General features: G+C 37.5%; 1 protein-coding gene and 2 pseudogenes across 1 annotated transcript; 2 read left to right on the top strand and 1 right to left on the bottom strand.

Annotated features, from left to right (window-relative positions):
• Nucleotides 1–39900: 39900 nt before the first annotated feature.
• Nucleotides 39901–42009, top strand: LOC112589161 (uncharacterized). Its single transcript, XM_025301356.1, has one exon. The coding sequence runs from the start codon at nucleotides 39901–39903 to the stop codon at nucleotides 42007–42009; it is 2109 nt and encodes a 702-aa protein (XP_025157141.1).
• A 25869-nt stretch (nucleotides 42010–67878) lies between these two features.
• On the top strand, nucleotides 67879–70134 carry LOC112589164 (Kv channel-interacting protein 2-like; annotated as a pseudogene).
• A 142-nt stretch (nucleotides 70135–70276) lies between these two features.
• The window catches only part of LOC112589163 (vesicle transport protein SEC20-like), a 2918-nt pseudogene continuing 1105 nt past the window's right edge, over nucleotides 70277–72089 (bottom strand).

The following is a 72089-nucleotide window of genomic DNA, read 5'->3' as shown; positions in this document are numbered from 1 at the left end:
GTCACAACATCACAGGACTATTGCCACAATGTTGTTGAAATATCGCCACAATCTTGTAGGAATACCTATGAAATATAGCCATAATACTGCAGAAAAATTGCAAAATATTGCCGAAATATTACTGTAATCATGCAGGAATGTTGCTACAAAATTTCTTAAATGTTGCTGCAATATTGCAGGAATATTACTGAAATATTGCATAAATATCACAGCAATATTGCAAAAATACTTAATGTCCTAGGCATAAATCTCGCAAAAATATCTCAAGCGTGGTCTACAATGGCAGTAAGCAGTAAGAAGTAAGAGTAAGCGGTAAGAAATAAACCAATCACAGTCGATTATGACAAAAATAATCAACTGTGGTTGGTCCATTTCTTACTGTTCACGCTTTCTTCTTATTATTATGGCTTACGGCCATTGTAGACCACGCTTCAGAAACACTGCGTTAAATAAAAAAATGTTTCAAACAAAAGTTGTTTGACTTGAAGGGGGACATAAGATAGCGATAGCATTTTGTTATTAGATGGCGCCACTTTCAAGATATTCACTGACAATCAATTTTTAAAATGAAAATCCCAACTTTTTATATCTTCTTTTTCTACCAATTAATTTGAACAACTTTCGTCTGAAACATATTTTATTTGCTTAATATTTTTTGAGATATTTAAGGAAAACTTGGTAACTTTTCCAACATTTATCTTACGATATCTCGCTAACTATTCGTCGACAAAAAAATAGTATTAGACTTTTTTATTTTATTTAGACTATTTTATTTATCAAAAATATATTAATAGTGCCTTAACTTTTATTAATTTAATAATTTTGAAATTTCCAAAGGTCGATAAGTTAACAAAAGTTAGGGCACTATTATAATAATATATTCTTGATAGTAAGTAAAGTAAAAAAGTCTAATACTATTTTTTCTATCGACGAATAGTTAGCGAGATATCGTAAGTTAAATGTTGAAAAAGTTACCAAGTTTTCCTTAAATATCTCAAAAAATATTAAGCAAATAAAATATGTTTCAGACGAAAGTTGTTCAAATTAATTGGTAGAAAAAGAAGATATAAAAAGTTGGGATTTTCATTTATAAAAATTGATTGTCAGTGAATATCTTGAAAGTGGCGCCATCTAATAACAAAATGCTATCGCTATCTTATGTCCCCCTTCAAGTCAAACAACTTTTGTCTGAAACATTTTTTTATTTAATGCAGTGTTTCTGAGATATTTGTGATGCGACATTAAAATGGGACACCCTGTATATAAATTGTTTCACACTGCAGTATTGCGACGATAATCAGAAATATTACGTGGCGGTCTGTCATGCTGGAATATAGCGGCAATATTCCTGTGATATTGCAATGAGATTTATCATCGCGCAATAATGTTGTAATATTGCCACTATGTTGTCATATGATAGTCACATTGTAACATTGCAGTAATATTCCAGTGATATTGTAATATTCCAGTAATATTGTCTGATATATCGCTCATCTGTTAAGTCAAAACGCAAATATTTTCGGTAATCATAGCTTCAGAATCATAAATTTTTTAAGATTTGTAAGATGCTATGAATCATAATTGCTAAAAAGTTTTTATTAAAATCAGTATCTTATCATTATCATTTTTATAATAAAAATACAGATGTAATATTAACGTATATATATATATAAGACAATTTTCAATAATAGAAATATAAATATAATGATAGCATAAAGAATAATGTTTATAGAAGTTCTCAATAAGAACTTTTCGCAAATCGAAAAAATTTTTGTCTTATTCAGCAAAGGATTCTGAAACTGGGTACAGCAACCGTCAACAGCGTGACCATAAACTTTGAGCTAACAGATATTAAAGAAATTGCTAATAATTCTTTTCAGGAATAATTTTTTTAAGAGTTTTCGGGTAAGCTTTTTACAATTTGACCATTTAGATCTAAACAAAACGGCGTATTTTCTTCAGTCTGTCTTTTATGAAAATCATTGATTTCTTAAAAAAATTGTTATTTTATACCGGAAACTACAAAGATCACGTTATTAACATTTGTACCTTAAAAATATGTGGGTAGCTTTTTTTAAATTTTTTTTCAATATGGCGGATTCAATATTGCAGTCGAAATCACGAATTTCATCTTATATCGATTTTTCTAACGTTTTTTCACTTTATAATGCTGATTTATTCAATCTGTCTGATATATCACTCCGCAACATTGTTATAATATTCCTGCGATATTGTAGATTGATATATCACGTTGAAGTATTACTGCAATATTCAGATATATTACGTAGTGGTCTATCATGCTGGAATGTAGCGGCAATATTCCTATGATATTGCAATGAGATTTATCATCGCGCAATATTGTTGTAATATTGTCACTATGTTGCCATATAATAGTCACGTTGTAACATTGCAGTAATATCTCACTGATATTGTAATCTGATATATCATTCTGCAATATTGTTATAATATTTCTGCGATATTGTAGATTGATATATCACATTGAAGTATTACTGCGATATTCAGAAATATTACGTAGCGGTCTATCATGCTGGAATATAGCGGCAATATTCCTGTGATATCGCAATGAGATTTATCATCTCGCAATATTGTTGTAATATTGTCACTATGTTGCCATACGATAGTCATATTGTAACATTGCAGTAATATTCCAGTGATATTGTAATCTGATATATCACTCCGCAACATTGTTATAATATTCCTGCGATATTGTAGATTGATATATCACATTGAAGTATTACTGCGATATTCAGAAATATTACGTAACGGTCTATCATGCTGGAATATAGCGGCAATATTCCTGTGATATTGCAATGAGATTTATCATCTCGCAATATTGTTGTAATATTGTCACTATGTTGCCATACGATAGTCACATTGTAACATTGCAGTAATATTCCAGTGATATTGTAATCTGATATATCACTCTGTAATATTGTGATAATATTGCTGGAATATTATATAATAATCTTGTGATTTTGTTATATTGCTACGATATTATAATATTGCTTCAATATTGCTGTAATACTGCAGTGCTGGAACGTGTGTTTACTGGGTAATAAATGCAATTCAACTTACGTTTTGCAGGAGGACGTGGAGGAATAGGTAATATAATGCTTGTACATTTTTCGCTTTCAGATGAGGATATAACTTTCTTCGTTCTATGTTTTCTATAATATTTTGATTCTTTCTCAGTATCCATATCCGAAGTATATATAGCCATTTGTGCTTTATCATCGGCTTCTTGTATAGACGCTAAAAGTATTTTAAATGTTATTAAGAAGCAAAATTTAAAAATAAAGCTATCTTGTTTCAATATTTACAGTATTCGCCAAAAATTCGTTCTTGTTGAGGTAAAAAGATCGGACACAAACATATTCCTTGCTATTGCCACCTCGTAGAGTGCATCATAACTAATGTTTTGGAAGCGAAAGGGCGTGTGTGGGGCACTTCCAATCGACTGAACGTCCACTCTCATAGTTCGTTCTGTTCTTTTTGTCCTGCGTGGACGATAGTAGTCTTTTTCTTTTCGAGACAATAGAAAGAGAGTTGTGTATGCAGAATCATTATACCAAGTGTATCTCTTAAGTTGATTATACGATTTTACTTCAGTATTAACGCTTATTTAACAACTACAAACCACCCCTCAACAGGTTATGGGCCCAGGAAAGCACTGAAGTAAAGTTAGTATAGCATTTTGAGAACCTAACCTTGAACGGATTGTACAGGAATTCTTAGTTGGCGTATTCGGCGCAAAGAAATGGTACAATTGCGTGTCGATCAAGATGGAAGTCGGCAGGATCAGGGTAAAACTGCGTGACAATGAAAATTGGCCAGAATAGCAGTTCATTGTACGTACATTGATGGAAAGTGACGACATTGGTATATGTGACGGTATATTCGTCAAGCCTGAGCAAGGAACTCATGACTATGAAATGAAGTTGGCCACGTGGACGTGCGCGAATAAAACGGCAAAGAAATTGATCGTTACAACTCTCGAATCAAAACCGTTGCAGTTAATAATGAATTGCGAAACAGTAAAGGACATGTGGCAAAAGCTGCATAGTGTGTTTGATATGAGATCAGATGAAAGTTTGTCTTTAATTCAGAAGGAATTCTTCGAATTTCGTTGGGACCAAGCAGGAAATGTAGCACAGCACATATCGAAACTCGAGCGACTTGCGAGCAAAATGAAGGCATTAGGAGGAGAAATACCACTATCTATGCTTCTTACAAGAATTCTATCAACACTGTCGTCAAGATTTAGTCATTTTCATAGCGCCTGGAATTCGACAGACGATGCAAAGAAGACGCTAGAAAATCTAACGGCGAGGCATGACTGAGGAATTACGTATGCAAGAAAACAATGGAATAGAAGAGCCATCAGTGGCTTTATTTTCGAAAATGAATTTTAAAGCCAATTCTTCAAGAAAACAAGGCGTACAAAGTTATACAAAAGAGAGAACCTACAAGGATGGAAAGAAAAAGGTTGGCTGCTATACATGTGGCAAAAAGGATCACAAACGTAAGGATTATAAAGGCTGTTTTTCATGTGGATCAAAGGATCACATTGCAAAAAATTGCATGAAAAAGGGAGAACGCAAGATAAGTGAAGAGACATCAAGTGGAACAGTGCAGGCATATACTGGATGTACAGAGCGGCTAAGCATAGAAGATCATTGGCTCATTGATATTGGGGCATCGGATCATATTACAAATCGACGTGAATGGTTTGCTGAATACCGTCAATTTTTGGAACCACTGAAGATCTGCGTAGGTAACGGCGAAAGAATATTAGCATTAGGACAAAGTAACATTCGCATTGAGACAAGAGTTAATGATAAATGGTCAAAAGGGATCTTGTACGATGTTCTATACGTGCCTGATATGAAACATAATTTGTTCTCGGTACAAGCTGCTGCAAAAAAGGGTGTAGATTTTGTACTTTGTAAAAATGGCAAAGAATGTGTTTTTACTAATGATAAGAAAATAATATCTGTTGGTATAGAAATCGGAAAACTAGAATTAATCTACGAATTATAACACTTAATGTAGCATGCACTGCGAATAAAATTGATACGATACAATTATGGCATGAACAACTTAGCCATCAAAATAAGCGTCATGTAAAGACCTTTCTTAAAGATAGAGGTATTGATGTAACGGTAGACAACGAATTTTGTAATAGTTGTGCGTATGGCAAACATCATAGATTACCTTTTGGAAACAGAATTGAACGCGCAGAAGAACCTAGAGAACTAATACATTCAGACGTGTGTGGACAAATGAATGTAGAATCGCTTGGAAAAAATAAGTACTATGTCGGTTTTAAGGACGATTATAGTGGATATCGGGTAATTTATTTCTTACGTAACAAATCCGAAGTGAAAGAAAAGATCGAAATATTTTGTAATGAAATAAAAACACATTTTGGTAAGAATATAAAAGAACTACGTACCGATGGTGGTAGGGAATATACAGATAAAAACGTTCGCGATTATCTTAGTAAATCGGGTACTAAACACACAGTTACCATTCCTTATACACCAGAGCAAAATGGTTCGGCAGAACGTGAAAATCGTATTATAGTAGAAGCTGCACGTTCGATGCTATATTCGAAGCCTGATTTACCTAAATGTCTATGAGCAGAAGCGATTAACTGCGCAGTATATGTATTAAATCGGACAGGACCTACTAAGATAGAAAATAAGACACCGTACAAATTATGGTTCAACAAAAAATCTAATGTAGATTATTTGAAAGTTTTTGGTACTGAATGTTTTGTACACATTCCTGAGCAAAAGAGAAAGAAATTAGATAAGAAAGCTCACAAAGGTTATTTTGTAGGATACACTGAGGATGTACAGGGATATCGTGTGGGGATTCCAGAACTTCGTGATATTGTAGTCAGTCGAGATGTTCTATTCAAAGGCGAAAAATTAGTCAAAACTGAAGTTGAAATCGAGACTGAACGTAAACTGATGGATGAATCATCGACGGACGAAGACGAACAGGAACAGATAACGTCACACGAAACGGAGCAAGAAGAAACTAAACGAGATAAAGAACACACATGTGATCGAGTGCTAAGAGACCGATCTAAACTCAAACGAACACAGGTATATAGAAATCCAATAGTTAACTTAGCAAACGCATAACCGATAAATTATGAAGAAGCGATAAATTCAGACGACGCAGAGAATTGGAAAGTTGCAATGAACGAAGAAATACAATCACTACGTGAAAACAACACATATGTCTTAATAGAGAAACCCAAACATAAACGTGTCATACAAAATCGGTGGATATTTCGATATAAAACAGGTTTTAATCCATTGGAAAAAAAATACAAAGCTAGACTTGTAATTAAAGGTTGTTCTCAAAAGGAAGGAATTGACTATTTCGAAACATTTAGTCCAGTCGTACGATTTGAAACAATAAGAACTGTACTTAGTACCGCTGCTCGTGAGAAAATGCATTTAAGACAATTTGACATAAAAACTGCGTTATTACATGAAACAGTAAACGAAGAAATTTATATGCAACAACCCAAAGGCTTCGAAGATGGCACGACGCGCGTATGCAAATTGTTAAAGAATTTGTATGGTCTAAAACAAGGGCCGAGACGATGGTCTGAGCATTTTACAAATTTCTTAGTAAACTGCGACTTGAGGGAGAGTAATGCCGATCCATGTATGTTTTATCGAGTAGAAGATAAGAAGAAATTTCTTTTAGTTTTATGGGCAGATGACGGATTAATTGCGGCATCTTGTGAAAAGGAAATAGATCATTTCTTAACGAAATTAAAGAATAATTTTAAAGTAACGATAATGATGAACGTTACAACCTTCTTAGGAATGGAGATACTTCGTCTAAATGATGGATCTATTTTCTTGAGTCAAACTGATTATATAGAGAAGATTTTAAGTCGTTTTAAGATGAAAGATGCAAAAGCTGTATCAACGCCAATTGATACCGGGTGGGACGAGAATAATCTCGTTACAAATGAGTCTTAGATACCATATCGAGAAGCAGTAGGGCATCTAATATATTTACAAGTAGCCACTAGACCAGACATAGCATTTGCTGTTAATGTTGCTTCAAGAGCGCTAGAAAAACCGACGAAAGCACATTGGCGTTTAATAAAACGTATCATGAGATATCTAAAAGGAACAAAAGATACAGGTCTACATTATAAAATGATCGGTGAATTCAAATGTTTTAGCGACGCAGATTTTGCAGGTGATAAAAGTACAAGAAAATCTATAAGTGGTATTCTGTGTAAACTTAACGATGCTGCAATAGTCTGGCAAAGTAAAAAACAACAAAGTGTTGCATTATCGACTACTGAGGCTGAGTACGTAAGTGCAGCTATAGCAGCAAAAGAAATAGTCTGGCTTGATCGACTTTTAGGTGAAATCGGCATAGATAATAAGCAAAATACGTTGTACATCGATAACATGAGTGCTATAAAACTTGTAAAAAATCCAGAGTTCCATCAGCGAAGTAAGCACATAGATATACGTTATCATTTTATAAGAGATCTGTATGATAAAGGTATAATTAACGTAGAATATATAAAAAGTGAAGATCAATGCGCCGATATTTTAACTAAACCGCTCGCGAAAACTAAATTCGAGCAAATACGGAAAATGTTAGGACTTGTAAGCAAAACTAATGTAATGGGCAACTATACTTTAAAGTAACATGCTATATTTGTGTATGATCTTAGGGAGAGTGTTAAGGTAAAAAGATCGGACACAAACATATTCCTTGCTATTGCCACCTCATAGAGTGCATCATAACTAATGTTTTGGAAGCGAGAGGGAGTGTGTGGTGCACTTCCAATCGACTGAGCGTCCACTCTAATAGTTCGTTCTGTCCTTTTTGTCCTGCGTGGACGATAGTAGTCTTTTTCTTTTCGAGACAATAGAAAGAGAGTTGTGTATGCAGAATCATTATACCAAGTGTATCTCTTAAGTTGATTATACGATTTTACTTCAGTACTAACGCTTGTTTAACAACTACAAACCACCCCAACAGTTCTATTCGACAAGAAGGCCAATCAACACTTGGTATTTCTTCTTTTTCAATAGCTTTCCGAATTCTTGCGTCTGTTTTATAGTGCAAAGGATATTTGCATATGTTTCCATTTTGTAGCCAAATTTTTGGTATTACTTGGACACCATCAGGAAATTCTGCTACAATGAATCTACCACTCGACATCGTTTGAAATTATATGAAGAAATGCATATGCAAGTAATGTTATAAAGATGTCAACTCTTTTAGATTGTAGTGCATAAAGGTCAATCTAATTTCCTCACTTTATTATTTTATTTTTATTATTACTCTTACATTATTTCTTAGATATTAACTCTTCAAGTCTTCTTATAATTCGCATAATAAAAGATATCGTGTGGAAAAAATAACAACAAGAAAAGGAAATCACATTATAATAGATTGTAATTTGTCAAGGAATTTCACAATAATCCATGCAATTTTATACAGGGTTATTGAAAAGTATCAGACACCTTTATTATCTCCAGAAGTACGCACTTTTACGAAAAATGACTCGAATAAAAGTTGCAGGGATCATGAAGTACTATCTTTTGATGATCTTGAAATTGACCTTGAACTTGATTTTGAGGATTATTTGAAGGTCAACTCAAACTTTTCAAATGAAAACCCCAATTTCTTACTACATCGTCTTTTTTTACCAATTAATTTGAACAATTTTTATCTGAAACATTTTTTTATTTGACTAATATTTTTTGATAAAAAAATATTCATCTGCGTAAGACTGTATCGGAACAGTTTCGTTATGATCATGCAAACCGCAATATTAGCGAAACGTCGTCAAAATGCTCAACGTTGACGCGGCATCCATCCAGAAGCCAATAGTAAGTATACATTATAGTTTATTGCTTTTGACAACTCTCCTTGTTTTATAGCATTGTCCAATAATACTCACCACTTATAATAAATCCTGTTCTTAATCGCAGCAGCGTGTAACAAATTCTGTTGCTAACACACACACACACTAACTAAACACAGATTAATCGGAAAATGCCGAAGAAACAAATGATTGTGTCTCCAAGCTGGAGTGACATGTCGCTCTTGTTATAATTTCTCCGACAACCTTCGATTGTTTAATCTTCTGTTGTGGACTGTAGTAAATGCGCATACTTATTGTTAGTAATGTGACAATTGTTGATGAAGTGGTGACAATTATTGGACAATACTATAGGCGGACAAGAAGAAAAGGGAAGTATAATCCATATTTCGTAGAAAATATTTTTTATTCGTACATAATTATAGAATTACATCAGTTGCATATTAAAACACACATAATTAGTCATGCCAAAGCGTAAATTTTTGTGGAATTTTTCAACGAGGTATCGTCGTAAATTAATTCGAGGAAGTGATGATTTGTTTTCATTACATTTTAATGAAGAACCTACAGCTAATTTGGATATTATTACAAATAATTCCGTTGTAAATAATGATTAGAATGTAATATCAAATAATTCCGCTTCGGTTAATGAGCAGGAGATTGTACATTTAGATTTCTACAGCGCTGTTCCCTGCACTGTACAAGAAACAAATAATCTATCCCTTTCCGATGAAAGGATTTTCTTAGAATTTGATGGTTTTTCGGGTAATATATCCACAAATCTAACTGTCATAAGAGAGAACAGTAATGTAGAACAAGAAAACGATTCTTTCAAGGCATTTTTAACTCAATGGGCTATCACACATCGTATTTCTCATGTAGCTCTATCTCATTTATTATCTGGTTTGAGAAAAACACATCCAATTTTTTTTAATTTACTACAATGTGCAAAGACATTATTACACACACCACGGTTTTCTATTATTACTGATATTTCTCCTGGGCAATATTGCCATTTCAGTATTGACAATAGTATTCATAAATTTTTAAATAAAAGTAATAATATTAATTTATCTCAAATTAAGATTCAAATTGGTATTGATGGCGTTCCAATATCTAGATCTAATTCCAATCAATTATGGCCCATATTAGTTCTAATCATGCCTCACAAAAACATATTCCTTATTAGTTGCTATTTTGGTCAAACAAAGCCATCGGATGCTAATAAATTCCTACAACAATTTGTAACAGATATCAGTACTTTGATTAATACGGATATAGCTTACAATGATATTATATTGTTCCAGTATCAATACATTCTATTATATGTGATGCTTCAGCTAAATCTTTTATTACCTTAACTAAAGGGCATACAGGTTATTTCAGTTGTTCAAAATATACTGTTGAAGGTGAATTTATCGCTAATAGAATTTGTTTCCCCAATATTGATTGCCAGAAAATAACAGACGCTAGTTTTTATAATCAATCTCAAGAAGAACATCATCTTGGTCGATCTATTTTAGTAAATATTCCAAATTTTGGTATTGTATCTCAAATCCCATTAGATTACATGCATTTAATATACATCGGTGTTGTCAAAAAATTGATAAAATTTTTGATAAGTGGTCCTTTTAAAAGTAGATGTTTAACCTCGCAAAAACTAAAAAATATTTCCAAATTCTTGCTTGATATCAAGTTTTCCATTCCAAAAGAATTTGCAAGAAGACCACGAGAAATAAAAGATTTTGAACAATGGAAAGCAACCGAACTAAGACAATTTTTGTTGTATACAGGTCCTGTTATATTACAGAAAGAATTAAATTCAACTTCATTTTCCAACTTCTTGACATTGCATGTTGCTGTTCGCATTTTATGTCAGAAAAGTACAATGGAATATATAGAATATACGGATAAATTATTAAAATATTTCGTGGAAAGTTTTATTCAAATTTACGGGCCCGAGTTTGTTTCTCATAATATTCATGGTCTTTGTACACATTGCTGATTGCGTAAAACAATTCGGACCATTAGATACTTTTAGTGCTTTTCCGTATGAGAATTTTTTGAAAGAATTGAAAGCAACTTTACGAAAATCTGAGAAACCATTGAAGCAAATTAGCAATCGCTATGCAGAAATTAGTTACAATAATAATAATTTTGACGATAAAAGTATGCCCAAAATTTGTATAAAGAATCCACATGAAAAAGGGCCATTAATATAGGTTGTTTCAATCCACAATTCGAAGATTGAATTTCCTAATTTTATTCTTACACTCAAGTCTTCTGATAATTGTTGTCGCATAGGAAAAGATATTGTCTGCGTGGAAAATATAGCAATGTCAAGAGAAGGAAATCACATTATAATAAGTCGTAAATTTCAAGTTGTTGAGGAACTTTATAATAATCCATGCAGTTTTGCATTTTTAAATATATTTAAAGTCAGTCAATTATCTGCCATTCAAGTCTGGCCTGTACATGAAATTTATTATAAATTTATAAAATTGCCATACACAGATGTATATTCTGCTATAATACCAATTATAAGCACTGAACAATAATAATATATGTATAATAACATAGGTACATTACATTTCGCTTTGACATTTACGTAGTACAATCAAATTCAAGCGACATCTTTTGTATAACGTTACTCGCACAAGTATTTCTTTAATAATTTCAGACGAAGATGTCAAGTGGAAGATTAGTAGTCACAAAATTTCCCTGTGACATGCAATACCCAAAATTTGCTGATTGGCCTTCTTGTAGAATCCGCTGAATATTTGACGAATACTGTAAGAGGTAAAAGAAGACAGCTTTCCTTTTAAATTTTGCTTGTTATTACTAATATAATGTTTAACTGACTAATTACTAACAATGTTTGAAACATTTGTAGCGCTTATACAAAACTGAGGAGAAAATAGAGAAGGCTACACACATATGTGATACGAATACCGAAAAGGAATTGAAATATAAATTCTACAGAGTAAATACAGTTTTCTCTTCATACAAATACAAAGGACAGCCATGTACAAGCAGATTATCAGTTGTCCTATGTCTTCCTGAAAAACATAAGTTATATTTCATTTATTATACATAATGATTCGTACTTTATATTATATATTATAACTTTTCAAAATTTCATGTAGGTAATTCAACAACTGCAATGGGAATAGACGTGAAAATACATCTACGACATATTTTAGGATCTTAGAAAAAGAAGCAGTGGATTACAAAATGCTGAAAGCTTGTACTGTCACTGATTTTTACAAGGTATATAAATTTTAACGTAGTTCTTTGTAATAATATAATGCGACATTATATAATATTTCATATCTATCATATATTTCGTAGCAAATAGGAGTAGGATTAGAATAGAAATAGAAATTTCAATAAATTATACAACCGTTAGAAATTCGGAGAATATACGTGCTTTTGCCTTTCCCTCTCTCTCTCTCTCTCTCTCTCTCTCTCTCTCTCTCTCTCTCTCTCTCTCCCTCTCTCCCTCCCTCTCTCCCTCTCTCTCTCTCTCCTTCTCTCCTTCCCTCTCTCCCTCCCTCTCTCCCTCGTTCTCTCCCTCCCTCCCTCCCTCCCTCTCCCTCTCTCTCTCCCTCCCTCTCCCTCTCTCTCCCTCTCCCTCCCTCTTTCTCCCTCTCCCCCCTCCCCCCTCTCTCTCTCTCTTTCACACACACGCACGCACGCACGCACGTACGCACGCACCCAAAGTCATTTCATTCCTTGAAATACTTATTTCTATGTTAATCCTAATCACCCTTACCTATTGTATAATCACCCATGAAGCAGATAATAACATCACATCAGTTTATTTTAGAGCGTGCATATGTAAAATCCATTGAAGCAAAAATTGATGATGCCACAAAGAGAACGTAGAATGAAATATTTTTTGAATACATTGGCGAAGAGATATAACTGGGTAGATCGATGAAGGAAAAGAAGAATCACTCTACACAACTTGCAGATAATAAAAATAATTTTTAATAAGTTTTAAGCCTATTCTATAATGACTATATTCAGTCAATAAAGCAGCTTAATGAGCGCTTAATGATTACTGTTTGTGACTGGAGCATTCTTTGCAATTCTTCATAAATATAAAAGCATTTACTAATCAGGAGCGATAATTATGAAGTACTCACTGAGCTGCTTTTTCCACTGAATGCAGCCAATAGCATAAACGTAATTGTTAACATAATGTTGTAACAAACTGACTAATCATAGTTGATTATTTCTCTACCGCATGAAGAATAATCAGTTGTGATTTATTTGGAATTTGTACCCAATTTCTTACAACTTTACGTTTCCAAGTACACTATGGATCTTATAATTCGTATTTTACAAGTAGAGGTAACCAGGGATAGTAGGCTGCAGGTGTAAGTTTGAAAAATCCATGAATTTTATTATAACAGTTAATAAAATAAAGTAAGCAAAGATTTCACAATTATTTTAGATATGTTGGAGAATCCTTCTTGCTTAGTTATATAATCTGTTAAGAAAAAATAGAAATAATCTACTTTTTTAGCTTACCTCTGTGGCCAAATTTGTCTCTGATCTTTATTAACCCCTTCCGTGGCACGGACGCACCGTTGTGTCCAGTCAAAAGCATTTCTAAACATTTTAGTCGCCATATTCGATCCGCCATTTTTAATTTCTATATTTTGACCTCAAATTCGGCTTCAGCGATCAAAAAACTGAAGTATACAAATTATTGAAAAAATCCGCCCCGTCAATGTTTTGGGACGGTTTCAATGCATTTTACTGAATTTTACTTTGCCACGGAAAGGGTTAATTATTCAAATTAATATAATACATTGCCTGCCTTAAAATAGTAAATAAATAATGAGCGAATTTCATTCCATCAAATAGAATATTAATCATATGAAATCATATCAATATGAAATAAAGACTCATCATATTACGTATAAGTATAAAGACTTATGTAGTGGAATGAGATCCATTCATGATCTATTATTTTAAGCAAGGTTTATCAATATATAAAAAAAATTAAAATAGAGAAAATATTTGTTGGATCTGTACTTACAAAAACCAAATGTGACTTGAACAAATATAGTGGAAGAATGTTCTGCCTTTCAAAGACGAAGTAGAATCAAAAGATGTAAAACCGTAATGTATTGCCCTTTTAGTAATCTATGCAAGATAGAGGTGGCAAGGTATTAATCATAGACATATGATTAATGATATGATATAATATATCTAGACTGTGCGTTGAGGAGTGGAGACTGATGAATATAGAAAAAGATACTCTCTGTAATGTGCTCCTTCGTTCTCTCTCGTTTGCGCATTAGTCCGAGAGAGAGAACCTTTTGATACTTGTGCAAAGTTCTCTTAGCACGCGATCCATTAGATGCTGCAGACGCTACGAAGCGCCGAAAGAAAAACCACATTGATTAATATAGTGCTTCGAAGCATTTGCAATGTCTAATGAATCGCGTTCTTAGACACGCGCGAACGAGAAAGAACGAAGGGATACACTAGAGTGTATCCTTTTTTGTACATATTTATCAGCCCGCACTCCTCAGGTAAGGACAAACGCGCAGTCTAGATATATTATATCTATGTTAATACAGGTAAGAAGAATAAAATATTATTATCATTATATTCTATTATCACTGATTATATATCACTGATAAGATAATAGATATTATTAGGTGCGCAACTAAGTTCTCGCTGTTTTTTTGATGAAAATGCAACTTTATTGTGAAAAAATGGTTACAAATGAATCATTCAAAATATTGCCTATCACTAGCGACAACTTTTTCCTATCTTTCTGGCAGAGCTCGAATACCGTCACGGTAGAAGTGTTCGTCTTTTGAGGCTATCCACGAATCAAGCCATTTTGAGATGTCTTCATATGAGCGGAACTGCTGATTAGCCAGACCATGTGCCATCGAATGGAACAAGTAATAATCGGCGCAATATCTGGGGAATATAGCGGGTGGAGTAGGACTTCCCATTTGAGTGTTTCTAAGTAGGTTTTAACGGGTTTGGCAACGTGAGGCCGAGCGTTGTCATGCTGTAGAATCACTTTTTCGTGCCTCTGCTCGTATTGTGGCCGCTTTTCGCGCAGTGCTCAGCTCAATCGCATCAATTGAGTTCGATACCGTTCCCCAGTGATGGTTTCGTTCGGTTTCAACAGCTCATAATAAATAACACCGCCCTGGTCCCACCAAATACACAGCAAAACCTTCGCAGCATGAATATTCGGCCGAGCCGACGACGTAGAAGCATGACCGGGCAGTCCCCATGATTTTGTTCTCTTTGGGTTGCTGTAATGAATCCATTTTTCATCATCCGTAACGATGCGATGAAGAAAACCCTTCCTTTTTTGCCGCTGGAGCAGTTGTTCACAGGCGAAAAAACGACGCTCAACGTCTCTTGGCTTCAAATCATAAGGAACCCAAGTTCCTTGTTTTTTAATCATTCCCAACGCATGCAATCGCTTGGAAATGGCTTGGCGGGTAACTCCTAATGCTGAAGCAAACTCTTTTTGCGTTTGGCACGGATCCTCATCGAGCAATGCCTCCAATTCAGCGTCTTCGAAGGTTTTTGGCCTTCCTTCACGCGAACGGTCGTCAACATCGAAATCACCGTCTTTGAAGCGACGGAACCAATCACGGCACGTTGTTTCACTTAGAGCAGCATCTCCGTAAACTTTTTGGAGTTCTCGATGCGCTTCAGCCGCCGTTTTCTTCGAATGAAAGAAGAAAAGCAACACTTCCCGCAAATGACGATTATTTGGCACAAAATCAGACATTTTCACACAACCAAAAGTATATGACGCAAAAACAAAATCACTAATGTGTCAAAGCGGTTTGTTTACCATATGTCTAAGCTTGGTTCATGACGTTTTGGTTATGTCACAATCGACCAGCACTTACTACTGGAGCCATTCTGGATCTTGAAAAACAGCGGGAACTTAGTTGCGCACCTAATACTTTCTTCTGTATGCTATCTATACACAATTATTTGCTTATATCTTTATTATATGCAATATACGTTTGTTTTTAGTCATTTTTACTTCATAGCCAATGACGAACTTTTATTATAATACATTAAAGTTTTTATTACATCAAAAATTTTAATTGTAAATCTGAGGCTTCTTTTTCATAAAAATAATTTATTATAAAATATGAGTAAAGATATAGAAATAATATATACATATATATAAGTGATATATATATAAATGATAAATAAATTATCTTACATAAAGTAGAACAATTCAAGTTTTTATATAGCATGTGCTTAAAATATTATGTGTTTCTTCCTGTAATTATATCCTATAGTCAATAAAAGTGTACAATTCAAATGTATAGCACCATAGAGTTTGCATTTAATTGGTCTGTTCTTTGTAACTGCACTGCTGAACTGGTACAATAAGCTAGAATAAGAGAACCTATATTTCTCTCACTTTAACTTATTGGATCAGTTCAACAGTGCAGCTACAAAGAGACCAAATATTAGTGCGGATGTACAATAAATGTAATAAATTTTAAACTGTAAAAACTGGACTACAGTCGATTTTTACAAAAATACTCAGGTATGGTCTTTTGATGGAAATTTGGGAAAGATCCGAGTATTACAGACGCCAAATAAAATTTACTCGTTGCTGCAATGATTCATTTAAATAAATTCTTTACATTGTGATTACTGTGTAAAAACTTCTCATGTGCATTTTTTATGAATCCAAGATATTTATGTTACTATATGCAGAATTAAATTTTAAATATATCTCGAATTCATAAAAAAATTCACATAAAGGTTTTCTTATAGCAACTGTGATGTGTACGATAGAATTAAGAGTCATAGGATTGGTCTCACCAATTTCATTTATTTTAATCAGTTGATTAAATTTTAATGTTTCAATGCAATTGTTCAATCACATTTGTTTTTAAACAGACCAAATCAGAATTAACCAACCACAGTTGACATTTATACCCGTTTTTATTAATATCGTTAAATGCCAATTAAACCTTGAGTTTAAGTTTTTGTTTGAATAGAATTTAAACTCAGATTAAGGTTTAACTAACATTGGTGGAATTGGATATTAATCAATCGATTAATGTAATTGAAGTTGATGAGACCGTCCAGGTGCATTTATCTATTCTGTTCTTTTAAGTTGTTTTAAATAAAACAATTTTATTTTTCTAGACTACTATCCTTTGCGGCCTCCCATCGCCTTCTATATCAGAGTTTCCGGAGTTCTTGTCACGGTTCTTTGCCGCCTCCTACGCTGCTTTCTGTATCAACGCTTCCTGGGTATCTATTACGGTTCATCACCATCTTCATACCAGCCTAATCTTACCTTTTTACAACAATTTATATCGTTTTTATTTGTTTTATGTTGTAGTTCTTATGTTTCATAAAATATAAAAATCTTTTTACAATATTTAATATGTATTTTAATCAACTTTTTAATATTAAGACAATTTTTAATTTAAGTGTATATAATAAATTTATATAGTCTATTAACCATCTATTTAAATTCCATGAAATATCTATAATTGATCTATGTAACGTCTGAGACACGTCTATAAAAACGTCTACTAAAGGTTGAATGGAAGTTTTAAATGCGAAACTGTGGATGTCTATTAAACGTCCATATATAGTTTCATGGATGTATTATAGAGGTTATGAATATCCATGATAGATGTCTTATGGAAGTCCATTAGAGGTTCTTATTCTGTGTGGGTATATAATCTCACTAAATATCATCTTTAAAATTATCAAAGTTACTTTAATTATACGTAGAAAGTCAGTCTTTAAAACAGTCTTTAACCATAATACAAAAAAGATTTCGTTTTATTAACAAAATAAAAACTTTGACTCGTTAACTTTTTTTTGAGACATGCTTCTTGTAAAAACTGAATTTTTGCTTTGAATTTTTATGGAAATTTTTATGGAAACTCAATTCTTTTATTCAATATGTTGTCTCACTAACTACATAATATCAATTAGGCAATCTAACTGCTTAGATTCAGGTATTTCCTGCAAAACAAAACCTATTGAACTTAACATAGCTTTTATATCCTGAGAAAATGAAGTTAGAAATTCTGTAGCACGAGGTGTAACAGAAGCAGATTCTGAAGTACATGTTAACAATGCATCCCCTACTTTTTGTGCTAAAACATTCAAACAGTTCGATTGGTCTAATATCGCTTTATTAAAGGTATCTATTTTTCGTTTCTTGCTTTGAGCAAATGAATCTGATTCCGGAACACTCTTCCCATACAGTACAGAAAGATTGCAGCAACATTGCAGCAATCTTGTTTTGCAAGATTCTATTATCGAAACATCATTGCAAAATGTTGCTGCAATGGTGCAGCAATATTGCAGCAACATTAAAATGTCCGCTTGCAGTAATATTGCGTTGCAATAATGCAGCAATATTGCATTATAATACCGCAGCAATATTATACTGCAATACTGCAGCAATATTATACTGCAATAATACAGCAACATTCTGTTGTAATATTGCAATAACAATGTTATATAATATATATGCAATAAAGTTACAGCTATTATGCCTATACAGGGTGCACGATTTATCTGAAGACATTGAAATATCTCGAGAACTATGCATTGGATAAAAAAAAGTGGTTAATGAAAGTTGTTAGTCTCGAAGGGGGACATCCAATGATACCAAACTCGACCTCCCATCCCACCCCCTGGGAGTGGGGGTTGGGGGCAACTTTGAAATCTTAAATGGAAACCCCCATTTTTTATTGCAGATATGGATTCTACGCCACAAAATACATAAATTTTGTCCGAAACTTTTTTTTTTATTCGTAATAGATGGCGCTGTAACCGTAAAAAATTATATTTTCCGCAATTCTCCAGAAATGATCATTGGATTGAGAAATAAAAAATACCTGTTCAATATTTTTAAAGAACATAATAAAAGTTATTCCCCCTCCCATTCTCTCGGGGTAGGATGGGTGGTAACGTTCAAATCTGCATGACGGTTGCCCAGCGTATAACTCAATAGCAGCACGGGAAGTATTAGACCGTGATTACAATGGTCGGTAGATTGGTAGAGGTGGCCCGATTAATTGGCCTGCTAGGTCGCCTGATTTGACATCGCCGGATTTCTTTCTGTGGGGTTATCTAAAAGATAAGGTTTATCAACAAGTGCCAACAACTCGTGAAAATATGGTAGAACGCATAAGAAACGCTTGCGCTGAAACTCCCGTAGATATGCTTCTATCCTGTGTACAGTCATTTGAAAAAAGGATCAATAAGTGTATCGAAGTTGAAGGTAAAAATTTCGAACATTTACTCTAATTAATTGAACAGTGAGAGGCAAGGGGACTCACATTAAAAAAGCACCCCGATCTGTGAGAGGCAAGGGGACTCACATTAAAAAAGCACCCGAAGGAAACATAAAACTATTACCTCCTCGTCGTTGTTCCTGTGTAACGCTAAAAGTAGTTTCTCGGAAAAATTCAACGCTATCTATAACGAATGAAAAAAATTGTTTCAATAAAAATTTCACGTACAATCTAATTCTGCAATGAAAAATGTGGGTCCCCATTTGAGATTTGAACGTTATCACCCACCCTACCCCGAGAGGATGGGGGGAAATAACTTTTATTATGTTCTTTAAAAATATTGAACAGGTATTTTTTATTTCTCAATCCAATGATCATTTCTGGAGAATTGCGGAAAATATAATTTTTTGCGATTACAGCGCTATCTATCACGAATCAAAAAAAAAGTTTCGGACAAAATTTACGTATTTTGTGGCGTAGAATCCATATCTGCAATAAAAAATGGGGGTTTCCATTTAAGATTTCAAAGTTGCCCCAAACCCCCACCTCCACGGGGTGGGGTGGGAGGTCGAGTTTGGTATCATTGGATGTCCCCCTTCGAGACTAACAACTTTCATTAATCACTTTTTTTATCCAATGCATAGTTCTCGAGATATTTCAATGTCTTCAGATAAATCGTGCACCCTGTATAGTATACAGGGTGTCTTATAACTAATCTGGCAGAGCTCGTAGAGACATAGAGCGGGTTAAGACAAATATAAAAGTCCCGTACCATTTTGTGAGATTCGCAATAATTATCGAGTTATTAATGACAGAAATCTGAGGAATGAGTGCATGCCGAGACGTTATGGAAGGAGCATCTAGCCGCTCAGGCTAGAGAGTACTGCCCAGTCGACAAAGGAACTGTTGCCGGCGCGCGGCGAGAGGAAGGACGACGCGCCAATGTTTATGTCCTTACCTCACCGCTCCTACATCCCGCCGTACCGCGTCTAAGCTCGCGCCGATATGGCCGCTGAATATTCGCGATTACAATTATGAGATTATTTTATGAGGTACCACAGATAGCTCATATTGAATTGTAAAGTTCAAGATTCAAAAGTTCTTTGATCAAGGAAAACATCGAAAAGGAGAAAGCGATAGAGAGCGATGAGATCTACAGATATTCTCATCGTTTTCTATCGCAATCTATCGTTTTGCTGCATCGGATCCGAAAGAAATGATATCGCGTAAAGATAGAGTACGATGAACACTTTTCATCGTACTCTATTGTACTCTATCGTTAGGAGAATATTTAATTGTTAAAGTATGATAGAATTCGCGAAGAGACTAATCGTGTCCTATCGTTTTATTTAAGTCTACACGGAAAATATGTTTGGTTGAATGAACCCATTTTCTGACGAAATGAGAAAGAGGAAGAGAGAGAGAGAGAGAACGATTAAGAAATTTTGATTGAGAATAGCACAATTTTGTTTAAGTTAACCATAAACCTTGATGAATTGGACTCAGTGTTAATATTTTCAGTTAATATTTCTCTGTATCGTACATATTTCATTTGCAAGCTGTATCATGGATCACACATTTTTACCATATATCATGCATAAATTGTTGTCTCATATCGTAATTCTTGTCAGTGGTATATTAACGACAGAAGAAACTGAAAGTTCTGTATCGTACAATTGCGAAAAGAGGACCATCGTTGTCAATGGTGCACCAACGATACTCGGCATAAAATTGATTCCTAGGTATAATCGCGATACAACGCAAATCCGAATGTGTTATTTTGACACGCATAAAAATAGCGTTAAACTACAAACACACACAAGTTGAGTCCGCCAAAAACCAGCGTCTTTGTTTTATCGTTCAGTGATCATGTCGAGTTTTGTGCCTGAAAAAGAACATTTGCGGCGCGCATTGCTTTTCTTATTTAATCAAAAGAAAAAGGCTGCTGAAAGTCAACGTTTGCTGGTAGAAACATATGGTGAACACGCTCCATCGATTAGAACATGTGAGACATGGTTTCGACAATTTAAAAGTGGTGATTTTAATGTGAAAGACAGTGAGCGCTCTGGTAGACCACAAAAATGCGAAAACGAGCAATTGCAGGAGTTATTGGATGATGACCCAACTCTAACTCAACGGCAATTAGCAGAAGCATTACATGTGTCACAAGAAACAATCAGCAGACGTTTACGAGCAATGGGGAAGATCAATAAACTCGGTAAATGGGTCCCACACGATTTGAATGAACGTCAAATGGAAAATCGCAAAGTCATTTGTGAAGTGCTGCTTCAACGCCACGAAAGGAAATCATTTTTGCATCGAATTGTGACGGGTGAAAAACGAAAAATGGATTTATTTTGAAAACCCGAAGCGGAAAAAATCGTGGCTTTCACCTGGCGAAGCCGGTCCTTCAACACCAAGGCCAAATCGCTTCGGCAAGAAGACCATGCTCTGTGTCTGGTGGGACCAGAGCGGTATTGTGTATTATGAACTCTTGAAGCCCGGCGAAACCGTTAATACACAACGCTATCGCCAACAAATGATTAATTTAAACCACGCATTAATCGAAAGACGACCGGAATGAAGACCGGGCCAGAAGACATGGCAAAGTGATTTTGTTACACGACAATGCGCCGTCTCACACAGCAAAACCAGTGAAAGAAACCTTGAAATCGCTTGGATGGGACATCCTTCCGCACCCGCCATATTCGCCAGACCTGGCGCCATCTGACTATCACCTCTTCGCATCAATGGGGCACGCGCTCGCAGAGCAACACTTCAGCAATTTCGAGGAAGTTGGAAAATGGCTCGACGAATGGTTTGCCGCAAAAGACAAGCAGTTTTTCTGGCATGGTATTCATAAGTTACCTGAAAGATGGGCGAAATGTGTAGAAGCCAATGGCCAATTTTTTGAATAAAACAAAAATTAATTTCCCTTGAAAATTACGTGTTTTTTTGTACCAAAAAACCGGAAAAAACTTATGCATACACCTGGTACATATGTGGGTGTGTGTGTGTGTATAGAGTGGCATAATAGCTGTAATATACAAAATTAAATAATATAATATTATATAGCTCTTGTTACGTCCTGCGGACTCCGCGTACTTTGAATTTGTTGTCAAGTAGGGCGGATTGCATTTTATATTATACGACCAAATGTTCATATTCCGCGACCCTCCGAGAACAGTGACGTCATACACACAGATTTCTCTTTCTTTTTCTCTCTGCTTTAATCACCGGAGTTTCCTCTATTTCCGTCGGAAAATATCCGCTGAGTCATTTTGGCCATATATCTCCTCTCCAAATAACCTTAAATAACTTCCCGTTCGGAGCAATAATTTTCTTTGAAGACGGATCGACCAGACAATCTTTCATGCTGTTATATGATATTACTAGCCTTTGATCTTCGGAAACTCATGCTTTCCTATGTTATTTATAAATTTTTATCGCGCACAACCTCTGACTAACCCTAGCGGACCCTAGGTTTCTTTTATAAATAAGGGAAATCGAATTTATTACTTATCATATGGCCGAATGCGCTCAGGCATGATACCACACGACGATATCTCTGGAATTTTCGATACCCTGAAAATACTAACAATCTTGAATCAACTCCTATCCTGTTTCCCACGCGCTTAATCATTGATAACAGTACCACGACATCGTTCTTAGAAATATCGATATTTACTTCTTAAGATAGCTGCCACGTTTTTTTATTTACAAAAGACTTTCGAAATCCTCTTATTGCCACATGCATCTTATCTCGTATAAAATAATCTTCTGGAACATTTCCCCGAAAACCCCACTCTCTCAACCGAGCTGACGCTCGGTTCCAGGACAGACGCTTCTCTCCAGTACTCCTTCAGGGTTTCTTAACAATTAAGCCAACTTGTGGCTTAGACCGACTAGTATTCTTCACTTGTTAATTATTTGGTGCAACGATCTTGTGCCTTTTTAGGCCATTGAGAGCGATCCTGCCGAAACCAGCTGCCTGTCCTTGGCGCAGAACTTGAGGCATCTATCCTCACGGAGACGCAGCAACCTTTCATTGTCTACTAAAATCAGAGAAGTCCAGCAGTAAGTTATTTATATTTTCTTTTACCTGAGTGACCTCTTTCGTTTCATTTTTTGTATCTTTTCTTCTCTCACTTTTCTTTTCCTTTCGTTTTACTTCCGTTTTCTATCCTCCTTGGCATTCCTCCTTAATTGTTAAATTATACGCCAGTGGCCAATCTTTTCGATCACAGTCGGACATAACGAACACGGAATTTTGCTCAGACCGCGATTGTTTATATATATATGTATACGTACACATTATAAAAGCTTATAAATTTTATTTCATTGTGAATATTCGTCTAATTACTAATAAAACAAGTTGTTTGTAATTGTAAGCCAATCACGGTTTCCAAATAATTATTCTCAACCAAAAAATTCTCCCTTTCCTCAACCGTCGCTCACAGTCCTATCCCAGGTAAAAGGATTCAGTTCCTTGATCTAAATAAAGGACCACTGACGTATGTCCGCGCCAGATAAAGGAGTCATTCCGATCCTTGATCTGCACTGCAGACTTGCGAGTACGTCGGAGCTTGCGAAAGCAAGCGTCAAGTTGCGTTCCTCCTCCAGGACGTAACACTCTAATTATAGCTGTAATATATGCAACTAAACCATTCTAAAACACATGTATTCCACATTTTGTAATTATACAATTCCATATAACATAATTATGTGTTACTCTTTTCCACAGATACCAGCAGATGGCAAAATTGTCAGTATAACATTATTGTGATATTAAAAGTCCGCTTTTTATTACATCTAAAATGAAATATAACAATTACGTCAATGTTATATTTTGTTATAAAAATGTAATAACAAGCGGATATTTGAATATTGTCATAATATACTGAAGTATTTTTGTCATTTGATATCCACAAGATATCTGTAGAGATTAGCAAACAGCTGTATTATGTAGGATATCATAATTGCAAGTTATTAGTTAGATTCACATATTATAGTATAGATATTGTTAAACAGCAATCGCAGTAGTATTGTAACTATTAATAAGTCAAAATTATAACACATATATACATATATTTATTTATAAAAGTATGTTGCAACAATTAATATTAAATAAAAATTTGCTTCTTTAGTTAATATACTAAATGGTGCACATACATAATGGTGTTCATAACAAAATATAAACTGTGTATATAAAACATAAATAAAGTGTTTTATTTACTTTGGTAGTAAAAAATAAACGAAAAACATCAAAGAACTATCAAAAATTATGAACATGTATATATAAAAGGAATACATATAAATGAAAAATATTATATTAATACTATTAATAAAACTATTAATAAAAATATTATATTAAATGACAATATCATTGTTAATCATGAGCCACCGTTTCTCCAATTTTTTGCCTTGAAATCCGTACAGTTTGTGCAAGCCATTTCGATACATATTCCGCACAGTCGTCTGTCATTGCGCTGTGGGATATACGAACAGCTTCTGAAATATATATCATTACCATATTATTATTTTTATAAAATTTTAAATAATAATTAAATAGCAACTCGAATCTAAATAATACCGTTATTTGCAATATTGATCAAAATCATATTGCTTTACGAAGTAGAATAGCACCTTTTCTTTAAAATTCGTTCATTTTGTGTAAAAGCGAATCGAAATAGCTTATAGCCTAATCAATCTTCAAAGTGAAATCCGGGAAACCAAATAAATACCCAAGAGATATATATATAGTCTTATCTGTATAGAGAGATATAGTCTTATCTATATGCATTGCTTACAACACCTGTTGCAGGGTGTAGTCTACGTACATACTTATATAGGTCGACAAAATACAATTTCTGAGTATGGTGGTTCCAGTAAGGTCTTTCAGAAAGGTTATAAGGCTCCGTCACTTTCTCAACACATACATTTGTGTCACCTGCAACTTGACTAAATAAAATATAAAGGGACGAATTGTAATATTTTACGGAGTGAATTGCGTTGCAAAACGATATTTACATTGCCATTATATGTCGATAAGCGTTCTTTCTCGTTTGAGGTGAAAATATGACTGCGATCTAGATCAGTTTGATCGAAAGACGTTACAATAACGTCTTTGTTACAATAACCAAATGTATTTATTATGAAAGAGCCAAATGAACCGCAGAGCCTCTTAGCCCCTTAAGCCTCGCTGAATCGACATTTGTTGCAAATTCGAAATTGAATATCTCGACACCTAAATATCCTAGCAGCAAATTTCAAAAACGGTTTGAAAGTTTTGAAACCGTACTTTTCGAAAGATCTATCGAAATTGTGCGCAACGATATTTTTTCAAAATGGCGGGTGATAAAAAGGAGAACATGAAAAGTTGCTAAAAAAAGGTTCTAGCGTGCGACGGCGCATGGAACAAAGTAAGTGTCGCAGCTCAATGGGACGAAAAGTACCTAAAAGTATAGAATGTTTTCTTTAAAATACTTCGTTATAGAGCTTGATGCGATACTTATTCACTGAATTATGCAAATTTAACAAGAAAACCGCATTTTTAGCAAAATTTGGAACAACTCAGTGAAAAATGATCACATCGAGCTCGGTAAAGTAGCATTTTAAAGATAACACTCTATACTTTCATGTGCATTTGGTCCCATTACGCTGCGATACCTGATGCACACCATGCACCATCGCAAACACGGACCTTTGATTGTCAATTTTGCATCCTCTCACTTTATCATCCGCCATTTTGAAAAAAATGGCCGAGCATAATTGCCATTCAGATATTCTTAAAGAGGACGTTTCAAGTTTCATTTTGCATTTCTGCGCATATTTGTATCTTCATTATTTACCAAGTTATGATCATTTGAAATTTTGTAATTTTTTCCCAAATTTTTAGTGTACCGGGTTTTTTGCGTTTGAGTGTATTAGAGCTATAGTTAGAGCTATACACACACACACACACACACACACACACACACACGCACACGCACACGCACACGCACACGCACACGCACACGCACACGCACACGCACACGCACACGCACACGCACACGCACACGCACACGCACACGCACACGCACATACACACACACGTATATACAGGGTGTTTGATAGCTGATCATGCAGACGAAAGTTGGAGATAGATTGGGTGTAGCCGAGAAGAAAAGTCATGTACCATAATGTCAAATTGCCAATAGTTATCGAGTTATTAATTAAAACATGTGAGCCAACGAGCGTGTAGAGAGCGGAGGGCGGCCGCAGTAAGCACGTAGACATTTGATACAGGCGGAGTCAACGAGTGACGGTAGACGAGCGCGCGCGGCGAGGGACAACGTAAGCGACAAGAGGCGAACGCGCGCGACGAGTAGCGAGCGAGCGCGAACGACGAGGAGCGAGCGAGCGCAAGCGACAAGAGGCGAGCGAACGCGACAAAGAGCGAGCGAGCGCGAACGACGAGGAACGAGCGAGCTATAAGGAAAAAGCTATAAAGAAAAAGCTCTCGCTCGCTCCTCGTCGCGCGCGATCGTCTCTTGTCGCTTACGTCGCCCCTCGCCGCGCGCGCTTGCCAACCGCCACTCGCTGACTCCGCCTATATCAAATGTCTACGTGCTTACTGCGGCCACCCTCCGCTCTCTACGCGCTCGTTGGCTCACATGTTTTAATTAATAACTCGGTAACTATTGCCAATTTGACATTATGGTACATGACTTTTCTTCTCGGCTACACCCAATCAATCTCCATCTTTCGTCTGCATCATCAGCTATCAAACACCCTGTATACTATTGGGTGAGTGCAAAAGTTCGTGCGGAGTTTGTGAGTAAAAGTCACACAGTGATTAGGCAAACAAAAATCTTTATTCAATCAATGATATATTCTCCATCGTTTTCTATAATCTTTTCCCAACGTTCTGGCAGCATACGGATGCCTCGATCATAAAAACTGCGCGGTTTAGATTCGAAGAACGAAGAGACGCCGTTTTTTAAGGCCTCCAAAGAGTCAAAGTTTTTTCCATTTAAATAATTTTGCAATGACCGGAACAAGTGATAGTCAGATGGTGCGATATCAGGAGAATATGGTGGATGCGTTAAGACATCCCATTTCAGGCTCTTCAGTTTGCGCAGCGTCTTTTTCGAAACGTGTGGTCTGGCGTTGTCGTGATGAAAGACGACTCCCTTGCGATTTGACAAAATCGGACGTTTCTCTTTTATTTCTCGATTCAGATTGGTTAATTGGCGACAGTACTTGTCCGAATCAATCGTTTCGCCAGCGGGGAGAAGCTCGAAATAGATTATGCCCTTGCAATCCCACCAAACAGAGAGCATCACCTTCATCGGGTGCAAACTGGCCTTTGGCATTGCGTCACCATGCTCACCTGATTGTTTCCATGTCCGTTTGCGCTGAACATTGTTGTAGAGGACCCATTTCTCATCGTCCGTCACTAGTCGATCCAAAAACGACTCGTTATTGAGCCGCCCGAGTAAAGAAACGGCTGCAGAAATTCGCTTGATTTTGTTCTTCTCGGTCAGCAAATGGGGCACCCATATATCGAGCTTCAAATCGAATCCCATCTTTTTTAAACGCCGAAAAGCGGTTGATCGGTCAACGTTTAGTGCTGTAACAACTTCTTCTGTTGAAATTTGCGGATTATTGAGCACTAAAGTACGCAAAACATCGTCATCAATGTCAGAAGGTCGACCAGAGCGTGGCTCGTCTTCAAGGTTAAATTCTCCGAGCCGAAATTTAGCAAACCATTTTTCCACAGTTCGTTTAGCTGGTGCTTCATCCTGATAAACATCCTGAATGTTTTTTACGGCTGCGGCAACGTTTATTCCCTTCCGAAACTCGTAAAGCATAACATGCCGTAAATGCACCTTATCGATACTCATTTTTAAAGTGATATTTCTCGAAGCAGTTTGTATGAAAACAAATGATTTTTTTTTTAATAACAGCTGAAGACGTCACCTTTCCAACGTTATATAATATGTAGATGGAAGTATTAATGACAACACTTTACGACGCTTATAACTCCATCTATTGAAACTCCGCACGAACTTTTGCACTTACCCAATACAAGAAGATATTTTAGATAAGGAAGGTCCTAATGATGAACTTATCGAAGGCAATTAGTGAAATTTAATATTATACCACCCTGCAATCAATCGAATAGGATGAGTTGGTGCGAATGTTGGTGTCATTGCAGCAATAAGACAACATGACTTCATAGCTCAATACTTCATTTCCGATGAAGGTAACATTCCATGACAGTGGGATATGATATAAATAGACTTATGAATTAAAAAAATTTATTTTATTGGAAAGTAAATATATCTTTAAACGCATTTACATGTATGCGACTGTAAATAGTATATAGATTTTTAAAATATAATAAAATTGTATGTATAATAAACTTTGGTAAAACTTTTAATAATAACATTATACACTATTTCGTTCTTTTTGCTAAAAGAAAAATTGACTCACTACATTCTTAATAACGTGACTTTGTAATTTTATACATTTTGATAAAATAAACTTTTTCTAATTTCTTAATTTTCCTTCCTCTTTTTGTACTTTTTATTGAAAAACTTACTCTCTAATTTCCCAGAAAACAGCAAGAAACAGTTACATAACTGATAGTTCTAATTATCCATTCAATGTAAATATAACGCTTATTATATTACCTTGTTAAGTGAGAAATTATAAATACCAATTATGTTACTGTTATATGGTGTTTGCTAGATTAATACTTTTTGGTAAAAAAAAAATTACTTTCTACATTCTTAACAATGTAACTCTAATTTTGCATTTTTTGATGAATGAAAAACTTGCTCTTTGATTTTGTATTTTTTGGTATAAACATTTTGGGAAAACTTTACTTCCTAATCTTTTTTTTTTAATAATCTTAATAAACTTCATAATCTTACTTTCTAATTTTATACTTTTGAATGACCTGAAGCACTTCGATAAAACATTGGATTTTACTTTTTCCAGGAACATATTTCAATCTTTCTTTTATTGCGAGTATATCGGGTGTTTCAGACTACCCGAGTCACTTGATTTTTTCGTTAACGCGACATTTTAGAGAAAAATATTTCAGACAAAAGTTGTAGGGCTTCAAAGGATCTATTTACTGATGCTATGAATTTGACCTTGGGATAATCTTGAAAAGTTCAATCAAGGTCAACATAAAAATCTTAAACGCATATCCTAATTTTTTATTACATCATCTTTTTTTAGCAATTAATTTGAACAACTTTTGTCTGGAACATTTTTTTACTTACCTAATATTTTTTGAGATATTTAAGGAAAACTTAATAACTTTTTCAATATTTAACTCACGATATCTTGCTAACTATTTGTTACAAGAAAAATTGGTACTAGACTTTTTTGCTCTATTTAGTCTCAAGAATATATTTTTATAATAGCGCCCTGATTTTTGTTAACTTGCTGATTTTTGGAAATTTCAAAATCTTCAAATTAATCAAATTCAGAACACTATTGGAACAATATATTTTTGAGACTAAATAGAGCAAAAAAGTCTAGTACCACTTTTTCTTCTGACAAATAGTTAGCGAGATATCATGAGTTAAATATTGAAAAAGTTATTAAGTTTTCCTTAAATATCTCAAAAAATATTAGATAAATAAAAAAATGTTTCAGACAAAAGTTGTTCAAATTAACTGCTAGAAAAAGATAATGTAATAAAAGATTGGGGTATCCATTTAAGATTTTTATGTTGATCTTGACTGGACTTTTCAAGGTTGTCCAAGGTCAAATTCATAGCGTCAGTAAATAGATCCTTTGAAGTCCTTTTGAACAACTTTTGTCTGAAGTATTTTTCTCTAAAATGTCGCGTTAACGAAAAAATCGAGTGACCCGGTCTGATACGGTATATCCATCCTTTTCTTTATTTTTATTTGCTGTACTGCTAATCAGTGTTGAAACGGTATTCATTGCATCAGATATTGTAGTATTTGCTCCTGCAAGTTGATCATCTAAATAATCAATTTTCTTCTTTTTCCGTTGTGTGAAATCGTCTACTGAAGGCACAATTTTTGTCGATACTGGCTTCATAGATGAAATCAATGAATTTGTGGAAGTTGACGATAATGAACTGGACTTATTACTGCAAGTGGATAGTGGTCTTGTTATAGATTCAGGATAAACTTGAGCATTATTGTCTGACATTTTTTTAAATCAAATAATATAGTTTTGTTGAACAAGTAACAAATTAAGGTAAAATTGTTTTACCGATAATTTGTGGTTCATTGCAAGTATCATCTATTTGTGAAGGACTCTAAAGCTCTTACGATATCTCATTTTCTACAGTAGCTTCACATTCTTCCGTTGGCTAAACCTGTTGGGAAGAAGCCTGTTTAAAGCATACTGGCTATAAGCTTGAACCTTCTGTCGGTTTTCTTATAAGCGATGTCTTTGTCTTAAGTATCAAATTAAAATATAATTTATAACACAAATATGATGCAAAAATAATTAACATTATTATTTACATTTATTTTCTGTGAGCAATGTGCGATGACAAAAAAAGTAATGGTCGATACAGGTACTATTCTTTGCTTTCACTATTACATGATCTTGGCAGTTTTCTTCTTCTTTCTTCGCGGCCAAACATATCTCGAAGAGTTGACCACCGTTTCTCAATACTTCCAGCTTATATAAATAGACGTGGATTAGAATTGTTTTATTATAGACTAACATATTTCACAGAATAGGTTTATTTATTTTAATAATACATATTTACCTGACATATCCACATCATAAACATCTTTTAATTGAAAAGAAATCATTTGCTATACATCCTTTTTTTATCACCATTTTTATAATGAACGTCCGTTTTATCATAAATAAATTTATTGTCTTGCACAATATTAGTAATAATTCCATTTACAGTAATATTTTTTTCTGACATCTTGTAAGTTAAAACTAATGCAGTCTTGTAAGTTAAAACTTAAAATAGTCTTGCAAGTTAAAATTGATATAGTCTATTCTTTTTAACTACATTGCTGAGCTAAGCGGGAAAATATAGTTGTTTTACTTTAATTTATTGCACCATCTCAGTAGTGCAACTAAAAAGAACAGACTATTTGTCGTGTCGGTGTCGAAAAGATGAGACTTGGTCATCTTCCGAGCAGCACAACAACATCCAGCTTCCGACAATTTCATACGACAACCGACATGTAAAAATTAGGTTCTGCACATGCACATTCGACTCCAGTATACAACTAATTGTAGACGGGGCTTAATAGTTGAACATATTGCTTCGATAACATTTTATTTAACTTGTACAGCAGTCCCTCATACCAGAACTTATCAAACGCTTGCGCCACATTCAAGAAAACTGCCGAGCAGATCTTCTTTTCTTCTAGCGCTTTTTCGATTACATTAGTAATTCGATGCATCTTATTAATGGTCGAATGATCATTCCTGAACCCAAATTGATGTAGTGAGGTTAGTACTTTTCTTTTTATAATTTGCATTAATAAAAACAATATAAAAATGAAAAAAATTCCTCTAACAAAATGTTACAATGAAACTTTTATATCATTATAATCTAATATTCGTATGAGTTAAAATTAAAAATATAAATGAAAGAAATAAGATATCATTTTAGGATAAAAAAGTTTTAAAACTTACATTATTGTTTGGCATTATGTTTAAACACATGGAAGTCGTTACGTCTCTGATACAAATTTAATAGTAAAAATTACTGAATAATTTTTTAGTGATTATACACTACTAGTAATTCTGTAATTAATTTGCTATGTAAATATGTATTTCATATCTTTCCTTGTAAAAATAGATTCATTTACCTTTAAGTTTAGCCTAGAGGCTATATGCTGAAAAGAAATATCGATTCGATTATATTTCTCTTGCACCTATAAAGAAAAATTTTAAATTATTCATGAATCAAACTTGTTACCTCTTATCGTTTTTTATTAAGATATATTTGGTATTTTATAAGTATAACAGATATTTTTCTTGTCTTTGATTAAACATTTGCTCTGTCTACATATACATTACTTATATAGGGTGGGGCATTTAAAACAGGTCACCTAAATAACTCCCACAGTTTTCGGGATAAGAAAAAATATTTGAAATAAAAGTTGTATGGTATCGAAGGGGACATCTTATGGTGGTAAACATTTTTTCCTAGGTGGAGGTGTTCAGGAGATTTGAAAGTGTTACGTCCTAGAGGAGGCGCAACTTTTCCGTTCGCAGGAAAGGCGAACCACGTTCGCACACGCGTGCCAGGGAACGGGTCAGGAACCCGACGGGTCCCTTTACTCGTTCGCTGACGTACGACGAGCAGTCTGTTTTTCGGTCAGGGACGCGAATCCTTTTACCGGGGATAGGACCATGAGTCGACTGTTGGAAGGTGGTGTGATTTTGAAATTAATTGAATGAAAATAGATTAATAACAAATTTATTAAAATAAGAATAACAAACAAAATGATACAACGGCGCGATTTAGAATGTGACGATTTACAGTTATGCGAATGATTGTGTGTGTGCGTGCGCGTGCGTGTGCGCGTGTGTGTATGTGTCACAAAGATAAAAACCCCACGATTCGTCAGTCTCGTAGTATTTAACGACTCCAAACCCTCCTTGTTGTGTGCGTGTGCGTGCGCGCGCGCGCGCGCGTGTGTGTGTATGTGTGTGTGTGTGTGTGAAGTAGAAGAAAAAAAGGAACGAAAAATGGAATGAAGTATGTGGGAAGGTGTGGCCCGTCAAAGCATTCCCCCTCCACTCGACCCGCCGGCGCCGCTAAACCACGCCCACCGGCGCCGGCGGGTCGAGTGGAGAGGGAATGTTTTGACTGGCCATACCTCCCCACAGGCAAAAACTAATCGACTTTTGAAATAAGCAAATTATGGTCAACATTATTAGAGGAGTTGGCAATTCTGGCTCTTGATCAACTACTTAATTTGCATATTGCATTTACGGAAAAAGTCTGTGGAACTCTGCTGGGTTCGAACCTGGAACCTCTGGCTCTTGAGTCACGCGTCTTACCACTACGCTACTGCTAAATACCCTGATGGAAACTAGTTATATAACCTACATATGGAAAGTATCGACGTCACAGGTTTTGGAAAAACTCTGTGTAGCCCTGCTGGATTCGAGAACCTGGGACTTCTGGCTCTCGAGTCACGCGTCTTACCACTACGCTACCGTTATACTCTGATGGGAACTAGTTATATAGGGTGCACGATTTATCTGAAGACATTGAAATATCTCGAGAACTATGCATTGGATAAAAAAAGTGGTTAATGAAAGTTGTTAGTCTCGAAGGGGGACATCCAATGATACCAAACTCGACCTCCTACCCCACCCCCTGGGGGTGGAGGTTGGGGGCAACTTTGAAATCTTAAATGGAAACCCCCATTTTTTATTACAGATACGGATTCTACGCCACAAAATACGTAAATTTTGTCCGAAACTTTTTTTTTATTCGTGATAGATGGCGCTGTAATCGCAAAAAATTATATTTTCCGCTATTCTCCAGAAATGATCATTGGACTGAGAAATAAAAAATACCTGTTCAATATTTTTAAAGAACATAATAAAAGTTATTCCCCCCCCATCCTCTCGGGGTGGGTGGGTGGTAACGTTCAAATCTCAAATGGGAACCCGAATCGAAGAGGGAACTGCTCGACGCGCCACTGTGGGTGTATGGCGAACTACGGCTTATTATAAAAGGCAGTGCAATGCGGTCCCAATGCGGTCCCCAAATGTGGGTCCCTCGACGTAGTCGTATAACGGGGTGAGGCTGTGCGTGTGTGGTCATCCCCACATGTGAGTCTCTGGAAAAATCCTGTAGAGGTCCTTCTCGGATTCGAAGAGTCCGTTGGCTCTTGAGTCAAGTGTCTTATACGCAGCGTTATTGCTATACTCTGATGGAAACTAGCTATATTGTATACTTACGTAGAGTATTGACGTCACGCGTGGAAAATTTCGAAAATTCTAAGTCATACGTACTCGAATCTCTGGGATTCCTGCTCTTAAGGCGTGCGAGCGTGAGTACACATGTTCGTGCAGATAAGGATAATTTCGAAGTTAAAAACTATTGTTGGAAGACGATGTCTACTCGAATAGTTTTACCTATGTGTCCCCTTCGCTTTCGAACTCGAAAAATTAAGTTAAGTTGGGTTTTGTTACAACGAATTGGAGATCGCAGGGAAGAGAAAAGAGGTGGAGAGAAAGGAATATACAACATTTTTATAAAATAAATTTACATTTTATTTTTGAAGTTACATTCGTAGTTTTGCAAACACTCGTAGCATTCTGCGTTCGTTACAATTTCGTGTATAATTTCATTTAAATGAATCGTGGTTAATTCACGGAATACAATATTAAAATACGTGTCTAAAAATTGTAAATTTTTTATTTCACGCCGTACGTTTTCGCCTTTCTTCGCAAGATTAAGTTCTATTTCGGATATTAAAATACATTTACAATTACTCACAAGGGCTGCAACCTCTTGTAAGTGTTCGTATCTAGCATCGATACATTTCGCGACAGTTTCCAGACCATCGAAAGATGTCTTCTACAATATTCTCCGTGTATAGCTTACGCTTCTTCAACGGCGGCTGCTTCAGCAGTGTAGAGTCCTCCGATGCCTTCTTCGCAGACCCGCTTTCGTCCACCATTTTCCCTCGCTGGCTCACCATTATAGCCCGTGCACCGTAAACCGCTTAGGTAAAGCTGATGGCGATATTGTTGATGATGATAGGGGCTGGCATATTCTTATTTTCCCCGCACAAATAAGAATTTGCAGAGGGTATAATGTCTTTATATTTCTCCCACGTATGCAAATCAAGGAGAATTCCTGAAGACGTGTTTCCCATTATCCTGATCGATGGCTCAAATGTTCCCACGTCGTACATGGTACGCAACCCAACTTGCATCCTCTTAGTGTCCGAATTGTTGAGAGCGTAAGTCGTGCATAGAAGCATGTTACGCTCGTTTCTCACTTCTGTAGAGAGGCTGTTCGACGTCTTCTTAAGATCGGCGTTCACGTTAGCGGCGGACATTTTTCTTGCAAGAACTTGTAAATAACTTGTAAAGAACTTGTAAATAACGAGAACTAGCTATGCTGCGAGTAGAAGCAACGAAGCTTGAATGCTTCACCAGTCTCAGCACCGTATGCCGTTCCCCGTAGAGAAAAGAAAAAGTAGTGAAGATGGTGATGCGCTGACGTAAAAGGTCTACAACTACTTCTTTTTCAAAATGATATATACAAAAGATGTATCATTCACGTTTATTTAGGATGGGTGATAAGTTTCTGTATCGATAACATACAGTTTCTGAAAGCGTTTCTCTAAGGATTAGATTTACTTCGTTTACTTTTACGAGCGTAAGAACAATTTTTCGAAAAAGGTCTGTAGATACTTATCGCGTTCAAATAATATGTACAAAAGATATAGCTTTTATATTTATTTAGAATGGAGAGATAGACTACTATATCAATACCATTCTGTTTCTCAAAGCATTTTTCTGGGAAATGAATGTACTTGGTTCCTTTTACGTATGTGAGGATTATTTTTCGAAAAAGTCCTAGAGCTGTTTATCTTGTTTAAAATATATACAAAAGTTGTATCGTTTTTTATATTTTCTTAGTGTTACGTCCTAGAGGAGGAACGCAACCTTTTCGTTCGCGAGTAAGGCGAACCTCGTTCGTACACGCGTGTCAGTGAACGGGTCAGGGACCCGACGGGTCCCTTTACTCGGGCACCGACGTACGACCAATCGTCCGTTTTTCGGTCAGGGACGCGAATCCCTTTACCGGGGATAGGACCATGAGTTGACTGTTGGAAGAGTATATGTGATTTTGAAATCAATTGGAAAAAAATGAAATATAAACAGATTTATTAAAATGAGTATAATAACAAAATGAATTACGGCGCGGTTTAATACAATTGATAAATGACTGTGTATGTGTATGTGTGCGTGTATGAGAAGTGAAAGAAGGAGGAAATAATAAAAAAAAAGAAGGAATATGAGTAAAGAGTTAGTCGGGTGAGGGGGAGCGTGAGTGGTCGGATGAATTTAAGGGAGTGGATAGTTCGGAGAAGGAAACTGGTGAATAAGATATCGAAGGGATTGAAGGCGGGGACGCGTGTGTAGGAGAAGAAGGCGGAATACCAGGGGAAAAACGAGGAAGAAGGTAAGGGGATAGGAGTGTAGGATCCGGGTGATAATCTGTTCCTAACGCTATATTAACTATGGCTCGGAGGTAGTGGATCTGAGACGTAAGTTGGTCTGGATCGCTAATATCAAAAACTGCCTCGAACGTTCGGAAAACGTGGTGGAGGGTTATTCCTATGTTGTAATAATGACCCACTAAAAACGGATTTCAATAATATGGGGAATTAATAAGATGGTGGTAGAAAAGGTAGAAGCAAAAAAAACAGAACTTACTGCTGACTCCTGTTATCCCGAAAGTGAGCAAAAATAAAATTGTCGTTTGATAGCTCCTGCTCGGTAGGTTAAGTTGTGCTCGTCCACTCCCTTCCGGTTGTTCAATTATAACACAAACACTAATGCCTTTTGCTGATTTCTTTGAAGGTTTGCACAAACTCGGATATATGAATCGTAGATATATTATCTGAATGTCTGACTTGAAATCTAAATTCTGAATGTTCAAAACAGAATATCCGAGTGAGAGTGTGACTGCCTTTAGAAGTAGAAGTAGTGTGTCGCGGAGGCGGATTACCGCGGTTTTTATAGTGATAATCGGAGGCAGAAGCTATCGGGGTGGGTAGAGAGATGGCCTTTGAGGAAGGGGTGGATTGGTCTTAGTGGGAAAAAGTCTCAGCCATTAGCAAAGTTAAAAGACATCGTGGGAGGAGACAGTTAGTTTTTGGAGATATGAATATGGAAGGGCTAAAGGGTGGAGCGTGGGTGTCTCATAGTTTTAGGTGGATATATGATTGGCTGAATGAGTTAGGCGCGACAAGCGTGGAGGTGGTGGATTCTTGAGATAGAGAAATGTATACAAGTGGCTGGCTGGAAAAATCAAAATGCCGTAAATTAAAGGCTGGGATCAGATTTTACGACTATCAGTGAAGTAGGCTTTGTTGGTTGACTGATTGGGCACATATGGTTTTGGATTGGGAAGATGTAAGTTTCAAGTTTTAGAGCAGGAATGCTCTGTGTTGCTTTGTTTTACTGAAGGTTTGTTAGCGCGGAGTTTCAAATTTTTATAGCTAGGACGACGGACACACTTGGCGAACACTACCCAGATATAAACTTTAAACGAAGACGTAGATTTCTACAACAGGGCACTGTTTCCTGTTATGGAATTTTCCCGAATCGCCTTTCATTTGGCGCGGCGGCTGTTCGCCAGATGGGTCTGTTTCCTAATTTATATTTATATATGTATATATTCCTATTATAGTTATATTAGGAGAATATAAATCCGCGAGAGGAAAGAATTTTTACTAATTAAATCTGCAAGACGTAACACTTAGAATAGAAAGATAAACCTCTAACGATAGCACTCAGTTTCTGAAAGCGCTTCTCCAGGGCGATTAGATATACCTTGTTATATTAGTTTATTGTTATGTCAGATTAGATATACCGCTACGCGCGTGGGAAAATTTTCCGTTAAGATTACACTAAAAGAAACGTTAGGGCTTTACTAAAAGGAGATTATTACCGATAATTTTTCTATCTTTACTTTTCGAAGATACGGTTTGGGAAAAATTTTAAAAGCGTAGAAAATAGAGTAGAGGAAAAGCTGACGAAGGCACCGTCTTTCGCCTTTTCGTTCACTTCCTCCGCAACAGCAGTCGCGTATTGTGGCACGTGCTTAAGTAATATCGAAGAAGAAAATGTTGAGAAGATGTCGCTCATTGAAACCGTTCGCGCCTGTATTATCGTGGCATCGACTATAAATCCTCTCATCGAACGCGAGAAGTATTTGCGCGAACTCGTGGCTAATAACGCTGAGTGTAATTATTTAACGTTTTATAGTTTCGCGGCCTCATGCAGTAGTATTCTGTTGGGAATGCTATTTGCATGTGGGCATTTTAAAAATGATCAGCGACTTTGTGAAATTGCTGTGGATATTGTGGAAGCTCGAAGATTGTTCGGAGGAGAGACACACCACAGCCGTCTCCATGCCAAGCCTTTCGACATACGTTTCTTGCTCGAAAACTATGACGTAGGTAGGGTGATATTGAACTTGTAATTCATTTCTACGCGTCATGCGTAAAATTTAAGAAAATTAAGAATTAAATTTTTACAATGCAACAGGGTGGAGGGTACGAACAGTCAGATTTCCATGGGATAGACAAACACAACGAAAAAGAAGAGGAGGACGTTGTAGGAGAAGGAGGAGAACAATCGAACGCACCGGAAACTTCCCTAATTAGAGCTAATATTAGCGAGACCGACTATAAATTTATTCAAATTTATGGGGAAAGGATACGTAAATTTAGAAAATTTAATATTCTTGGTAGGGAAGTGTGTATCAAAGTCAGTGTATCAAAATTAAGCCTTCCCCCGACGATAACGATATCGTGCTTTACCTCGAAAATGCTTTCCGCGAAATCTATGCCTACGCGGTTAACTCGGCCGACGTAAACGACTACGTCGGGTATCGTTTGCTTCAGCAGACTTAACTCGGGGACCTGCAGGTTTATCGTTTCGCCCAGCACGTGACTTGAGTTATGGAGATATTTGGAATCTTGTGAACTCGCTAGTTCAAAGTGCTGGAGGTCACGATATACTGGAGCATTTTACTGTTAATGTTTTCAATGTCGCCTTTGTTACCTTCGGGACAAGGCGCAAAAGCGAACAAATTAACGCATGAAGGAGTTGCGAAATGTTCGATCCTTATTATAAACAATACAGATAATCTATGTTTCCCGCGCTCGCTTGTAGTTGCAATGATTTATAATGAACGCGGGAATGTGCGCACTGGGGAGCTTCACACAAAATGGAATGCTGTGAGAAAACAGAATTCTGTGATGCAGCGAGAGCTAGCACTCGAACTCACGCGGAAAGCTGGTGTTTCTATACCCGATGAAGGGTGTAACATTCCAGAGTTCGAGCGTTTCTAACTCCATGTCGTCAAGTACGATACAGCGATCACTGTTTATAATTTTAGCTCTTTTGCTCGTGGTGCGCCTCCGTTATACGATGGCAGCGGAGTGGTCGTCTCTCTAGGTCGCACGGTTAGACATAAATTAAGTATTATGTATTACGAGCGCAGTCGTCACTTTAATCCAATATTGAATTTAAGAGCTGCTAGTGGAAGCGGGGGTTATTGTGTTCGTTGCAACCGGATATAAGCCTGAAAGGGGACATCGGTGTTCAAATGCATGTCTCCGGTGTTTCGCCGTTCCGTCGTGTGAAGAAACGGTTCAACTAATCCATTGCAGCATGTGCCAACGGGGGTTTTACGGTACCGCATGCTTCGAACGACATCGCGCCCCAAAGTCATACAATGTCGAAACAATATCGAGCGTCTGTAGCATTCTCCGGATTTGCAACAAATGCGGTCGTTTACAAAACTCAAGAAAAAAACATAAATGTGGTATGATTTATTGTCGTATTTGTGGGTCGTTAAAACCACTTAACCATCTCTGTTTCATGCGCCCGCTTCGTCACACCAACGGATTATCGAAAAATCCAACGCGAGCGGAAAATATTAGTGAAACTGAAATGGAGGATGAAAATAATAAGAACGTAGAAACGCGCGAACGGAAGAAAGGTCGCGTCGCATTTGTATTTTATGATTTTGAGACACGACAGGACGATGTAGTCGAAGGCAGCGAAAATGTTAAAACGCACATGGTTACACTTTGTGTCGCGCAGCAAATATGTGATTCCTGTATGGAGATAGACGACATGACGGTGTGTTGTCGTTGGTGTGGCGTGAGTGAATTAATATTTCGCAATGACCCGGTGAAGCAATTTGTCGATTTCGCCACGAGACCAACGAAGAGCTTCAAACAGATCATTTGCATTGCGCATAACGCTAGTGCGTTCGACTCTCAATTTATTCTCCGCTACCTGGTCGAAAGTAACAACTACGTTGAGCCAAAACTTATTTTAAACGGTACGAAAATTGTACTATTAACCGTTGGTCAAACTAAATTCATAGACAGCATTAATTATATGCCGATGCGATTGTCAATGTTGCCAAAAGCTTTCGGGTTGAAAGGTATTTCAGGCAAAGGATTATTCCCTCATTTGTTTAATACCGTCGAAAACCAATATTACACCGGTCCATTACCTGATATTCGGTATTTCTCACCAGATACGATGAAACCGGATGAACGTGAAGAGTTTTTAGCCTGGCATGCGGAGATGGTTAGTAAAAACGTCGAGTTCAATTTCCAACGAGAGATAATGGCCTATTGTTGCAACGACGTGGATATTCTTCGTCGAGCATGTCTCGCCTTTCGTAAAATTTTTTTGGAGCGGGGAAAAGTATGTCCCTTCGAAGAATGTACAACCATTGCTTCCACTTGTATGCGAGTTTTCCGGAAAAACTTTTTGCGTGAGAAAGAGATAGGTATCATTCCGATGGGAGGTTACAGACATGCTAATAATCAATCGGATAAAGCTCTTCAATGGCTACTGTGGAAGGAACGCGAGCTCGGGCGCGTTATAATTCATGCCGATAGAGGACGGGAACAACGTTTATCAGATGGTACATTAGTTGACGGTTATTACGAGTCGGAAAATCCACCGCAAAGACATGTTCTACAATTTCACGGATGTTTTTGGCATGGATGTCCTGCATATTTTCGAGTGAACCGCGATAGACCACTCTCGACCTGTGTACACGCGGATACGATCGACGCACGCTACGAACGCACACTCGCAACGTCAAGTCGTCTTCAAAAACAGGGATATTTCCTTACAGAGAAATGGGAATGCGTCTTCAATCGAGAGCTGCGTGAGAATCAGGAGATGCGCGATTTTGTAGAAAATCACTCAATGCTACGTACCAAGCCCCTCGATCCTCGCGACGCATTCTTCGGGGGCCGCACGGGGAATATCGTCACGCGGTACGAAGTTACGGGGAATGAGAAGATACATTACGTTGACGTATGCTCTCTATACCCCTACGTACTGAAGACGGGCGCTTTTCCGATCGGACATCCGGAAGTTTACGTGGGCGAAGAGTGCTCCAACTTAATCGGTGTGGCTCCTGATTTTAACTTTACTACGGTGGAAGGACTCGTACAATGCAGAGTACTCGCACCACGCGAACTCTTTCACCCCGTACTACCGTTTCGCACGCAAGGTAAATTATTGTTCGCACTCTGTCGCAGCTGCTGTGAAACATTCTCTCAAATAGCGTGTACACATGAGAATCCAACCGATCGTGAATTCGAAGGCACTTGGGTCTCTTGCGAGCTACGAAAAGCCATTGAGAAAGGCTATCGTGTGACATCTGTGAGCGAGATATGGAATTATAAAATCTCACGATACGTTCCTAGTACTCGGCAAGGCGGTTTGTTTGCCGAATATATTAATTGTTTCCTACAGCTTAAGCAGAAGGCCAGCGGCTGGCCGAACGAATGCGAGGATAACGACGAGAACGCAAAAGAAAATTATTTAAGGGAGTACAAAGAAATTGAAGGGGTTGTTCTCGATAGGCATAATATAGCGCGGAATCCCGGTCTACGTTCGGTTGCAAAGTTGTGTCTGAATTCCTTCTGGGGAAATTCGGTCAACGTTCTAATCTACCGAATACAGAGATTGTTAGAACGCGAGAACATTTATTATCTTTGCTCACGAGCCCCGAGCATGAAATAATAAATATTTTGCCTGTAAACGACGACGTGATCTACGTCACGTGGCAGCTGCGACAAGAGACGCTCGTACCTTCTTCGATGACAAATGTAAATAGTAATAGCCGCTTACACGACGGCGCAGACACGACTAAAATTGTATGAATATTTAAAAAAATTAGACCGCCGTGTATTATATTATGACACCGATTCCTGTATATATGTGAGCTCCGGTGACCCCAATGAGTACGAACCGCATACGGGTAATTTTTGGGGGGATATGACGGATAAACTTGAGAACTATGATCAAGGCGGTTACATAGAAAGTTTTATATCCGGAGGCCCAAAATTTTACTCCTACGTTGTACGTACCCCGCATGGTAGAACTCACGAAGTTTGTAAAGTAAAGGGGATAACCCTAAACTTTGAAAATTCGAGATATATTAACTTTAACAGTATAAAAATTTATTAAGAGCCAGAAAAATAACTGAAAACGAGAAAGATGATGAGAAGGAGGAGGATTCGCGGAAAACGTCGATAAATTTACGTTTTAGAGCGATTTGGCGTACCGCGTTTCATGACGTCGTAACGAGAGACGAGAACAAATCGTGCAAGCCTGTGCTACTAAAACGTAGATTCGACACAGGACACTCTCTGCCATATGGCTACGTGGCGTCGTAAGAGAGTAGTCGGTTGATCCTTCTCCTCTTTCGAATCTGAACATTTATTTCTAGAAAATAAGAAAAATGTATAAATGTAAATAAAGAGTTAAGTATTCTGTGTAAAAATATACGTCTGTTTTCTCTCAATAATAACTTATCTGTATATTGCGTACACAGGAGTATGAGCTAGTGGGGCCGCCATGGAAGGCCCCTCGACGCGGGTTATAAGCCCATCACCGTTTCTTATTTTCTTCAGTATTTATGTAGCTTCACTAGGTAACAGAATCAGCCATTTAGCAAAATGGACGTTCGCTGGAAACATCCTTGGACATCTATCGTTTGCGGCTCTACGGGTTGTGGGAAAACGGTTTTCGTAAAAACTTTTCTTCATTATTTACCTACAATGGCGGATACCCGTTTCGACAGGATCCTATTCTATTATGCCGAGTAGCAAGAGGCTTACCGGCAACTACAGCAAGAAGTGACGAAATCAGGCCGATGTATGATAGAATTTCGAGAAGGCTTACCGCGCACAGATGATTATTCAAACAACCCGCTTGTCGCGAAATTGATGATAATAGACGATCTCATGAGGGAATCGTCATCGTGCGAAATAATTGTCGATCTGTTCACGAAGGGGTGTCATCACAAAAACCTTAGTATTATACTCATTTCGCAAAATCTATTTCATCAAGGACGAGGACAACGAGATATTTCTCTCAATACGAATTACATCGTGGTGTTCAAAAACCCCCGCGATCGTGCTCAGATACGCCACTTGGCCAGACAGGTATGTCCGGAAGATTCAAAGTTTTTGGAAGAAGCTTATTGTACTATGACGCTACATCGTTTCCACATGGATATCTGTTGCTCGATCTGAAACAATCTACTCCGGATGAGTATCGGTTTCGTACATGTATCCTCCCCACCGATACTACACACTATGTTTACGTTCAACGAGGATCCACCAGAAGTTACGTATAAAACCCCTGCATATGCTTATTCTGCGACAGTCTTGTCGTCGCAATGACAATGGCTGGTAGAAGCAGAACGGATGTGAAAAAGAACGATAAAACAGCAAGCCTGGCAAAACGATCCATCGGTGCGAAAAATATCTCTCTTCTGAAGGCGTTGTGCTATTTGACGGAGAAACAACGCGCTGCCTTTCTGCGAGAAGCTGACCGTGATTTCATTAGATGTATTTGCGAGTGCGCCTTCAACACGCTCAAAGGTAACGTACCGCTCGGCAGAAGAGAAAAAAATCGTCTATCACGTTACAAAGCAATGCTACGTCATATCGCTAATAACCGTGCCGATTGGAGAGGCAAAGGGAAAGTGATAGTGCAGCTTGGAGGATTTCTACCTTATCTGATTGGTCCTATACTCGCAGCTATATTATCCAAAATTATCGATAATTAAGACTGTTCGCACTTGAACCATGGAAAGAGCCAAGAAGATGGTACTGATTTCTATAGATAATCTTGAGAGATTGCAGCAGCAGGCTCATACATCACTGACCTCGGTGTCGTCGTCGTCGTTGGCATTTTCCTCGACTGCGATTCCCTCTGTTTTGACAGATAATCCCACAACTGGGTTGAACATAGCATCGGTAAAGAATGAAAATACGGTGCGTACTCCGGGTTCCGTCCTGTCACGTCTCGACATAGAGATGCATAGAATTCTCAACTCTCCAGTCTTCGGGGGGGCACGGGAAAAATGGAGGTTGTATAGAGAGGTGCTTCAGCGATATCTGTACTTTTTTCAAGAGCGGGAAAAACACTGATTACGCGGAAAAAAAGAAGAGAAACCCGATGCTGATGGTGCGGTCGACGATGATGAAAACGCCAGGGAAAGGGAAAATACCCCTCGCGAAGATGACGAATACGCTGACGGAAACACGGTAGAAGAAAACGCAGGTATAGATGCAAATGAAGATATTCCCAATATAGAGACCGGAGTACATCTAACGTTAAACGTTTCTCAACACGCACGAGCCGATACACGTAGTCGTCACCACCACACCAACGAACAGAAAAGTATCGGAAGAATATTGAATAAAGTGCCAAAGAGTTACCGAGCTAAAGCGCGCAAGCTGCTGCCACATTTGTGTGATGCGGCGGTGCCCGGACGATTAAGCTGGGACAGACCCTTGTCTGTGGACAAAGAGTCGTGACAATAGATGGTAGAATTCTGAGAGGATCGAATATCACCGACCTCTTAAACGACGCGGCTCGCGAAAAACCAGCAGAGCAGTAGCGAGAGTACAATTTGCACGCCTTTTGCGTGAAGTGGGTACTCCTCCGGAATTTGTAGGAAATCGAGAATTACTAAAAGAAGTCATAGACGAAAGTGATCTTTCCGCGAGATTGAGAGAAACTCTTCCGAGAGTTAGCAGCACTCCGCTCCCATCACCTAACGAGCAGCTTTGGTCTAAACGTAAGATTGCCCAGACGTCGCTTGAGGAAAAAGATCACGAGGATGGACGGGCTCTGTTTGTAACAACCAATGAGAATAGAAATAAAACGCGAATGAGCGGAGACACTTCTAAACCAACGAGTAAAAGACGCGTGATAGATTGGAACCCGTTAGAATTGAGTATAGCTTCTTCGCCGACGAACAGCACATCGACTTCCATCAGCGAAAGGACGAACGGGCAAACGTACTATCGGAGACACGTCTCTCGCTGAAGAACGCGATACAGAACGCGTACACGCGACATTTATAACTTCCGGTCAATATAGGCGTAAAACACGAGTGAACGACAACGCTTCTAAATCAGGGTAAAAGACGTTTGATCAATTGGAACACATTGGAATGACTGACCTCGCAAAATTCTACTACGATCCTGCACACTATGCGGGATACTCTACGATAAAAAATCTTTCGCGAGCAGCAGGACCTGGCTCCACGCGTGAAGAGATTATTCGTTGGCTTCAGGCGCAGGATGCATACACACTTCATCGACCGGCACGGCATAAATTTCCACGTTTGCATTACAACGTCAACGTCGAATATCGACGATCTGTGGGAGGCCGATTTGATTGAACTCGCTAATCTCCGAAATTACAATGAGGGCTATTGTTACTTGTTGACGATCATCGATGTGCTTAGCAAATTTGTCTGGGTAGAACCAATACGAAGTAAGACTTCGGACAGTGTGACGGAAGCTTTTCGTCGTGTGCTCTCAAGAAGCAGAGGGCGAGTACCGGTGTGGTTGCAGAGTGACAAGGGTAAAGAATTCATCGGGCAAACATTTCAAAAATTTCTGAAGGAAAAGAACATAAGTTTTCGCACAGTACGAAATCCTGATGTCAAAGCAGCGGTGATCGAACGCTTCAACAGAACGCTCAAAGAACGTTTATGGCGTTATTTTACACACAAAAATACACATCGCTACATAGATGTTTTGCAGGGCATCGTGTACGCTTACAATCACACACAACATTCAACCATTAAAATGGAACCGGCAAGCGTCACGTTGGAAAATGCGCGCATCGCTCGTGTACATATGCAACAGCGATACCATCATCTCGATAAACTCGATCGAAGAAATCATAGTCGAGGAGCTAAATACAAAGTGGGCACACTAGTGCGTGTCAGTAGAGCGAAAGGAGTCTTTGAGAAAGGATATGAGGCGAACTGGACGGAAGAAATATTTCGTATTCACCGTATTCTCGAATGGCGAAATCCCCGTGTGTACGAATTGAGTGATCTGTCAGATGAAGTGATCGATGGGATATTTTACGAGCAGGAACTAGCGGGGGTAAACAAAAACTTACAAGAAGAAGAATTTATCGTGGATAAGGTGATACGACGCCGAGGACGAGGAGCTAATAAAGAATTTTTCGTCAGCTGGCGGGGTTACCCTTCTAAATTCAATTCCTGGATAGCTGCTTCGAATATAAAGCTGCTTCCAAACCATGATGGGGGAAAACCAGTTTCTCATGATACTACCGAGCAATAGTAGCATGCGACACTATCCCGAAAATACAACTACTTCATTTATTACGGAATTGCCTCAAGAAGTGAAGCTGACTGGCTTATGGAAGGTTGCGCTTACCGAAATTCAATTCCCCTTTAGCTTTTTACACGTGCGCCCCGAAGAAAATACAGAACTCGTATTCATTTCATTGCCGCGTGAAAATATTAATACCAAAAACGCCAAATCAGTCATCATAAAAGGCGACGACCATCTACCCAAATTCGGGCTTACCCATATAACCTCCGGTGTTTACACCACGGTGAGCGAACTGCTACTGTCTTTAAACAACGCTAGCTCATTACTCAAAACACACATTGCCTGGCGCCAGGATCCTCATCGGGGTGGTAAAGTAGCGGTGTACTGCACATGTGATATTAAAGAATGCAGTAGTTTTCATTTCGTAAAGTTTTCCGACAAAGTGGCTCGTATGCTCGGCTTCGATATGTATAGGCCGAACGAGGAATTCATTCATCTCGACTTGCCGAAAATTATGCAGGGGCATATAGCGTACCATCCCAATATTGATCGTAATGCAAATCTCCAGAAAGTTGGAAAAGGAAGGTTTTACTCTTTTATCACGTTGAAACGTGAACTTATGTCCGACGAACCAGCTAGTACGGTGCGGAGTATACCCGATAAACTCTTTGTTTATTGCGACATTTGTGAGTCCTATATGACGGGAGACGTGTATTCTCCTCTTCTCCGTGTAGTCTCCGTCGAATACAACGGTGGCAAATATGCCTACGGTCGTAACATGGTGAAGCATTTTTCACCGCCGAATTATATTCCATTGCGATTAACATGTTTCCGCACGATCTAAATAGATATAAGAGATCAGGTTGGCGAAAGAATACCATTTGAATTTGGGACGTTGACAGTTACATTACAATTTAGGCGTCGTGATTAGCACGATATGACACATTATTTAGAGCAGAACTGGCCACGATCTGCACATTTCGGGCGAAATTCAGTAGGTGACGCCTACCGTACCCCTCGCACCGCTCCGCGCTCAGCGGCCGGGGTGACGATCATGTATACTCAGGCCCGTCGCTGTATAAGAAATCAGCTGGGGCGTCACATTATCATTAAAATTGTTTCCTCGCTGTGGCGTCGTAGGAGAAACACTGGACAACGTCATTCTTGGACAAATACCGAAGCGTATAATTGTCGGTTTTGTCGATAACAAAGCATTTAACGGCGCCCGCCATTTAAATCCGTTCAATTTCCAGCATTATGGAATAAATTTCTTTTCACTGTATGTCGATGGAACTCAAATTCCTAGCAGGCCGTTACAGCCGAAATTCTCTGGTAACGAAATGCTCTACGCCGAGGCGTATCACACCCTTTTCTCGGGAACGGGTATTCACTTTTTGAATGAAACTAATTCTATATCCAGAGAAGATTATCCTGCTGGTTATACTCTTTTCGCCTTCGATCTCACTCCTGATCTATCGGCTAATTGCGCAGCTCAATGGAACCTTGTGAAACATGGTAGTTTGCGAATGGAAGTACGATTCGAAAAAGCTCTCACAACAACGATCAACTGCTTAGTTTACGCTGAATTTGAAAGCGTGCTGGAAATAGATTCTTCTCGTCAAGTCATTGCAGATTATAGCGGTTAAAACGAGTCCTCCACTTTTCTTTTCGACGTCATTCCCCTTCCAATGTAAATATTTTCAATATCATAGTCCTCCTGAGTAAAAGTTTTGAGAAAAGAGTCCAGTCACTTTCGAGGCGTGAAAAGTATAGTTTCGGGGGAAGCAGAATTGCGTATACAGAGGGAGCATGGATGTCATTATCGAAGTACAATGTTTCCGCGATAGCAACGATGTCTACGTGCTCAAGGAGGTGGCTATTATCGGTATTAATGAGCCATTCGTCGGTCATTGGATCTTAGCTCCAGAGTATTCATTTGCGGGATTGAATGAAAAATCAAGGCGTATAAATAACTAGCTTTCGCGGAATTATCATGGTATCGAGTGGTACGACGGGGAGAGTAATCCGAAATATTTTTATCCGCGGTTGCGTGAAATTACGAGTCATAATCGTGACTTCATGACAAAGGGTGAGGAAAAAGCGAGCTACTTGCAAAATTTATTAGCCCGAAACGTGTATAATCTGGAGAATATCTCGCCGTCCAATGATTTTTTATCCAGCGAGCGTGTAGAAGCTTGCTCAGTCCACGCATTTAGAAAACACGGTCGTTATCACTATGCATTACGCAACGCATACAAATTGAAACACTGGTACATCGAACAAAGCCAAATCAACATCGGGAAACGTAACAACGTCTATGCGACTCAGTGCTTGTCCTCCAAAATTGACGAGGAAGAGAGTGAAAATTCTATTGCTATTCCTACAAATCGGGAAGTGAAGAGTCATCGACTGAAGAAGAGGAAAACGAAACAAATATCGAGTTGGAACATTCAGTCCAACCGTCGAGGACTATAATAATAACGTTACCAGAGGTAAAACGAAATTATATAAAATGAATTCGCTCGAAATTCAACATGCTCTGCAACATCTCAACGCCAGATACACAGGCGTCTATCCAGCCGACAGACTACCGAGAGTGTGGACGAGATCGACGGCAATAATCGCTAATACGGACAATCACAACCGTCCAGGACAGCATTGGATCGCATTCTACATCGATCAGAATGGAGCAGCCACGTACTTTGACAGCTACGGAATGCCGCCCTGGGACTTACGATTTCTCCTGCGTCTTAGAAGAAATTCCGCCACTTACCGATGGAATACCTCTCAGTTACAGGGTCTCTTATCAACGTCTTGTGGCCATTATTATTGTGTTTTTCTTTACTTTATGTGCAGGGGTTATAACCTCAATGCCTTTAAAAATTTGTTTACCAATGATTGCGAACGAAACGATCAACTAATTGTACGAATGTATAAGAAAATCTTTTGTCAATGTAACCGTAAATCATTAGATCATCATCATATCCCTATGTACCAGGTTCAATCCTATATTAGAAAAATGTATAAGAATAAAATGTGAATTTATTCTATAAAAATTTTGTATATTCCTTTCTTTCCGCCTCTTCTCTCTTCCCTGCGATCTCCAATTTGCGGTAACAAGACCTGTTGTAAACTTTTCGAGTTCGAAAGTGAAGGGACACACACACACACACAAGTAAAAATATTGAGATAGACATAGAGCGGAGGTATCGTCTTCTAACAATCGCTGAGTAGTTTTTATCTTGGAAATTATCCTTAGCTGCTCGAACATGTGCACGCACGCTCGCACGCCTCAAGAGCTGGGGCTTCAAAGCCACGAGTCCGTAGGGCTTAGAATTTTCGAAATTTTTCACGTGTGACGTCAATACTCTACGTATGTATACAATATATCTAGTTTTCATCAGAATATAGCAATAGCGTAGCGTATAAGACGCTTGACTCAAAAGCCAACGAACTCTTCGAATCCGAGAAGGACCTCTACAGGATTTTTCCAGAGAACAGATGTGGGGATGACCACGCACACACACACACACACACACGCATGCACATCTCAGCCCGTTATACAACTACGTCGTAAAGGCTATTTCTACCAGAGAGCAGCAGTAATACGGTGGTAAGACGATTTGACTCGAGAACCAGAGGTCCCCGGTTCGAATCCAACAGAGGGCCTTACAGGGTTTTTCGAAACTTGTGACGTCGATACTTTCCATATGTAGACGATATAGCTAGTTTCCATTAGGGTATAGCGGTAACGCGGTGGTAAGACGGTTTGACTCGAGAGCCAAAGGTCCCGGTTCGAGTACAGCAGGGTCTACAGAGCTTTTTCGAAACTTGTGACGTCGATACTTTCCATATGTAGACGATATAGTTAGTTTCCACCAGGGTATAGTAGTAGCGTAGTGCTAAGACGCGTGACTCAAGAGCCAAGAGAGGTCCCCAGGTTCGAATCTAGCAGGACCTACAGAGTTTTTTCAAAACCTGTGACGTCGATACTTCCTGTATGTAGGCTAATATAACTAGTTTCCATCAGGGTATAATAGTAGCGTAGTGCTATGACGCGTGACTCAAGAGCCAGAGGTCCCAGGTTCGAATCTAGCAGGACCCTTTACAGAGCTTTTCCAAAACCTGTGACGTCGATACTTTCCGTATGTAGGCTATTATATAACTAGTTGCCATCAGGGTATAGCAGTAGCCGTTAGTGGTAAGACGGCGTGACTCAAGAGTCAGAGGTTCCAGGTTCGAATCCAGCAGAGCTACACAGAGTTTTTCCGCAAATGCAATATGCAAATTAAGTAGTTGATCAAGAGCCAGAATTGCCAACTCCTCTAATAATGTCGGCCATAATTTGCTTATTTCAAAAGTCGATTAGTTTTTGCCTGTGGGGAGGTATGGCCCGTCAAAACATTCCCTCTCCACTCGACCCGCCGGCGCCGATGGGCGTGGTTTAGCGGCGCCGGCGGGTCGAGTGGAGGGGGAATGCTTTGACGGGCCATACTTTCCCACATACTACTGAAAGAATACGAATAGAAAGTTAGTCGGGTGAGGGGGAACGAGAGCGGTCTGGCGAGTTAAGGGGAGTGGACAGTTCGGAAAAAGGGGCAGAAGAACAAGAAATTGATAGGATTAAGGGGGTGGACGCGCGTGTAGGAGAAGAAGAAGGAGCAGGGGATGAACGTTAAGGGACAATGTAGGGTGGTATATAGAGGAGTGACGGATTTGAGTTATAGTTGGTTTCTAATGAAATATTGATAATCGCTCGGAGGTATTGAGCGTTAGATTCTATTGCAGCGGGATCTCTGGTTTCAAAAATCGATTCGAACGAGTGGAGAACTCTTTGAATAGTCACAGTGGTATAATAGTAGTGACCCACTGAAAATGGATTCAATAATAACGGATGGAATTAATAAAATGGTGATATAAAGGTAGAGAATAAATAAAACTTACTGTTAGTTCAAGATGATTTGTACAGGAAAAGAGAACAAGGGCTGTCACTTTGTGTGGGTGTACCTCCCAGGATCTCTCAGGATCGGTTCAGTGCCCACACTCAACGTTACACACAACAATTCGTTGATAATTATTGAGAATGATGAAAATTTGTCAAAAACCGAGTGACTGGATATTAACTTGTCACAGTCTGAATGTCTGAATAATTTGTATGTCTGAATGATTGAATGACTGAATATCTGGATGACTGAATATCTGGATGACTGAATATCTCAATGCCTCAATATCAGAAAATACTCGAAATCTGAATGCCGAACTTGTAGCTCTGATCTGGGTGCTGGTCAGGCGAAGAATGAATTCACCTTTTCGTTTAATTAGAAATGTCACCTCGGTTGAGAGAGTGGGATTTTGGAAGTTGCGTCAGGCTCCAAAGTTTATGTCCAAATATGGGTATAGGATTTTGTTGCAAACTTTTCAGAGGTGGGGTTTTAATAGGGTTCTTAAATAAATATGATAAAGGATCGAATATCTATGACAGTAAAAGACTTCAAAGTTCCGCTAGGGTTAGTCAGAGATTGTGCGCGATAAAAATTTATGAATAACGTGGGAAACGCATGAGTTTCTGGAGATCAAAGGTTAGTAATATCATATAACAGCATGAAAGATTGTCTGGTCAGTCCGTTTTCAAAGAAAATTGTTGCTCCGAACAGGAAGTTATTTAAGGTTATTTGGAGAGGAAATATATGGCCAAAATGACTCAGCGAATCTTTTCCGACGGAAATAGAGGAAACTCCGGTGATTAAAGCAGAGAGAAAAAAAGAGAAATCTGTGTTTGTGACGTCACTGTTCTCGGAGGGTCGCGGAACATAAACATTTGGTCATATAATATAAAATGCAATCCGCCCTACTTGACAACAAATTCAAAGTACGCGGAGTCCGCAAAACGTAACACATGAGAGGTGAATTAACTGGCATATTAATTGGTGATAATGGCTATCCTTACCTGCCATTTCTCCTGACCCCTGTTCTCAATGCAACAATAAATGAACAAGAAGCATATAATCATACTCATAGAAGAACAAGACTAATTGTGGAGAGAACTGTTACGTCCTAGAAGAGGAGCGCAACCTTTTCGTTCGCAGGAAAGGCGAACCTCGTTCGTACACGCGTGTCAGTGAACGGGTCAGGGACCCGACGGGTCCCTTTACTCGGACACCGACGTACGACGAGCGGTCCGTTTTTCGGTCAAGGACGCGAGTCCCTTTACTGGGGATAGGATCATGAGTTGACTGTTGGAAGGTGGGGTGATTTTGAAATTAATTGATGAAATTAACTATTAACAGATTTATTAAAATAAAGATGACAAAATGATATAGCCGTACGGTTTGAATTAGCAAATTTATTAATAATAGTATATAACGGCGCGGTTTGAATTTTTACAGATTTATTAAGATATATTTAGACGAATATATTTAGAATATATTTAGACGAATGAGTGTATGTGTGTGTGTGTGTGTGTGTGTGTATGAAATGGAAGAAGAAAAGGATGGGACAGAGAACGAATATGAATAGGAAATTAATCAGGTGAAGGGGAACGAAAGTGGTATGGCGAATTTAAAGGAGTGAACAGTTCAGAAAAAGAGACGGGAGAATATGAAATTGAAGGGGTAGAAGGAGTGGATGCGCGTGGGGGAGACGAGGAAGGATTAATATGTAGACGTCGGAGTAGGAAAGGAGGTAGGAGTATCGGGTCTGGATGAAAGTCTGTTTCGAGTGAAATATTTATAAGGGAACGGAGAAATTGTAATTGATGTTCGAATTCGTATGGATTTCTAATCCCGTACACCGTCTCAAAGAACCGAAGGACTTGTTGGATGGATACCACGGAATGGTGGTAGTGGCCCACTAAAACCGTAATTCCACAAGAGTGGAATTAGTAAGAATGGAGGTAAGAAGGGTAGAATAGTAAATAAAACCACTTACTGTTGATTCACGCAAGAAAAGGAGTGGTTGAAATAGTCTGCGTGGGGTCCTAATTTCGGGTTATTCACTCCCAACAGGCAGCTGCTTCTCTTTTTTTTTGTTTTTGGAAGGTTGGCGAGATCCCACTAAAAGTAGTATTCGTGGAAACACTGTGCACTTGCCACACTTGAGTCACGGTTTATCAAAATCTGAATATCTGAATTAAGTCTAAACCTAAGTCCGAATCTGAGTACGACTTTTTCGCCTCCGTATGTTCTTCTCGCGGAGGCGGATTACCGCGGTTTTTATACCAATGATCGGAGGCAGAAGCTATCAGGGTGGGTAGAGAGAGGGCCCTTTGAGAAAGGGGTGAAACCCTAAGGAGAACCCAATGAAGTTAAAGATTTTGTTACTAATTTTTATTATTGGTCCTGGTTGACAGTAGTGGGAAAAAGTCTTAGCCATTAGCGAAGTTAAAAGACATCGTGGGAGGAGACAGTTAGTTCTAGAAGACGTGAATATAGATGGGATAAGGGGTGGAGCGTGGATGTCTCATAGTTTTGGGTGGATAGGTTATGATTAGGCGCGACAAGTATGATGGTGGTGGATTTTTGTGAGATAGAGAAATATATACAAGTGGCTAGCTGGAAAAGTCAAGATGCCATAAATCAAAGGCTGAGATCAGATTTTACGACTATCAGTGAAGTAAACTTTGTTGGTTAACTAATAGGGCACATATGGTTTTGGATTGGGAAGATGTGAGTTTCAAGTTTTAGATCAGGAATGCTCTGAGTTGCTTTGTTTTACTGAAGGTTTGTTAGCGAGGAGTTTCAAATTTTTATAGCTAGGACGACGGACACACTTGGCGAACACTACCCAGATATAAACTTTAAACGAAGACGTAGATTTTTACAACAGGGCACTGTTTCCTATTATGGAATTTTCCCGAATCGCCTTTCATTTGGCGCGACGGCTGTTCACCAGATGGGTCTGTTTCCTAATTTATATTTATATATGTATATATTCCTATTATAGTTATATTAGGAGAATATAAATCCGCGAGAGGAAAAGACAATTTTGTTAGTTAAATCTGCAGGACGTAACAAAGGTTTTGCTTTGCATATGGTGGGAATGGAAAGGTGTATTGTATTACGAGTTGTTACAGCCGGGTGAAACAGTAACGGCAGATTGCTATCAGCAATAATTGAGCAATTTGAGCGATGCGTTTGAAGAAAAGAGGCCATTTAGTGGCAAAGGACGTCGTAAAGTGATACTGCTTCATGACAATGCCCGACCACATGTTGCGAAAGTGACTCAGGACCATATCTTTGCGTTAGGCTGGGAACTTCTCCCGCACGCGGCGTATATAGCCCAGACATGGCGCCTTCCGATTACTACCTATTCCGGTCTCTGCAGCATTTCTTGGCTGATACACATTTTGTGACACTTGAAGAGATACGAAAATGCATTGATGACTTTGTCGCTTCGAAGCCGGTGAGCTTCTACCATCAGGGAATTCGCAAGCTGCCCGAAAGATGGCAAAAGGTCATCGATGCAAACGGGGAATATTTCGTTGATTAATATAGTTTTGTTTGTTTTTAAATAAATTTTGAATTTTGCAAAAAAGGGCTCAGAACTTTTTTGCGCTCCTAATAGATGACATGTCACTGATACTTGGTGTTGGCAGAGAAAGGCAGATTTACGCGTTAAATTTCGTTTTCCACTATGTGAAAGACTTTTCATAAAAACATTGTGCAAATGCATGCATTATTGCAACTGTAAATACAGTAGCTGTAATATCTTTTGTGTATTTTAATATCGCATTTTCTTTGTTTGTATGTTTTGTCTGCATGACGCTTGCATGACATTACTATTATGTTCTTCCCTTTATGTTTGCTTCTTCCTTTCCTTATATCCTACCATTCCTTAGGAAATATAAACCAATGTCAAATAATTCCATTTCATAAGTGACTTATTCGACATTTGTTTATCATTTCCTCCTGATGGAAGAAACCACCACCTTCTCGCGGTTTCCATCGAGCAGTAACGTGGATTTACATATTCTTTTTTATTAAAACCATTAATATATACGACACAGTACATGTTTTTAAACACTGATTACTTACTTAATTACTAATAATTACTTTATTAATAGTTTTTCATTCTTCATGCATGCACAATACCACTGCAGTATTACATGCATAATGCATTTGCTTCATACTTTGGTATCATCGCAAGAAGAATGTTTACTCTTTTTCCAACTTCATTCTATCCATGTTGCTGGCAAAAAGTGGGTTTCCTAAACTATATGCTATAACTGTACACTGTTTTTCATCTATTTACGGTGATTTTTCACAAATAATTCGTTAAACTTTGTGTCAAATACAACTTGTGTTTAAATACAAACATGGTATTATTATATTTTTATTGAGTGGTGCACTGAACACTGAACTCAGAGCGCTGCCACTTATTTGGAATGGCCCACTTATTTCTCTTAAACAGGTTCATTGGATTAACAGTTGTGCTGTTCGACACTGCATCGAAAATACATGGGAAAACCGTTTCGCAAACAAGTGAATACATTCGAAGATATTATAATAGGCAAATAAATTACCTTTTTACTAGACTGCATATTTATTAATGCACTGTACATCATTTTAAATATAACATTGTTCTGAGTATTTTCTCATTCAGCGCGGCGAAACAGACATATTTTATGAATTTTTTTCGCACAAACAGAAGATTTCACGGATGTAATTGTTTTTGAGGATTGTTTAATACTGTTTGAAGAGTATTTGTTAATTCAGAGGATATTGCAACGAAAGCAAGAAGGTTTCATTTCGTACCTTCTTGACTTTGTTATAATACTTTTATAATATTTTATTCTACATCTTTGTACAACTTAAAATTATTCCTCAAATATTACTAAACAATTCCCAACAACAATCAAATCTATGAACCTGTCCGCCTCAGCAAAACAATTAATGAAATATATTTCATTTTCTCGGCGCGGAATATTATTAATATTGTTATTATAAACAATAATATTATTAATAATAAAATAATATTCATAATAATTTCGGCGCACCGAATAGGAAAAACTCAGCATCGTCATAGTCGCGCCTGCGACTCAGATTATAGCCGAGAAAGAATCAGCCTAATTCGCGTCGCTGAGCGAGAACGAGAGCGAGAAAGAGGAAAAGATATTCTCGCTCGTGTCGCCGAGCGAACATGAGAGTGAGAAAGAGGGAATGATATTCTCTTTCTCGCTCGGCGCGCTGACGATTGCCGAGCACGTGGCCGACACAGATAGATTGAGTCGGCTGTGGTGCGTGCGTGGTGGGGAAAATTCGTTGGCAAGCCCGTCACCGATTTCCCATCACTGGCTCCCATAGCTAGCGCGAGGCGTGACGCGAAAAGTGATATGCAACGCGTAGTTACCCGACATTTTCCCGAAAACTAGGTGGAGAAAATGTTGGTACCAACGAAAACCCCTGGGCAACACAATTTTAATTTCTGTGTATTAGTAACACTGCTGAAGTAGTAAGTCCACGAGTTCGCGGAGTCGTTTTGACATATGCGTACGTGTGTTGTGCCAAATTTAACATCTTAATTTAACATAAACATTTATTAGCAATAAAAATAAATTATATATTGTAAACGGACGACGTACAAAGGACATGAAAAATGAAGGTATTACAACTTTAGAAAATAACAATTAAAAGAAAAATAAGGAATATTAAAATGTTTATAAATGTACTTATAAATTTTTATTTTCCCACTAGTTGTGATAATTTATATAAAATTAATAGAAGATCTAACTCTTCTATTACGTCCTGCGAACTCCGGACAATTATTTAAAAAATCTTTTTTTTCATTTTCTCTCTTCTTTCGAACTTCTATTCGCTTAATATAACTATATAATAGAAAAATATATATATAAATATAAAATAGACAACAGACTCATGTGGCGAACAGCCGTCGCGCCAAATGAAAGACTACTCAGGAAAATTTCATAACAGGAAACAATGCCCTGTTGTAAAAATCTACAGGTCTTCGTCGAAGGTTTATATCTGGGTAGTGTTCGCCAAATGTGTCCGTCAGCCTAGCTATAAAATTTGAAACTCTGCGCTAACAAACCTTCAGTAAAACAAAGCAACTCAGAGCATCTCTGCTCTAAACTTGAAATTTACATCTTCCCAATCCAAAACCATATGTGCGCTATCAGTCAACCAACAAAGCCTACTTCACTGATGGTTATAAACTCTTATTTCAACCCTTGATTTACGGCATCTTGATTTTTTCAGCCGACCACTTGTATACATTTCTCTATCTCACAAGAATCCTCCACGCCTGTCGCGCCTAATCCATTCAGCCAATCATATAATATCCACCTAAAACTATGAGACACCCACGCTCCACCCTTCAGCCCTTCCATATTCATATCTCCAAAAACTAATCGTCTCCTCCCATGATGTATTTTAACTTCGTTCTTAATTCCTAATGGCCAAGACTTTTCCTCACTAGGACCAACTCACCCCTTCCTCAAAGGTCATTTCTCTACCCATCCTGGCGGGCCCTGCCTCCGATCATCAATATAAAAACCGCGACATACGCCTCCGCGGACATTCAGATTCTAAATTCAAAAAGTCAGACTTGCATTCGAACGCGTCCTCAGACTCAAATTCGTATTCGGTCTTTTGTTTCGGCAGCACACTCTTACATCCTCTTTCTTATGTTTAGGGACAAAAATTAAAACTTAGTATCAGTGCTATTGTGCCATAATACAAGTATACACGGTTTTGGACCTGAGCAACCAAAAGCTGTTTCTAAGGTAATTTGAGGCGCTGAATCCGAATCTTTAATTCGTTTTTTAAGATTGGTTCTAGTTTTCGAGATATTCAATAAATTCATTTTTTATTATTTTTGACAATTAATGGCTATTTTATTCAATTAAAAGTTATAAATCAGAAATGAAGAGCAGTAAAACTGAGTCGTTTGTATTGTTTGGGATCCGTTTCACGCATTAGAGTCCAACAGTAATCGCTCATCATGCCATCATCCCAAAATCCTTGGTATCGTCTTTCGATTTTCGCCATATCTTGGTGTAGCCGCTCTCCTTGCTCGTCGCTCGTATCGCCTAAATTTTCAGAGAAAAAATCGAGATGTGAATGCAGGAAATGAATTTTGAGAGACATCGAGCTTCAATCTTGCGATAATTTTGCAACAAATTGCGGATTATTTGCTTAAAATCCGGGGATTTGCGGTTACCGAGAAAGCTGTGAACAACACTTTGAAATGATGTCAATGCTGCCGCTTCATCGGGCGTTAAACATTTTGTAAAGTTCCCATCGGCCATTAATTTTCGAATATCAGGTCCGACAAATATTCCTTCTTTGATTTTTGCGTAGGACAATTTGGGAAACAACTTGATTAAATACTGAAAAGCCGGTCCCTTATGGTTGAGCGCTTTGACGAAGTTCTTGATAAGGCTAAATTTGATGTGAAGAGGTGGCAGGAAAATGTCCCGTGGGTTCACAAGTGGTGCAGAGGAGACGTTTTGTTTTCCTGGCTCATAATTACTACGACTTGGCCAATCCTTTCTCACATAATGATGGTCAATTGCACGGCTATCCCACAGGCACAAAAAGCAGCAAAATTTGGTGAATCCAGATTGCATCCCAATCAAGAGACCAATCACCTGTTGGAATAATATGTAAATCAATTAATGTTTCAGATTTAATTAGAATAAATTTTCAAACCTTTAGATCGCCACAAATTTTCCATTGATGCTCATTATATTTTATCTTGGCCAAGATCTTACGCATTGTGTCGTAGCATTCCTTCGTTTGTACTGCATGAGCAATCGGAATGGATGGTTTTTCATTTCCATTGTGTAGCAGAGCAGCCTTCAGGCTGTATTTCGAACCATCGATGAACAAACGCCATTCATTTCGATCATACGGTGTATTCATCACATCAAATAAACCGTTGATGTCATCGCAGAAACACATGTTCTCTTCTTTTTTGAAAAACGGTAGAAGCGCCTGATTTCTGTTTCTATATACAATGACTTTTGTTCGAGTGTCAAGATATTTCCACTCCTGCAACCGTGATGCAAGCAACTCTGCTTTTTGTTTCGATAAATTCAAATCACGAATCAAATCACTGAGTTCACTTTGCGAAATTAAATGCTTTTCTTCCATGACAAAATCACTTCCACTACTCGACGGCGATGAAGTCGAAGTTGCCTGGGCATTTGCACTTATACCTGGACAAACTAGCAATGGATCATTGCTCGTACGTAGAACTGGCTTGGACACTGATGATACGTCAGGATATTTATACTGTGCTGGTTTTTTTGCATTTATACCGACGACATTCATCAAGCAAAAGTAGCAATCATCTACATGATTTTTTGGTTCTCTCCATAGCATTGGCAATGAAAATGAAAAGTACACATTTTCACCGAGTGACCACTTGTACAGCTTTATTCTGCACGCGTTACAAAAACATTTCGGCACCCACGGCTTGTTAGTGTTTGCTACAGAGAAACCAAAGTAATGCAAATACGCATCTCTGAGCGCATTTGTCATTATTTTGCCGCTTTTCCCGAGCATATAACATCCGCAAACGTAACAAAAACACTTTGAATCGACTTTGCAACGCTGTCTCTGCATTTTTACACGTTCTTAAACAAAAAAAATACCATTCGAATACAATTAAAATGATTTTTCTAGCGACGCCCTCATGAGAGTCGTTATGACAGTGCAATTAGAACCAATCTTGACAAACGGATTGAAGATTCGGATTCAGCGCATCAAATAACGTTAAGAATCGTTCTTACCTGCTCGGGTCCAAAAGTTGACCGGAATTTGTAAACTTGTGTAATTGGACAATTGGAAGGGAGTCGCACAACCTATCCCAACCTACCGAGCAGGAGCCACCAATCGATTTATATCTTGTACATTTCTCGCACACCAGGAATCAGCAGTAAGTTTCATTTTCTTTACTTCTACCTTTTCTACCACCATCTTATTAATCCCCCATATTATTGAAATCCGTTTTAGTGGGTCATTATTACAACATAGGAATAACCCTCCACCACGTTTTCCGAACGTTCGAGTCAATTTTTGATACTAGCGATCCGGACCAACTTACGTCTCAGATCCACTACCTCCGAGCCATAGTTAATATAGCGTTAGGAACAGATTATCACCCGGATCCTACACTCCTATCCCCTTACCTTCTTCCTCGTTTTTCCCCTGGTATTCCGCCTTTTTCTCCTACACACGCGTCCCCGCCTTCAACCCCTTCGATATCTTATTCACCAGTTTCCTTCTCCGAACTATCCACTCCCTTAAATTCATCCGACCACTCACGCTCCCCCTCACCCGACTAACTCTTTACTCATATTCCTTCTTTTTTTTTATTATTTCCTCCTTCTTTCACTTCTCATACACGCACACATACACATACACAGTCATTTATCAATTGTATTAAACCGCGCCGTAATTCATTTTGTTATTATACTCATTTTAATAAATTTGTTTATATTTTATTTTCATCCAAGTGATTTCAAAGTCACCTCACCTTCCAACAGTTACCTCATGGTCCTATCCCCGGTAAAGGGACTCGCGTCCTTAACCGAAAAACGGACCGCTCGTCGTACGTTGGTGTCCGAGTAAAGGGACCCGTCGGGTTCACTGACTCGTTCACTGGCACGCGGATACGAACGAGGTTCGCCTTATTCGCGAACGGAAAGTTGCGCTCCTCCTCTAGGACGTAACACTTCATTATCTTCTATTTCCTTCCAAATTTTTAAAATGTTATCTTCTTTTTTTCAGGATATTTTGTTTCCTTCGTGCCCAAAATTTCGGATGTCTTGCGAAACTCCGAATATGCTTGTGATGTTCAGAAAGGTAAATTGTAAAAAATATTGTATTTTAAGAATAGTAAAAATAATATGGGATAAATATTTTCAAAAGCGTTCAATACGTACCTAAAAATTCGACAAGTGTTGTATGTTTTTTCAGGCCTGACCGAAGCTCTCGATTGTATCTTTTGGAGAATATTATTAGTTTTGTGTATTTGTTGAAAAACACAGAAGGAATCGGGCTTAAAACCGTTTATTCACGTCTCTTCATAATAATTTAAAAATGACTGTAAATACCTGCAATCGTTGAAGATAATTGTGGATATCAATTTGAAGCCTTCTTCTATTAATGTATGTGGTAAATAAGTCAAAGATATTAATAATTTTGTCGCACCCCAACTAATTTTATTGTCGTCACCTTTTAAAATGCCATATTTGCTAGCATTATGTACTAACGCCTATAATGAGAAATGTACATGATTAAAATTGATGTGTATTATGTTAATTAAGTATATTGTTGTTTTTTATGATCCGATTTTATTACCTGACTGTAATGGAAGAAACAGCCAATGATTCTAGTACTGGGAAAAACTGTATGTAAAGCTTTTCGTTCTGCTTTTTCGAAGTCACATATTGCTGTATCAGGTGTTAATTTTAAAACATCGGTAACTTTTGTTAAGACATCAATATAATGTTGTGCAGTGCATCCTTCCATTATAGCATAGACAATTGGAAGTGTCTAAAAAATTTAATAATATATTTACGTATATTTGCAATATAGAGTGCCTATTGTGATTAGGGGAATTAATTATTTAAAGGATAAACTAATAAACTAATTATTTTCTTTACTCTATTGTCGTGTCTAATGACAATTGTCCACAATTGACAATTCGTATTTTGCAGTTGGAGTACAGTGGCGAACGTTCCATCAACAAAAATGATTAATTTTTCCTTTATATGATTGGTAATGGAATTTGACAAAGCTTTATCAATAAAAATAATTACTTTTGTTGCATCAATTTTCACTATAATATATGTTCTACAATTAATGATTCTGCTTCATTAATCTGTAGAAATTGCTTCCAATTTTCGTTTTCTAAGCAAAAACGTAATTCGTTAAGATTTTTAGCAATTCCACAAATATTTTTCTTTTTGTTACGTTCTATTGCTCTTTCCACATTATCAACGTTTGTGAAATCTAGTAAATGATCATATCTAAAAATAAATGTACAAATTATGAATTATAAATATAGCAGCTAGTCTTTACCACAACAATTTATTATTCTCAATTTTATCGTTTCGAACTCACTTTGAGATAATTTTATTTTTTATTTCTCTAGTTGTTTCAAAAGACTGTGATGCTTTAATTTCTTTTTTCATGTCAGTCAATTGAATTGGTTTCTCGTGCCCATTGTGTTTTTCACTTAATATATATTTTCCATTTATCATTTTTAAGCGTGCTAAGCACCGCACATCTTTGTTTTTGCGAAAACTACAATCATAATACCTACGAGACAATTATTTGCAATTACATACACCAAATATAATCCAATGTTCTTTTATACTGATTGTGTAAATGAGTAAAAAAATGTTATGAATAATTTTTATAGAACTATATCAAGAATGTGATAAAAATTGCAATTATTTCTCATATATAAATAACTAAGGCTCAAAAAGAAATATGACAGTATACGTAGAAAATTATTAAATTTGTAACGGCCGAACTCCGCTGTTCGGTCGTCGCTACGCGTTTCGCGCGGATAATGCTCGTCGGAGTCTGGGTTCGAGGAGGAGTAAAACAGCGAGACACTTGAGGATGGTAATATAAAAAGTTTAGATTTATTCTATGCTTACTGAGATACAAGAGTTCGGCCCCGAAGGCGTTGTCGCGGGTCGCGTCTATTAGGCGCGTCGGTACAGTACGGTGCGGTGCGGTGAGCGGTACACGCGCGCGTACGGACGGATAGGCCGCGCGGAAGGCGGGGCCTATTGCACGACGTGTGTAGACGGTAACGACGGTAACGGCGCGGTGATCGGTCTCGCTTCGCGATGCTGGGCGTCTCGGACAATTATCGCCCAATACTCGTCTCACAATCGCTCGCGTATAGATGGTCGCCGCACCGGAGATTTCGACTCTCGGTCGGACGTACGCACGCAAGTCGCGGAAGACGCGAAATGATTTTGTCCGTCGGGGCCGAGGGCTCTCGACAGAGAAGGCGTACGCACCTTCCCTTTTCCCTATGTTCGCGGAGGAAAGCGACCAAGTGCTGCGTACACTCAGCGGAGACGACGGACACACCGTACCGAGTTCTTGGTCGCTAGACGGATCGCCTAAAGGCTGAGTATGCTCAGCGGAGTTCGCCGACGGACGAACCCCTGACTCAAGGCGGCAGGTAAAGGCGAGAGACTGCCGAGTACGCTCGACTGCGAGCACGCGCACGCACGAGCCCAAGAAGACGGGAGACGGCCAAGTATCGAGTACGCTCGATCGAGACTGCGGACGCACAATCCCGTGTTCTTAGTCGCCAGTCGAGTAGTCGGAAAGCGGAAGGCAGAGCGAAACGGTCCGGATATTCTTTCCTTCAGCATAGAGCGTCTGGATCGAACGGCGGTACGGATCGGTCTGGTGTCTAGAAGCTCGATCACCGCCGTTTTATAGTTGTTCGCGCTACGATTGATACAGCGGCGATCGAGCGGCGCGCCTATCGGCGCGAGGCACGGCGACGGCGCGAGATAGCGGCGCGCGATCGTTTCGATAGCTTAAGGGTGGCGCAAAGCGCCGTTCTTCGGCCCGATAGGTGGTCGGTCGGGCCGGTAGTAACGAGGTGCATTTGCGCCTCGTTACAAATTTACAAGCTGCTCTTTCAATTTTTTACATTATTATCTCATAATTAATTTCACTTTGTTGATAGTTTCTGCTCACTTTGTATCTCTGTAAGATTTATTGAGATGGAAATGATATCCCTAGGCAAAGTTATATTTTCTTTTTTCTGCCATATCAATTAATATGCACACTGACTTTAGACACAATAAAAGAAATAATGCCATGCTGTTTGATTGTAAAATAACAATCGGGAAAAACAAAAAAATTACGAATATATATATATATATATATGTTTACATAGAGTATTTTAGGGGGACCGAGAATAAAGTCTCAATATTTTTGTATACATAGGTATACATTGGTCTGAAGACGTGTACATTAAATGAATAAATTGAATGTATACAGTATATGAAGAGTTATTCAGGAAAATAAGTATTTTTTATGTAAAGTATTTAAACAGTACTTTCCAACTTTTATATAGCATATATTAACGGTACCAATATATAACCTATCAAATCATAAACGTGTAGCCAACAAGCTAAGATTCACACCTCTGATTTCACTAAAATTCAATTACCTTACGTATTTTGACGTGTAAAATCCGAATCTCAAAGTTAAAATCGTCGTTCGGCTAAAGTTGACGGCAACTTTGACCGAGACTGTCCAACGATTTGGTATTTTCTAGGCATAATATTATTGTGATTTAGTTCTAATTTAATATTTTATTTCGCCTCTCAATAGCTTCTCAACATTTGTTGTTCCTATTGTCATAAATTTCATTGCAGCAGAAATTTCTCAATTTTAACAATTTTTTTCCTAAATTCTCGTTCACTGTATAGACTCACACTTTTCCATGTATAATATTGTAGTGATGGAGTTCTAATTTATTATATTTTGTCATAGTTTGTCCCTTGGTCGTTGCCCACGGTATGATGTCTTTTGTACTTTGTCGTTAATTTCATCGCAATCAATATGTATTGATAATGAATATATGAATTTTTATCTCAAAGCTGAGATTACACAGCGATTCGTATTTTTTAAGCATAATGTCATTGCGATATAATTCCAATTTATTATTTAAGTTTGCCTCTCAATCGCTTTTTAAGATGTCTCGTGTCTTATATGTAAAATGTAAAAGATTGAGACATTTCTACTGCAATAAAATTGATGACAAGGTGTAGGTGACAACACATGTTGAGAAGCAATTGAGAGGCCAAGTAAAATAATAAGTTAAAACTATAACACAATGATATTATGAAAAGCGCGAGTTTCTGGATAGTCTCAGTTCAGAAATATAAATTCTTAAAGATTAAAAGATATAAATTCTTAAAACGCTACTCATTGGTTAATTCAAATGCAGATTCGTACCTAGTATTTATTAATTTTTCCCAAAGTTCCTGCTCATTATACCGACTTGCGCTTTTCTATGCATAATATCGTCGTGATATATCTCTGATTTATTATTTTAATCTATCTTCCAATTGCTCCTTATTATATACTGTTATCTATATCTTGTCCTTAACTTTGATTGCTATCGAAATCTTAAAATCTTTAAGAATTTATATTTCTGAACTGAGACCGCCCAACGACATGAGCTTTTCTAGGCATGATATTATTGTGTTTTAGTTCTAATATATTATTTTAGTTGCCTTCTCAATAGCTTTTCAACATGTATTGTCTCCTATACCTTGTCATAAATTCTATTGCAGCAAAAATTTCTCAATTTTAAACATTTTTTTCCCAAGTTCATGTTAACTGTATAGACTCACGCTTTTCCATGTATAATATTGTCGTGATGGAGCTCTAATTTATTATTTTAGTTTACCCTTCAGTCGTTTTCTAATGTATGATGTCTCTTGTACTTTGTCGTTAATTTCATTGCAATCAAAATGTATATGAATATTTATCTCAAGGCTGAGATTACACAGCGACTCGTACTTTCCTAAGCATAATGTCATTGCAATATAGTTGTAATTTATTATTTAAGTTTGCTACACAATCGCTTTTCAATATGTCTCGTGTCTCATATGTAAGATGTAGAAGATTGAGACATTTCTACTGCAATGAAATTTATGACAAGGTGTAGGTGACAACGTATGTTGAAAAGCTATTGAGAGGTCAACTAAAATAATAAATTAGAACTAAATTACAATGATATTATGCCTAGAAAAGCTCGAGTCGTTGGACAGTTTCAGTCCTGAGATGAAAATTCTTAAAGATTTTAAGATTTTGATTGCCATGAAAGTTAATGACAATGTATAGATGACAGCATATATTAAGAAGCAATTGAAAGATAGGATAAAATGTTAAATCAGAGTAACAACACGACGATATTATGTACAGAAAAGCGCAAATCGGTATATTTAGCAAAAACATTGAGAAAATTATTAAATATTAGGTACGAATCTGCATTTGAGTTAACCAATGAATAGCGCTAAAGGATCATAAAAACGACGATAAAACTTTTGCTTAACATAAATCTACATCCTTTTTTATGAGGAATACTAAATTAACATCATTTAGCTATATACATGTATATATTTTATAAAATATCAAAGTTTGAGGTTAACTCCTTTATCATAATAATACATGCATGCAACAAATCAACCTGTTAGCAACCGTATAAAAGGGTGGAAAACAAATAGTAAAATTGGACGACATAACAGAGTTATTGATTTTTATAATAATCATGTACACATGAAGGAATACATGTAGTCGAGAAATACAAATTCGTACCTGATATTTATTAATTTTTCCCTAAGTTTCTGCTCATTATACCGACTTGCGCTTTTCTATATACATAATATCGTCGTGATGTAGCTCTGATTTATTATTTTGATCTATCTTCCAATTGCTTCTTAATATATGCTGTTATCTATATCTTGTCGTTAACTTTGATCGCTATCGAAATCTTAAAATCTTTAAGAATTTATATTTCTGAACTGAGACCGCCCAACGACATGAGCTATTCTAGGCATGATATCATTGTGTTTTAGTTCTAATATATTATTTTAATTGGCTTCTCAATAGCTTTTCAACATGTGTTGTTCCCTATACCTTGTCATAAATTTCATTACAGCAAAATTCTCAATTTTAAACATTATTTTCCCAAGTTCATGTTAACTGTATAGATTCACACTTTTCCATGTATAATGTCGTGATGGAGCTCTAATTTATTATTTCAGTTTATCCTTTAATCGTTTCCCAATGTATGATGTCTCTTGTACTTTGTCGTTAATTTCATCGCAATCAAAATGTATATGAATCTTTATCCCAAGGCTAAGATTACACAACGACTCGTGCTTTTCTAAGCATAATGTCATTGAAATATAGTTCCAATTTATTATTTAAGTTTGCCTCTCAATCGCTTTTCAATATGTCTCGTGTCTCATATGTAAGATGTAGAAGATTGAGACATTTCTACTGCAATGAAATTTATGACAAGGTGTAGGCGACAACACATATTGAGAAGCAATTGAGAAGCCAAGTAAAATAATAAGTTAGAACTATAACATAATGATAGTATGTCTAGAAAAGCGCGAGTTTCTGCATAATCTCAGTCCTGAGATGAAAATTCTTAGAGATTTTAAGATTTCGATTGTGATGAAATTTAATGACAATGTATAGATGACAGCATATATTAAGAAGCAATTGATAGATAGGCTAAAATGATAAATCAGAGATACAACACGACAATATTATGTATAGAAGAGCTCAAGTCGTTGTACAGTATCAGTTCAGGAATAAAAATTCTTAAAGATTTTAAGATCTTCACCGCCATGAAAATCAACGACAAGGTATAGATGACAGCATATATTCAGAAGCAATTGAGAGATGGACTAAAATAATAAATCAGAGCTATATCACAACGATATTATGCATAGAAAAGCTCAAATCGTTGGACACTCTCAGTTCAGGAATAAAAATTCTTAAAGATTTTAGGATCTCCCCAATGAGCAAAATGAGTGCAAATTGAGCGCAAATTGGCAGCAAATTCGATCAAAACTTGATGCCAAAACCATATGCAACTGTGTCCTCTTTAGGATTGTGTTTTGACGTCAAGGCTTGATGCGGGGCAACTTGCAGTAAATTTGCAGCAAAAACCGTGCAAGTTTTGTAGCGCATAACTTAGCACCAAATAGGCACCAAACACCGAGCAACACTTGCGCACAAGACACGAGAGCAAATTGGCAACAAATCCGCAGTAAGCCTTGCACTCAATCAGCTGATCGAGATGGTGGCGACGTGCGTTAGGTTTTAAATGGCTCCTAACTTATATATTGCTAAATTTTAATTACAATTCTGCATTTAAAAAGGGAAAGATGTATATAGAAATAAATATTTGACAAAACAGACTGTGTAATTTATTATATAAATATATATACATATAAGATCACGATATTCGTAATTATCGTTATTTACATGTAAAAGGTAAGAAATGAAATATATGCGGTGGGACATATTGACTTGTGTATTCTATATAATTTCTATATAAATATTTTATAACTATAGGTATTATTCTGAATTTTGAAATTTTGACTACAAATTCATAATCAGCAATTCTAAAAACCTTTAGTAAAACGTGAATTAGACGCAGATTATTTCTAGAAAAAAGTCAGACACGGAAAGGTTAAGTCACATTGCATAAGTTTTTATGTTATGACTACGAAAGAAATATTAGTATACAAAACTATTCAGAATTCTTATTTTTACTTTTCACTACATGAAACGAGTTAACACGCGCACGATAATCGTTATATACTACAAGAACTTACGAGAAAAGATTACAAAAAAGGTATCAAAACTTGCCACCAATTTTTCACGCGTCAAGAGAATACTTAAAAGGAAAGATCTCTTTCTCATTTATTCGCGAGAAGTTCACGACATCGCGTTCTGAATTAACGTTCGCTCAAATATTTTCAGCTAAGAGTCCCGTCTTTTCGCGACTGACGACGATTCGGTCCGCCGGCGGAGATACTGCGCAAACAGTGTGACGCCTGGCGATTTGAAACCCGCATACGCCAAAAACTGTTCCCATTGGCCGACCCAACCAGATGCACGCAAATCGTCTTCTACAGTTTCGATAAGGACGGCGACGGTTTCGTCAGCTTCAGCGATCTTCTGGATGCCACAGCATCGATCGTGAACGGCATGGTCGATCAGCTCTCTTGGATATTTGGGTGAGCAGTAATCGCTATTAGTAACGGACTGTCTGATTCCAGGTTTATTTTCGAGTGCAACCTGAAAGATTTTTATTTCGTGTCAGTTAAGAAGTTCGATTTGATTTTCTGTAACTTCTTCGGGCACAAACTGACCACTTTGTACTTTTTTCTTGCTGTTTAATGATGGCTGTGCAGAGAAAATTTACATATATAATCATTTTTCCTCGGAATAATACTCAAAGTTAAAAAGTGACATTTAAAAATGTTAATATTAGTCGCAATAGAAATTTTACTTGATTATTGGATATTTATTAAATATTTGATCACTAATACTTATTGAAGTCAATAACCTCGAAGATTATAACATGCGAAATACTCTCTGGACCTACTTTTCATCAGATTCTACGATTTTTATGGAGAAGGTTGTATCACGAAGCGAGAAATGTTGGTCATAATATTCGCGATTTATGAGATGGTGCAGGACGCGCAGACCATCCAGCCCGCAGTTAACATCCAAGTGGACAAGTTCTTCAAGAAGATGGACGTAGACAGAGACGGAATAGTCACCAGGGAGGAATTCATAAGCGATTGTAAAAATGTACGAGCAATTAGTTTCCATAGCGTCTCGCGATACGACATCATTATTTTAGTGATAATGAATAGTAGAAACGTGTATACATTTTGAAATTTAATAAATATTTTATCTTCTTACAGGATATCATTATATACAACCAGTTGAGTTTATTTAATAAGATTTGGTGACCGAATGAAAACGTCCTTCAGAGATTAACGAGCAATTTATCCACACACGCGTAAAGTCATTAAAATACTTGTAAAGCCCGTGTCACCCGATTTCTCCTCTTAAATAGTACATACATTCTTTATGTCATTTATCGTGAGAATTCCTGCGCAATATGTTACAGTCGCGATATCATCGTAAATGATCAGTCCATTTCATTAATATCACATACAAAGGGCTTTCAGAACAGTCTCTTTTGTGAAATGTAAAACACGCAGACGAGGAAGAACGCGAAGGCTAGTGTAAGTAATACTTTATCGGTGACTTCGCATTTACCATATTTTCCTAAGAGCTTTCCCGATTGCACTATCACTTGCTGTTGATGCTCCAGCTCGTTTCTCGCGTTATCAACTTTGTCAGAGGATGTTACTGAAACAAAACAGCAAAATCGGTAGAATCGTAATAATTATTCTTAAACAGACAATATATGGTGAGGCGATAATAATAAATAATAATTTATCTAACAAAGAGAAATTACATGGTGCAGAAGTAATCCTTGCGGTGGTAACGCTTTTTTTCAGGTGATTCCTAAGATTTGAAGGTCATCTTTGTTTTTTTTAATGGAATGCTGTTTCTGAATTTATTTTTCGATAACAGTTATTAGAAGAAATACAACAACCTATAAAAAAGAACGACTCAAAATCAGTTATGATACAAAAAACATTTTAATAAATTTTATTACATTAAAACATTTTATTTAAAAAATAATTTAGGAAAAAACGATAAAGGATTTAGATTTTTAAAGCTTAGTTTACTTAGAAAATAAAACTTTACTATTATAAGACAATTGTTTCAGTATCATGTATTTTCTGTTAAATATTTTTCTATTCTCATATCTCATATATTCAAGATATTCAAGATAAGATAATAGCTACTGCTTCATTCTGCATGATAGATATCTAATAAATTCCACATTTTTATGAAATGATTCAAAAATATAGTACGTACACAATATGTCCAATGTATCAGCACTTCTCTGAGTTGTCTCAGCTAGATGCCTTACGATGCTGAATAATTTGTCTGTGATTTGGCTAGAAGAATCTGTCAAACTTTGTTTGTCTCGTCGTTTACGAAGAGCATTTTGCCGCTCCTCTGGCAGAGAGAGCAGATTCTCCCAAACTAATTTATCTATTACACAAGTGCTAACGACATTAGCCTTGCGAAAGACCGCCAAGAACACATTTAATTGCTCCTTATAGCTCTCAACAATGGAAAACAACTGTCTTCTTCTTCTCATTTGGTTCGGTTTCAACGACAGACGCTAATCGCTCTATGGAAGATTCTAACACTGCAATTTTGGTCCTACCTTCGGCATTGAGTTCGTCTAACGCTTTGTACAACCCAGTGCATTGTTATATGTCCTTCACAGAAAATACATGGTGATTTGTTATTTGGCTTATCATTATAATATAATTCCTAACATATTATTTATTATTGTAAACATGATCCTACTATTTATTATTGTAAAACATGATGTTAATTTTCTCTTCTTCTTTCCTTCTTCTTTTTCCAGAATTGATGTTAATCTAAAGTTGAGACTGAGGTTATACACAGTCTGTCCCAGATGAGACTGGTTCCATCAAAGTTCTTAGCGCAGCGACATCTATGAGTGAATGATGGTAGGTGAATGTTCTACCCTTCATCTACTTAACCTCAAAATTTGAGCGAATTCGGTTGATATTTCACTGTGGTTTAACATTTTATATAAAGTCACTTTGTGTCGGTCGAAAAATCAACATGGAACAAAGAGCGAATATTAAATTCTGTTTTAAATTGGGTAAAAGTGATGCAGAAACGTACGAAACGCTAAAAAATGTGTACGGGGATGAATGCATGTCCCGTGCACAGGTTTTCCGTTGGTTTGGCCGATTCCGTGACGGTCGTGAGGACCTTGCAGACGCTGACCGAGCATCGCCGC

Source organism: Harpegnathos saltator, unplaced genomic scaffold (genome assembly GCF_003227715.2).
Source record: "Harpegnathos saltator strain DR-91 unplaced genomic scaffold, Hsal_v8.6 scaffold411, whole genome shotgun sequence".
In the NCBI taxonomy this organism is placed as follows: domain Eukaryota; kingdom Metazoa; phylum Arthropoda; class Insecta; order Hymenoptera; family Formicidae; genus Harpegnathos; species Harpegnathos saltator.
This window is presented reverse-complemented; position numbering and strand designations above follow the sequence as displayed.

Excerpts from the sequence above, each read along its gene's own strand:
- LOC112589161 (XM_025301356.1), top strand. The coding sequence starts at position 39,901 with ATGGAGGATGAAAATAATAAGAACGTAGAAACGCGCGAACGGAAGAAA.